This window comes from Haliotis rufescens, unplaced genomic scaffold, assembly GCF_023055435.1.
Source record: "Haliotis rufescens isolate VD_foot unplaced genomic scaffold, xgHalRufe1.0.p SCAF_9, whole genome shotgun sequence".
Classification (NCBI taxonomy): Eukaryota; Metazoa; Mollusca; class Gastropoda; order Lepetellida; family Haliotidae; genus Haliotis; species Haliotis rufescens.
This window is the reverse complement of record NW_025964383.1, coordinates 36,162,975-36,219,506: the sequence shown is the minus strand read 5'-3', so window position 1 is coordinate 36,219,506 and position 56,532 is coordinate 36,162,975. Positions and strand designations below refer to the sequence as shown.

Below are 56,532 nucleotides of genomic sequence, written 5' to 3'. Positions count from 1 at the left end.
AAACATATAATCAAAATTTATTTAATAATTATGTTTCTTTAAAAAAAAGTAATAATTAATTAACTACTTACGTGATTAAAAAGCGATGAAACGTTTTTGAAATAGTTATCCCTTGTGATGGAAAAATCAACACAATCAAGCAGGACATGCTTGACCGTGATTCTTTCATCACAAGGGATGCAGAATGGAGGATCCTCACCTTTCAAAATATATTCATGAGTGTAACGACAATGGCCAATACGACATCGTCTTAAAATGACCTCCTCAAATCTGGACTGACAACCAAGTAGGTATAACCGATATTTGCTTTTATTGCATGACTGTATTTATTCCCACTTGGGTGTCCCACTTCTTCTGCATTAGATCCCTGATGTACCATTTAATGACTGGTTTATAATTACTGTATGGTATAAGAAGTGGTGTCACAGATTTGTCGAGTGCTGCTTTTGCAGCAGCATCAGCCATTGTATTACCAACAATTCAAACATGACTTGGTAACCAACAAAAGACGATGTCATATTGGCTAGTAGCAAGGTTATTATGTAGTTCTATGCTTTCGAGTAAAATTGGATGCTGACACAAGTGTTTTTAATAGCCAGAAGAAAGGAGAGGGGGTCTGACAAAAATATGAATTCCTTATTTTGTTTATCTGTTTATTAATATATTTTAAAGCAGTTAAAATTGCCTTTGATTCAGCTGTGAAAACGGATGAGTTATCAGGTAATCGAGTTGATAAAATTCTGGATCCAATGATAGTGGCGCTGGCAACAGCATCACCATCTTTGGATCCATCTGTAAAAATAGATTTATAAGTATCATGTTCACATATTCATATTCATACGTTGAAGCATGTCATCGATCCCAATTGCGAGGATCGATGTTCATGTTCTCAATCACGGGATTGTCTGGTCCATTATTAAAGACTTCCGTCATATAGATGGAACAAGAGTCATCAGAAAGATGACATCCCCCCCCCCCCCCCCGGCAGCTGTAAAGTAACCACTAGTAAATGTGCAATTCTGTATGTAATGAGTCAACAGTTGAATGTTCTTTTAGAAGCATACATTGTTTACCCACTGAATGGTTTTCGAATTCTGGCCGCCCGGAAACGAACCCGTTCCCCAATGGAGTCTAGGTCCAACTTCTTTCCATAAGAATTGTTAAAAATAAAAATTCGTAAAAAAAAAATATCAAAAGGCACCACTTAAGTATGTGCCTGATAGCTTTGCCAAGTTTCGATCAAATACACCGAATGGTTTTCGAATTCTGCCCCAGAAAAGAACCCCATCCCCATTTGAGTCTATGTCCAACTTCATTCCATAAAAAAATAAAAAAATAAAAATTAGAAAAATCCCAAAAAATCAAAAGGCACCACTTCAGTATGTGCCTGATAGATTTACCAAGTTTCGATCAAATACACTGAATGGTTTTCGAATTCTGCCCTGGAAACGAACCCCATCCCCAATTGAGTCTATGTCCAACTTCATTCCATAAAAATTTAAAAAAATAAAAATTAGAAAATCCCAAAATATCAAAAGGCACAACTTCAGTATGTGCCTGATAGCTTTGCCAAGTTTCGATCAAATACACTGAATGGTTTTCAAATTCTGCCCCGGAAAAGGAAATGATTACGGACGGACAGACAGACTGGCTGATCGCTATATCCCCCCGCATTATATGCCGGGGGGATAATAATGCTGAGTGCGGCGTTGGAAGTATTTTTAAAAAAAGACGGTTTCCTAAAAACAAGACCCATGAAGATCCGGGGTAGAATAGGTCTTCAACAACCCATGCTGACTTAGCAATATTCTAGCTATATGGCGGCGGTCTGTAAATAATTGAGTCTGGACAAGACAATCCTGTAATTAATATCATGAGCATCGATACACTTAATTTGAACCGATGACATGCATCAACCAAGTCAGCGAGCCTGACTACCCGATCCCGTTAGTCGCCTTTAACGACAAGCAATGTCGTGTTTTACGGCAAGCATGGATTGCTGAAGACCTATTCTACCCCGGATCTTCACAGGGATGAGTGACTTTGCTAGTTAGACAAAGTAGGCATGTGGATCCATCCATGTAACTGTCGATAGGGATGCATGAAAATTACACAAAAAGACAAATTTTCTTGCATTATTTATTTATATATCTTAGCAATTAAAATAGCCACGAACATAATGTGTCAACAATTATTCCATACAGCACTTTCTGTTTGTGCACCTCGTGTATACAAAGTCCTTCTCTCTGTTCACAGAGTACGTGAGGCCTGTATAAGACACACATCTACCACTATAGGTTAGGGTGGAAAGATAGCTGTACTATTGCACTCGCCATAACTGATCATGGTACTGGAAGGTGACTATGCTTGTCATAAGAGTCGACTAACGGGATCGGGTGTTCAGGCTCGATGACTTGGTTGATGCATGTCATCGTATCCCAAATTGCGTGGATCCATGATCGTGATGTCAATCACTGGATTGTCTGGTCCAGACTCGATTATTTACAGATCGCCGTCATATATCTGGAATATTGCTGAATGCGGCGTTAAACAACAAACATGTTACTGGATCACTGTTAGGACACATCTTTCATACTGAAGTTGGTGTCTTAAAGTACCGTAGGGAAATGCTCGAAAACTGCTTTTTCCCCGTAAAAACATGTTCACAGACAGTTGCTATTGAAATATCAAGTACTTACCGTTCTACATACCTGTGTTTTGATGTATTTCAGTCACAAGGAGTTCTATCAAAAAATTCAGTCATTAATCTCTATATTGTCACGACCCGTGAAGATTCCGGGGTAGAATAGGTCTTCAGCAATCCATGCTTGCCGTAAAAGGCGACTAACGGGATCGGATGGTCAGGCTCGCTGACTTGGTTAATGCATGTCATCGATCCCAATAATGCGCGGATCGATGCTCATGATATTAATCACTGGATTGTCTGGTCCAGACTAGATTCGTTACAGACCGCCGTCATATAGCTGGAATATTGCTGAGTGCGGCGTTAAACAACAAACCAACCAACCAACCAACCAACCAATCTATTTTGTACTTTAATTTAATGTTTACTCTTCTTCCAATGTTACACGAATTTCAAGCTCTAACTTTTCCTTCTCTAATTTAGTGATGATGTTTTCGTTCCTGAAGTACTCTGCTCGTTCTTTGTGATTGTTTCCTGTAGGAACTTCTCTTTCTCTGCCCTCAGTGTCAGAAGTTCTTCTTCTTCTTATATAGCCTGTCCCTAGTAAGGCGGCCTAACTTTGGTTGCTGGTGATCGATAGTCCATTTTTATATTGTATTGTTGAATGATAATGTTTTCTTTTAAATATTCTAAACCAGTTTTAAAATCGAAACTGTGATACTCTAGTTATTATACTGTCCATCGTTGACAGCTTTTTATACATCTAAGTTTAAATTGTATTAATGTTCTCGTCACTATATGGCTGAAATATTGCCGATTTGACGTAAAATTTTTAGTCACTCACTCACTCTTTTTGGGTGGCTCCTTGAAAACAATAGTGAAGGCACTTGTGGTTGGAACTTGTAATATTCAATGCTTGTCCATGATAATGTCCAGTTTCACAGGGCAATCTAAAAGTATAATAAGTCATCCAAACACATAAATTGCTTATCCATGTATCCACGGTATTTTTATGAGTGAGTGAGTATAGCTTTTAGCAACGACGAGCGATACCTGAAATGGGCTTCACACATTGTACCCATGTCGGGATTCGAACCCGGGTCTTCGGCGTGACGAGCTAACGCTTTAACCGCTAGGATACCCAACCGCCCCGTATGTTTTTGGTTGGTTTGTTGTTTATGAGTTTGGTTTAAGTCATGATCAGAATCTGTTGATGAAATAACACTTATATCAGAAATATTATTAAGGTAACGCTATTTTTCAGGGCATTAATATTTATTACGTCACAGGATAAGTGATGTGTCAGACGGACAGTGACAGTAGCCAATAAAGGATACAGTGGCAAAGCAACATATACGCAAAACAACAATTGTTTTTAATTGCCTTTCGCGGCAATCCATCAGTCTGTCCGCTAGAGTAACTGCCCTTTGTCAAAGGGAAGCTACTCTAACCATAGTCTCGGAGATGTCACGGCCACGGTCAGACGTTGTTGACAGTCGGCTGTTTTGTCATAACGTTAGAAGTGCAGTCAAATGTACACACAGCGACAAAACGAACAAGATAACAATTCGAACATATTTCGGCCAAACCCAACTGTTTCAATTTGTGGAAAAGGTTCCAAGCCGCAGAGGTCTAGATGAACAGATATGCAAAGTGATCCCGCTTGGCTTGTGCCCTCGCTAAATTGTTTCGCAAATTATATCTCAAAAGTTGCCAAAACTTATAAAATGCCTTAGCTACTTCACAGTTAGACACTGATTTTCAGTACATTAGATTATTCTTTTCATAATGATAACAATTATCGTTGTAGTTTCTCCACATTCCCGATGGTTAAATCTGACTCGATCGCCGAATGACGAGGGCGACGCCATGTTTATTTATAAACAGTGAAAGTAGTCCCTACTTGACCTTTGATATTTGCATCTATATCCGCATATGACCCCAACGGATATCGTTTTTATCCGTTGGCTTTATCCTGCCGAGAAACCTACCCATTATATGATAAACAACAATATCGGCTTTGAAACATATACTGCACTCAATACACAACGAATGTCACTGACTCACTTTTACAAATTTGAAAATGTCATAGAACAAACCAGATGACGTCACTATTGAACATTATAGCTAAAATGGATAGAATAATCATTAAACCGCCCGCATGTTATCAGAAATGAGCGGGCCACTGTCACTTGATAATGCCCTCATATTGCTTGACGACGGGCCGTTATCACGCCCGTTGGTAGGTGACGTCATACTGATGTTCAATAGTGACGTCATCTGGTTTGTTATTTGACGTTTCGATATTTGTAAAGGTGGATCATGGACATTCGTGTTGATTGCAGTAAATGTTTTTAAACCGATATTTTGTTTCTTTTTATTTGAAAAATAAATTCCATCCATTTTAGCTATAATAACGGTAAAGCTATTCTTAAGGGTATTGTCATTTACAGAAGCTCCTGCAGAATACCTTTAGAATACAGTACCACAAACTTTTCAAACACGTGATCATACCCTATAACGTAATTTGTAGTATTTTGTTGCCAGTCACACCGGCGAAACAATGCCCTATGACGTCAGGGGTCATCGGGTGTGCATAAGCTCATCCCAGTGATCATTCATCTCTACATGAAATGCCATTGAATACGCCAAGCAGTGTGGAGAGTTTTGAATATTTGTTTACTAAATATAGCCTGCGGCGGCGCATTCTATAGCAAGCGCTAGTTTACGAAAGCATCTTTTTTTTAATTTTTTTTATTTCGTTTTTCTCGTAATTCAAGTGGCTAAAATGGTTATAAATGGGAACTAATATACATATATTATTTTTTTCGGTTCATTAATTTTCATTATTATGCACAAGAACGCAGTTTATTAGGGATATTATATTGGCGCTGAACACATCCAAATATCGCTAGTGTTAGGGTAGGTTACCCCGAACTCTATCCTTAGCCCTTTGATCCCCTTTACGATCAATCACCCCTTTACGATCATTAGGGTTAGGTACCCGTTTAGTGGCTATTAGATTACCCGAACTCTGTCCTTAGCCCTTGGATCTCCTTTACGGTCAATCATCCCTTTACGATCATTAGGGTTAGGTAAATCTACCCGTTTAGTGGCTATTATAGATTCTATAGCGGCTCCTAATATTCTTTACACAAAAACGTCGAGTAAAAAGTATGAAATGGTTTAGTGTCGAATACTTTGGCTACTGGAAACTGTCCTGGAACATTCACACAAGCCACTTTCACCGGCTACATTTTTCAGTACTGATTCAAAAGCGAACTCACCGTTGTGTCGTCACTAGTCATGCTTATTCCTCCCTCGTTCCTTATTATTATCCACATCATCCTTACAGTGTTCCCTACCACACTTTTCTGTCACAAAAATCACCATATCATTCATGCGTACTCGCGAGTTCGACGTCTGACGCCTGGAGCCGTTTCCAGTTCGCGGCATATCGGCTCATTCCTCACCACTCGGTATCTTGTAGATTACTGAATGGGACGAGTGTGCCAAATGGCATCGGGATCATTCGTAAGTGTCCGTAGACTAAAGTCACGAGACACCATGCCTACCCATAACCTTCGTAAGTGTCTTCACCTATTCGACCCTTTTCGTTCAGTTCCGTGACGTCATAGGCATGACAGGTAAATTTGCACTAAGTTTAACAATGTGGACGTAGCTCAGTCGGTTAGCTGTCAGGTTAACAATCCGAAGGTCGCGGCTTCGCGTCCGACGGATTCTCACAAAAACTGGTTGCTTGTCTTGAGACGTGTGACCTACGGCAGAGATCGTCCTCACGAGAAGTTGTGGTACTGTATTCTAAAGGTGCTTTTACTCCTTCGTCAGGCAGTTGATGGAAAACCTCGGGCTTCTGAAAATGATGATGCCCTGAAAAAAAAGCGTTACCCTTATATCAATATGATGTCACCCTAAGAGGGCATTATCAAGTTTCAGTGGCCCACTCATTTATGATAAAATGCGGGCGGTCTAATGATAATTCTGTCCATTTTTGCCATAAAATTTATAAATCACTGTATTTGAATTGTAGAACATCATATGATTGGTTGGTTTGTTGTTTAACGCCGCACTCAGCAATATTCCAGCTACATGACGGCGGTCTGTAAATAATCGAGTCTGGACCAGACATTCCAGTGATTAATGTCATGATCATCCATCCACGCAATTGGGATCGATGACATGTATCAACCAAGTCAGCGAGCCTGACCACCCGATCCTTTAGTCGCCTTTTACCACAAGGATAGTCACCTTTAACGGCACGCATGGGTTGCTGAAGCCCTATATTCTACCCCGGAATCTTCACTGGTCGAAGAAGACCCGTGAACATCCGGGGTAGAATAGGTCTTCAGCAACCCATGCTGGCGACAAACGGGATCGGATGGTCAGGCTCGCTGACTTGGTTAATGCATGTCATCGATTGCAATTGCGTGGATCGATTCTCATGATATTAATCACTGGATTGTCTGGTCCAAACTCGATTATTTACAGACCGCCGTCATATGGCTGGTTGCGGCGTTAAACAACAAACCAACCAACCGTGAAGATTCTGAAGACCTATTCTACCCCGGAATCTTCATGGGTCTGAACAGAACACATCATATGAAATGTAGAAAATAAAATTTGAATTTAATCATACATAAATGCTAAAAAAATTAATTTTTTTTCAATAACACATGTGCATTTATTTCACATAAATGCTAAACCAGTGTTTTTTTCAATGAAACATGTACATTTATGTCACACAAACGCGCCACGTGCTGCTGTTTTCTTTAGGAAGTTATTCAAATGAATCTTTATTACAAAGCTGACATATATGTGTAACACATGAAATCAGACGTGTACAGTATTTAGAACTTGCTGGCTCAGTTGGCATCATGTCCATGCACAACCCCAGATCCACAGATGCAGTTGCTGCACATGGTGCTCCACCGAAATCTGAAACATTCATGGACAAAATCATTACAGCTGTTGACAGTCTGCTTTATACATTTTATTAGTTTATTACAGATATATAATGGCACATACTCCAAAACGTTGTGTTCTTCGTAAAAAAATAACTTTACATTTATAAAAAAACGTTGTGTTCCTCGTAATAAAGAAGTTGACATTGATAAATTCTCTTGTTTATATGTTTGTTGTATTTTATTTTAGATATAACTCTATTATTAAAATTTATGCGATAAACATGGAATAGCTATAACAAAAATTATGTATTTTCATTATCATTTTTGAATTGTCAACATATTTCATCACATAAGCAACTGTGATGAGTTTTTTTCAATTTTATTTCAATTTTCATAATTATGATTCAATTAATAGTAGTTTTATTTCTAAAAAATAGTGATATACTATGATATAAAATATAGAATGTTCAAGCTGAACAGCACATAAGCATTATATATATATGCATATTATTATACCTTCAGTGTTAAATCCATCCAATAAACCCTGCAGGGTAGGCCGATTTTCGAGTATCATAGTCTCGGCAAATGAGGTTGAGAAAGGCTTGGGTCCACCACCCGTCTTTGGGCGTCTGATTGCATCAGTCTTTCCTTTGGCCCGTGAAGACGCCGGGATAGAATAGGTCTTCAGCAACCCGTGCTTGCCGTAAAAGGCGACTAACGGGATCGGGTGGTCAGGCTCGCTGACTTGGTTTATACATGTCATCGATCCCAATTGCGCGGATCGATGTTCATGATATTATTCACTGGATTGTCTGGTCCAGACTCGATTATTTACAGACCGCCGTCATATAGCTCGAATATTGCTGAGTGCGGCGTTAAACAACCAACCAACCAACCAAGTCTTGAATGTGTGGAGTTTGAAATCGCAAGGGACTCACATTATCAAAGCGTAAATCTGAAAGATCTCTTTTCCAGTGTCAGCGGGCATCTCATTAACAGCTACTTGAAAGAAATCAACCAGTGTTTTTAAGCCAACTCATTGATGAGTATTTTTAAATATTGGCTAGCATTGTGCACAACCACCAGTGGCCAAAGTGATGACGTTAAAGCCTGCTGGGGTATCATGCAGGAAGCAGAGGTACTGTAAGTCCCCATGATCCCCAGCGAGGTGGGCTAGCTTTAGTTACTGGCGGCCTATAGCCCGTGTTTTAAAACTGTATATATACAGTATTGTTATGCTCAAATATGTTTCATGAATTGTTTCTAAATATAGTATGCTCAAATATGTTTTACAACTTGTTTCTAAACAAAACTTTGCATAAATGACTAAATTGTAAATATATTAACTTGGTCTCGTCGCTATATGGCTGAGATAATGCCGATGCGACGTTAAATTTTAACTCACTCACTGAAATAAATTGATCTGTATAATAAATTTTAAATATGAATGTGAATAATTAAGGTTTGTTTTTTAAAATTGGTGTGATGCTATTATCAACTGATGGTTGGTTGGTTTGTTGTTTTACGCCGCACTCAGCTATTCCAGCTACCCTTAGAGATTCCGGGGTGGAATAGGTCTTCAGCAACCCATGCTTGCCGTAAAAGTTGCTAAAGTAATGACGTAATTCTGCTTTGGTATCATGCAGGAAGCCGAGGTACTGTAAGACCCCATGACCCCAGTGAGGTGGCCTAGCTTTGGTAAATGGTGGCCTAAAAGCCCGTGTTTTAAAACTGTATACATGATATTGTTATGCCCAAATATGTTTGATAAATTGTTTAAAATATAACTTTGTATTCATAATTATTATTCATGTATTATCAACTTGGTCTCGTCGCTATATGGCTGAAGTAATGCCGATGCGACATTAAATTTTAACTCACTCACCCACACAGCTGGTATATTGCCGAGCGCGGCGTTAAACAAACAAACAAATATATATGAAGCGATGCGAATGGGTGTAGGAGAGTGCACTATTTCATTTCTGTGCATATTGATAGTAAACTTAGCCTTGCTAGGTGGTAAACAAATTCAGTATTGATCAGAAGTTCACAACATTCAATTTCCTGTATTCGCCACACAGAATGCAGTTAAATACAATCTGGTCAAAGAAGGATTGTCACGCTTCTGACAGAAAAATTAATATAAAAAGTATTAATATTGATTGATTAATAAATCTATACCTCAATATGCACAGAAAATACTAATATTGGTATATGACAATACTGGGCTTTTATATCCACATGCAATCAGGAACAGGTAAAGAGAAATGACATCAACCAAAGCGTCGGATATAATTTTGTACAATTAACCTCATTTGCCCGAAAAAGCACTATATTGACAAAGGCAATGTGACGCATAAATAAAATGAAAGAGTAAGTTGAATTTTATGTCGTTTTAGCAATATTTCAGCACCGATCGCGACTTAACACATTGTACAAAACCATTTCCGCCCCAACAATTCCTACAAACGCATTTATTTTCTTTACAAAGTTTAATGTCTTGTATTTAGACTTTTCAGGTTTCGTTTAATATGCCAACTTTATGTCGACATAAACCACAAGAATGATTATACGTAAAAAATATTTATTTCCAATTTCGCTTCATTGTAGGATTAAAATTGTACATGTTAGGTTTGCATTTTAATTGTATGGTGAATGGGCAGTTCTCGAGCGCAAAGTTCGAAAATAATTATGAATAGTGCACTGATTGATAAAAAAAAAGGCAAATTCCGCGGATTTTTTTTGTACAATTCTGCGTTAAATCACATTCTCTGCAAATCTTCCGCGATCGCGGAATTCACGTGGAACTGGTGTGTGTGTGTATGTATGTATATCTGTGTGAGTGTCGGTGTGTCTGAGTTTAAGTGTGTGTCTGTTTGCGAGTGATTATGTGTGTCTGTGTGTGTAGGTTTATGTGTGTGTGTCTCGGTTTGTGTTTCTGTACATGTGTTTGTTTGGAAGAACCCATGAGCACTAGGAAGGACTCCCGAGTATAGTGATTTATTTGTTCAATTTAATTTCCAAAGATACTCAGATAAGTCACGGGAAGCACTGTCTGTAGCTTGTGAGTATTTAATTCAATATAAGGTGTCATCCAGGATCCCCGTTTGTGTGTTAGTTTGTTTGCTTAACGCCGCACTCAGCAATATTCCAGCTATATGACGGCGGTCTGTAAATAATCGAGTCTGGACCAGACAATCCAGTGACTGACATCATGAGCATCGATCCACGCAATGTGTATACGATGTCATGTATCAACTAAGCCTGACCACCCGATTCCCTTAGTCGCCTCTTACAAGCATTGTTCACCATACCCGTGCTTGTGGGTTTCACCGACGTGGTAAACGTCTGAGACCTGCATCACTTCGGGCCTTCCTCCCACATTAAGCTGACACGCCTTGATATAACTGGAATAATGTTAAAAGAGGCGTTAAAACCCAACTAACTCACTCACCTACAAGCATTGTCGCGTTTTACGGCAAGATTTGGTTGCTGGAAACCTATTCTAACCCGGATCTTCAGGGGTATCCGAGTATAATGAGGGTTATTTGTTCAGTGTTATTATTTAGTGCGCACTAAGCATTATTCCAAGTCAGCAAGCCCGATTCCTGACCCCTTAAGTCGCCTCTTACGAGAAGCATGGGTTGCTGAAGACCAATTGTCAGCCGGATCGTGAGTATGGTTTTACGGCGCTTTTAGAAATATTCCAGCAATATCACGGCGGGGGACAACGGAAATGGGCTTAACACATTGTACCCATGTCGGGAATCGAACCCGGGTCGTCGGCGTGACGAGCGAACGCTTTAACCACTAGGCTACCCGACTGTCCCTCACCCGGATCGAGGTACAATGAGGATGTACCTTGGAGTGAATTACATGACCAAAAGATCCTGGCGCATCAAGGGGAAACAATTCTGTAAATTGTGGTGCACCCTTAACCCCAAACACTATGATTGATGCTGATAAATCCACGTTCTTCATTAGTAAAAAAACAATCTTCCGTTCTACATTGTAAGGGCATGGATACAAAAGCATATGACAAGTATTCCTGTTCGAACAACATACGTGAGCGTCCCATATAAGTGCTATTTCGTCTATTTTACATGCTTATCTTTATTACATGTCACAGATAGATTTATCGTGTAATAGTTTTTGTCATTGTGGAAGATTATATTGCCGTTATGGATCGTCCATTGTATCAAAGAGCCTTTCACATATGCACCGACTCCTGTAAATTATCAACCTGTCCAATAAAATGCTATTAAAATTAATTACTGAATTTCTGTTATAGGCTGCAAACCAATATACAGTTCGTAAATGTATGTTAATATATACAATGTACAAACAACCACCACGAGTCAAAATGTAACATAATCAATATACGGCAGTGGAAAGGGGATATAAGACATTGAATACGCATGCAATTATGCATTACCTCAATGCATGTATATACAGGTGGTAATACCAGTGTGGTTGTGTAAGTTGCAAATAACAATGTTTCGCGTCGTGTTACTTCTATTTGGCATATTTTCTCTGGGTAACACGAACGAGGTTGAAAACACACAGAAGACTATACAAATTCTTAAACTTATAATGAGACTCGGAAACTTTTTACCGTCTGAAGATGACTACGAAGACGAATATGATGATGATGATGAGGAGGAGGAGGAAGACCATGACGAGAAAGATGAAACTACGACGCAAGCTACAACGACCACGACAGAAAATAACAGTAAGAAATAAACTATTTTCAATTCGATTCTTCATGAACTATACTTTGTAGCAAGTCGCCAGAATCTCGTATATTATATCAAGTTCTTTTAAATACAATTATTGTATTAAACCAATCCATAAAACTGTATGACAAAAGTCACGCTCTTTCTATAATAAGATTTCAAATAGCGTCAAATGGCAAAGGTGTCTGATCACGGTAACAGCTGCAAGGCAATCTCATTAAAATCAGATCTAAGTTCTCGCTGCGGCTAAACAAAGATCTGAGGACATCCGATTACGGGTCACGTCAGAACGACCTCAGTTTTGTCCATTTCTGGTGATTTCAATGGGTAGGTTCACAAGATGGTCTGGTACAAAGACAATAATAACACTAGAGTTGCAGTTCTAATGTCTATGATTCATTAACTGATTGTACTTGTTGGTTTGTTTCAATCTGATTGACATATCCCACTTAGGCTTAGAACTTTTCAGCCAGCACTCGTACAGTATTATTTATTAAATGACCATTCCAAATGTAAGACGCATTTTCAAAATCAAGAGAGCGGAGTTTGACACACTCTGAATGTTCAATTTCTCTTGTTTTGTGTTGCGTTGTGTTATGACCATTGGCATGCTCTATAAGTCAACCTGTTATCACTTAGGCAGTTGAGTCATGTACACAGTTTTCACCTGCCACAGATAGGGCAGCATACGTCCACCTTTTCTTGAACACCTGGTATCATCACTATTTATAGTGATTCATGATCATAAACATCTTTCTTTTATATTTCAAATTCAAACTCCTCTATATCGAGTATGGGGAATCAAAACAATGTAACATTCCTCTGTAACCTACAATTTCAAGGGAGACATTTAAAAAAAAATTAAATTATATTCTTAAATTCATTAGATTGCAACTTTATCCGAAAAGAGCCTCATTGAAAAATCGTTAGGAGGATTTTTTAGTTTTACACAAAAACATTTCAACATGAACAAAACAAATTCGCAGTTACTTATACCTCTGAGTATAAATGTCGTGCCACAGCCATCTTCCCGAGGCAAGGGCAAGGGTTTGTTTGGTTAGTTTGTTGTTTAACGCCGCACTCAGCAATATTCCAGCTAGATGACGGTTGTCTGTAAATAATCGAGTCTGAATCAGACAATCCAGTGATTAATATCATGAGCATCGATCCCCGCAATTGGGATCGATGACATGCATCAACCAAGTCAGAGAGCCTGACCACCCGATCCCGTTAGTCGCCTTTTACGACAAGCATAGTCACCTTTTACGGCAAGCATTGGTTACTGAAGACCTATTCTACCCCGGATCTTCACGGGTCTTAAGGGCAAGGGCGTTAACTGATCCTAAAAGTCCAGTTTTCACCCTTGCCGATCTAGCCTGGAATTTCGGAGTTACATTTTGGCTGGACAGAGGAGTCTGTGCATAGTGCAATCAAGGTCGCGTGACAAAGGATATAGCCGGTTTGTAAACAACATGGATTTCAACGTGCAGATTTCGGTCGACTGTAGGATTTGCAAAGCATTTGTACCACCAACTTGGCCTCAACAGTTCTGCAAATATTTTTAAGTTTTTAATCAAGGTGCTCAAGTGATTTGAATAGCTTGAATGGTAATACCCGTTTTATTACAATATACATCTTGATTATCGATCTGATCGTCTTGACTGGGAGCCGTTATTTTGTTTGAAGTAAATGCAAGTGCTATGAGAGGTGGAATCTGATTGTTAACAGGACTGACATAGAAGGGACGTAACTCGTAATAGCCACTGGTGGCGCAACGATCGAGCCTGGACATTCCAACCTAGTTCAGCAAGGGTGAAAACTGGACTTTCATAGTTAGTTAACGTCCGTGCCTCGAGAAGATGTGCCCAAACAGATTGAGGCAAGAATTAAACCAGAAAATCAAGTAAAGGACAGGTCCAGTCAATTCAGTAAATAAAAGCGACAAAACCCTTTCCAAATTCACAAGAAATCTCCAAGAAATTATGACCATGTGTTTATGAATCACTACAAAATAGTGATATCAGGTGAGGGTATCCTGTCCCAACGGTGGCACCCATCACAAACACATGCAAAGGCAGGTCAACTGATTCCAAGAAATGATTCCGGTTAAACAAGGTAAACATTAGTTAATTACAATGTATGAAAACTAAAACTGATATATTATATGTTATGGGCTTATGTTTAACTTTTAGATTGTAAGGCCAGTAGGAAAGGACGGACTTGTCAACTTATAACGTGCGCCAACATCGTAGAGGGCCAAGCATGTGATAATGGCAACCCCTGCTGTCAACTGTAAGGTCAGTGTGTACAGGGGAAAAAACGTGAAAGTCAATCCTGGGTATGATTCATTGTTAAAATCTTTTTTATGTTGGATTGGAGCGCATGATTGGTTGCTTTGTTGTTTTACGCCGCACTCAGCAATATTCCAGCTATATATGACGGCGGTCTGTATAAATAATCGAATCTGGACCAGACAATCCAGTGATTAATATCATGAGCATCGATCCACGCAATTTGGATCGATGACATGCATCAACCAAGTCAGCGAGCCTGACCACCCGCCTTTTACGGTAAAAACAAGCAAAGTCGCCTTTTACGGCAGGCGTGGGTTGCTGAAGACCTATTCTGTTCAATAAGTACGGCGATAGGTCACTGTTTTAGAGACGACTAACGGGATCGGGTGGTCAGGCTCGCTGACTTGGTTGATGAATGTCATCGATCTCCCAATTGTGAAGATTCCAGGGTAGAATAGGTCTTCAGCTACCAATGCTTGCCGTAAAAGGTGACTATGCTTGTCGTAAAAGGCGACTAACGGGATCGGGTGGTCAGGCTCGCTGGCTTGATGGATGCATGTCATCGATCCTAATTGCGAGGATCGATGATCATGATATCAATCACTGGATTGTCTGGTCCAAACTCGATTATTTACAGACCGCCGTCATATAGCTGAGTGCGGCGTTAAAGAACAAATCAACCAACCAACCCAATTGCGTCGATCGATGATCATGATGTCAATCACTGGATTGTCTGGTCCAGACTCGATTATTTTTACAGACCGCTATTATATAGCTGGAATATTGCTGAGTGCGGCGTTAAACAACAAATCAACCAACCCAATTGCTTGGATCGATGCTCATGATGTCAATCACTGGATTGTCTGGTCCAGACTCGATTATTTCTACAGACCGCCGTTATATAGCTGGAATATTGCTGAGTGCGGCGTTAAACAACAAACAAACCAACCAGTACGTTTAGTAGTTCTGTCCTGTCGCGGAAAACGAGGTTGACTACCCGTGAAGATTCCGGGGTAGAATAGGTGTTCAGCAACCCTTGCTTGCCGTAAAAGGTGACTATGCTTGTCGTAAAAGGCGACTAACGGGATCGGATGGTCAGGCTCGCTGACTTGGTTGAAGCATGCCATCGATCTCAATTGAGTGGATCGATGCTCATGATATCAATCACTGGATTGTCTGGTTCAGACTCGATTATTTATACAGACCGCCGTCATATAGCTGGAATATTGCTGAGTACGGCGTTTAACAACAAACCGTAAAACGAGGTTGACTGTTACCTGTCTGCAAATCATACCATGCGGGTTCGAATCCCACTGGTTACACAGCTTTTCCAACAAACTTTGACATCATTCAAAGAGTGCAACAATATAAAAAGGCATGGTTCCGTCGATTCCATTTGTACGTCAACTCAAACGTGGGTTCAACATAATGTAGGCACGAACAAGATAAAAAACTGTTCGTGAAAATAATGGATGGTTTGTTTAAACGATGGAGATATGATCTAATTGATCATACAGTATCACCTTTATTTCCAAATCGTGTCAATATTTATTCCTAAGTATATTATTGTTGTGGAACAAACAAGTTTCAGCACCTGATTCCTCGTAAACATTTTAAATTTAAATGTCAGCGAAAGCAAATAACGGCTTATAACTGTCATAATATATATACGAAGGCGTTTGTGTTCTACATTTGATTAACCTCTACACATATTTTGTTTCAGTCTGACAATGCTCGACAATGTGCATTAAGGCGGCAAGTATACGTACAGGCGATCACCTTGCGTCAACTATAACGACCTGGTGTGTGATCAAGGAGCTCACGCGTGTGAACTACTTCGTGTTAAGTAAAAGTCGTTATCGGGTGGAACTGTTTTGTTTGAATTATTATCTACGTTGAAGAAGTGGAGGATATAGGTTTGGCTTTCGTCCGTCGGTCCGTCCAAAGTTGGTTTGTTGTTTAACGCCGCACTCAGCAATATTCCAGCTACATAACGGCGGTCTGTTAAAATATCGAGTATGGACCAGACAATCAAGTGATTGATATTATAAACATCGATCCACGCGGTTGGTTGGTTGTTTTACGCCGCACTCAGCAATATGACGGCGGTCTGTAAATAATCGAGTCTGGACCAGACAATCCAGTGATTGATATCATGAGCATCGATCCACGCAATTGGGACCTGTGACAAGCATCAACCAAGTCAGCGAGCCTGACCACCCGATCCTTTTAGTCGCCTTTTACGGCAAGCATGGGTTGCTGAAGCCCTATTCTACCCCGGAATCTTCATGATCCCATTCACTGGATTGTCTGGTCCAGACTCGATTATTTACAGACCGCCTTCATATATAGCCGGAATATTGCTGAGTGCAGCGTTAAACAACAAACAAAACGTTTAGCTCACGATCCTCAATTTACGGCACTGTCAGTAGAAAAATCCCTCTCCATTCTGATTGTTCGTGCTGCATACTCGTCAATACGAATATAGATTATGCTAATACATTAAGCGCTCCTCGATGTGATTAGCATATGGAACAGTCCTAAACCAGCATTGTGTGACATTACTTAAGTGACGAACTCTGGGGTTGATCGATGAGTGACTGTGTGATCACTGGGTGAATGTTTCTGTTTGTTTGTTTGTTGCTTAAAGCCGCAGTCAAGAATATTCAAGCTATATATGACGGCGGTCTGGGCGACACGATCCAGTGTGACATTAGCGTCACGAAAACGAGCCTGACCATTCGATCCCGACACGACATCCGATTACGACAATCATAGATTCCTGGAGACTCCTTTGTAGTTTTTTTTATAGGCATTTAGAAGTTGGAGTACTAAGTAAGGGTAGGATTTTTGGATGAACAACTTCTTTAAGAGCGACGTTTCGGTGAAGGTTCTAACGCCGTTATCAAGCAAGATACCTACAGACCGCCGTCACATAGCTGGACTATTGCTGAGTGCGGCGTTAAACAACAAACAAACAAACAAACAACATTCAAGAGCTAGGCGAAGAAGTATCTGACGGATCACATGCATTCCACACCATTCCAGCAGGGGCGCTTTTCGTGGGTTGGTTTGGTTGGTTTGTTGTTTTACGCCGCACTCAGCAATATTCCAGCTATATCTCTTACAGAAATATTACTATATCTCGACTATATACACGACGCCGTCATATTAACGATTGCGATATTATGTGTGCATTTTATCAGTTATGGGGAACATCCGAGCAACTGTCGGTTAGTGTTGGTTTGCTTGTTGTTTAACGCCGCACTCAGCAATATTCCAGCTATATGACGGCGGTCGGTAAATAATCGAGTCTGGACCAGACAATCCAGTGATTAACATCATGACCATTGTTCCACGCAATTTGGATCGATGACATGCATCAACCAAGGATCTGTGAATGGTTAAAATTAACGTTACAAATATATGTATCAGTTTTAGTGATGGAATTTACAGAAAACGTCGCCTTAATGTGAAACTCGTGCATGCCCGCCGTTCTTCAAACTTCCTGATGCACATTCGATGCAATTAACGTTACAAATATATCTATCAGTAATCATTATTGTTCACAAGGGTCTGTGCATGGTGAAAATTAATCTGATCTGTTTGTCTGGTTGTGTGTTAGTTGTTTAACGCCACACTCCAGCTATATGATGGCTGTCTGTAAATAATCGAGTCTGGACCAGACAACCCAATGTTATGCCATGTCTGGTCTATTATTGAATGTTAAGAATGGGTATGGAATTTCTGAAATATTATACTGTGACAGGTTTGATGCCATCAGGTGCCCCTACCCCCCCCCCCCCCCCCCCCCCCCCCCCCTTTCCAACCGCTTAAACTGAAGCCATTGAAATCGAATCGATAACATGAACACAGATTTTCATGTTAAAGATTTAGTACATGCGCATGCGCATCCGTTACCTTATCAAACGCGTTACATCAACAATTTCTACAAAAAGTAGTACAGGACTGCCGTCTGACATAATCAATGACTGGTATGCTCGAATCATGATAACTTATGTGTTACTTTAGATTCTTTAACACATAATACTTCTGAACACATACACAATACTTCTCGTGAGCACACGATACAGTACTTAATACATCATAGTGTTGTTACTAGTACCTATCAGAACTGGCATCATAGTGTTGTGACTAGTACCTATCAGAACTGGCATCATAGTGTTGTGACTAGTACCTATCAGAACTGGCATCATAGTGTTGTGACTAGTACCTATCCGAACTGGCATCATAGTGTTGTGACTAGTACCTATCAGAACTGGCAGGACCATCTTAATAATAATTCACAACTGGAACGGACAACTAATTTCCCGGAAATATCAACAAAGATGAACAATTTCAACTTAGGAATAGTGTAGAGAATTGTTATCAGCATTAACTGTTTCCAATACAAATTTCAGGTGACTGTCTGATAACTATTCGGACTTAAACGTTATTAACTGTAAGATATTTCGACGAAACCGCTTTATCTGTGGTTCATATTGGGAAAGAGAGGTGACTCTAATTTCAAACGGGAGCTATCTCCGTTGTTTTCGTATTTGCAAGAAATGGCGTCACCCGCGCTGTACGTTGTTTGTCCAGCTATTAAATGCCCAGCTTATCCCTAAGGTAAAATGTATTCTTAATTAAATGTTTGAATGCATTATATATTTATGTTTCCATCCGTACAAGATTGGTTTAGTGCTGATAACCATTTTCTAAAATGTGGGCCCACATCTTTCCCGTCATCTATGGTGATCGAAACAAGTGGGCCCACATTTGTATTTCGCCTAGCTTCGTTAGGTTGTTTCGTTAGTTCTGATAATCAATTCCTAAATGTGGGCAGACGTTCTTCCGTCATATTGATTGCAACAGGAGGGACCACCTTTATTAATTGCGAAATTCTACTTAATATTGATAATCATTTTCTCAAATGTGGGCCCACATTGTTCCCGTCATATATGGTGATCGAAACAAGTGGGCACACATTTGTATATCGTCTAGATCTAGTGGGTAGACGTTCTCCCGTCATAGTGATTGCAAAAGGAGGGACCACATTATAAAATCGCTAAGCTTCATTAGCTTGGCTTACTTATAACCATTTTCTAAAATGTGGGCCCACATTGTTCTCGTCTTATAGTGATCGAAACAGGTGGGCCCACATTTGTAAATCGCTGGGTTTCATTTGGTTGAAGAAGTCATTTAGGCTAGTGGGCTCACATTTGCCATTACTTTGCATGGGTATGTGACATTATATATTATTCTTATTTTGTAATATTGATGGGAAATATCTTTATAAATCATTTCGTGTGACGTTAATTCCACGAAAGGCACAAAATTCTTTGAAGTTTGACCACACTAGTTTTACAAAAATAGTTACAAAGCAAGATCTACTTCAAATTAAATTTACAGAGGCAATACCACTCATTCTACTTTTTCCAGTATAACACATCAATCTAATCATAAGTGTTGGTAGCGATATAACCTGAAAATATGTCTACACTTGAATTGATCTCGGACATGATACAAGCCTTAAACGTTTCCGAGAACATGTTCCATAAAAGGAATATCTCATGAATATTAATGACCCCACGACCTAGTTTGGCGATGTTCGTAGTGAGTTCTGCTGTATTGCCATCGCATTTGTACATTTTAATCCAATTACAAGTCATAATATTTATTTTAAATAGACAAAATAGCAGTTCGTAATGCGGGTTTGTTTACGTAGTATATATTCTCAACAAGTGCATTTAGTTTCGATTGTGGGCCCACCTCGAATTTTCGATTAGGCAAACGGAGGTAGTTCCCTTCTCGAACCACCGATAATGCCGTTTCGCCGATATTTCTTACATACAATAGATAACATTTATACACATCGAAACAGACTTACTTTCCACATTAATGACATGATGAATACCCGCATCAATGATAATTTCTATGACACATAATACTCTGAAGTTATAGATTAACTACAGTTGTTATATTTACATGAAACTGTACCAATAAATGGTTATTCTTGGCAGAACTCCATGTCTGACAACTGACAATAATCACTGATGAATTATCCACTTTTACATGATAAAATGCATACACATACTCAAAAAGTTTTATCAAACTTAATATCAAATTTATCAAACTTGACCTATCAAAATTATTTAACTTGATCTCAGAAATAATAATAACACTATCATACACAAGAACCCTGTGCTTGTTTCACCACAAACTGAAAGAACATGACAGCTGATTGTTAAGAGAGTGAGTGAGTTATCTCCCCTTAATTGGAATGCAACTGTTATTCCTGTGCAAAGATAATCATTTCGTCACTTACGATTATTCTATAACAATGTTGTAACCCTTATACATGTATTTACAAAGAGACTACTTCACAAACATATCTTTCAACATTGGACAAATGAATACTTTCATGTGCGTAAAAACGTGTGGACCTTTCCAATTCACTTCACAATGCACAACGCACTTATCTACGAGAATATCCTAATACCACTTGTACCACAGTTTGGCATAAATTGTAGTGATTCTACTCTTAGTAGTATCTATTGATCAAGTCTTAACCTTCTTTTAACTTACGCTGAACGGGACGTCGAATGTGTTTTCTTCCGCTGTGGCCGACAGCCAAGGGACGTTACTCACTACATAGACTCACTCGGTGTCAAGCTAAAACACTTACGTAACCCACTAAAATGCCATTCTGACAAAATTACTTTGTACTATGGCATAAACGAAACTATTCAAAACTATCAAAGTATTATTTCTCCTCCTCCATCTCATGTCTAAACTAGCATGATACGAGGGGCGTTCAATACGTTTTGCAACTTGTGGCAGGTGTGACACTAGTCATAACATCAGGTTGAAACATGTCATAACAAGTTCCAGACACAACAATAAGCTAGATGCGATGGCTTCGTTCACCTGAGGGTGGTCACAATCATGGATTCTCTCAAACATGAACAACACGCTGTAATAAAGTTCCTTACCAAGGAGGGATGCAAAGCAAAATAAATCCATGATCGCATGTGTAAAGTGATGGGTAATGATGCTCCTAACAGTTTGCCGTTGGTCTCTAACAGTTTAAAAGGGGTAGGGAGTCCATGGACGATGACCCAAAGTCAGGCAGGCCTTCAGATGCCACCCAGCCGGAAACCATTGCTGCTGTAGAAAGAAGACTTTTGTCTGACCGACGAACGAAAGTATCTGAACTTTCTAGGGAATTCCAAATATCAGTTGGAACTGTTGTCACCATTATTCACGAACATCTTGGTATGTCCAAGGTATCTGCAAGATGGGTACCTGGAAACCTCAGAGCTCAAGATCTCCATCAGAGAACTGAAAGTTGTCGAGACTCCTGGATCTCTATACTGCTGATGAAGCCGGATTTCTATCTCGTCTAGTGACAGGTGATGAAACATGGATCCACCACTGAGACCCAGAAACTAAATTGGAATCCATGCAATGGCAGCACCCCAATTCTCCGCCTCCGAGGAAGTTTTGCACTCAACCATCGGCTGGCAAGGTAATGGCCACCATATTTTGGACTGCAAGAGGCATATTATTGATTGATTACATGCCACCAAAAACTACAATCAATGGACAGTATTATGCTAATGTAATGAAAGAATTGCGAAAATCTATTCGCCAGACACCGCCGGACACCGCCGTGGGATGTTAAACACGTCGTTCACAAGTCGAGAATTGCACAGGCCGCCATATGTGAATGTGGATTCGAACAGTTAAATCACCCATCCTACAGCCCAGACTTAGCCCCCAGTGACTATTTCCTGTTCCCGCAAATGAAATCTGCCCTACGTGGAAGACGCTTCCAGGATGACGAAGACATAAAGGCTGCCACAGAGGCGTGGTTAGAGGGCCAATCTGCGGATTTCTATAAAAGTGGTGTTAAAATGGAATAAGCGTATTGAGGTGTGGCGGCAATGGCCAGACGTTTTGCCGATGACGGGCTTGTGGACTTCTAAAACTTAAATTCCAGACTTACTTTGTGTTGATACAAACACAAAAACATAAACACGATCTGTATGTTTTGGGAAACAAGGGAAATGTGTTTCTATGCATTGATTCCTCACCTGAAGCCGATGAAATCGAATCGATTAGATGAACACAGATTTCCACGTTAATGATTTAGTACAAAACAGTCTGCGCATGCGTTAAACGCACATGGCAGTCAGGTACTGTTTACCCAAAACAAATTATGCAATCATAGGCTTCTGATGAATAAACATTTCCTTACAACCTGATAATAATAATCTTACGTCATGTTTATAACACAGATATGTTCTAAGAAAACAGCATAAATCAACTTTAGGGGGTTTCATTCTAAGTTCACGCAATAACTGATGATCTACCATGATAGTTATATTTCTATCAAAACGCAACTTAGTCATGATTTTACAAAACCACGAATGTCTTGAATGTCTACAAAGTTATGACGTGTCTAGTCTATTATAGAATGTCGGGAATGGGAATCCCCAGTTTTATTACACAGATACGTATTCAAAAAAAGCGAACACGAAGACAACGTAAACCCCGTAGTAAGCTGATGAGGAGACGAAGTAGTGATCTAAATATTTGTCTATTATCTTCCATTTTAATCACAAACAACACTGACCCCTATCTCAACGACATGAGGGTAAATACGTGTCCAACCCGTAAGAGTGAGTGAGTGAGTGAGTTTGGTTTTACGCCGCTTTTAGCAATATTCCAGCAATATCACGGCGGGGGACACCAGAAATGGGCTTCACACATTGTACCCATGTCGGGAATCGAACCCGGGTCTTCGGCGTGACGAGCAAACGCTTTAACCACTAGGCTACCCGACCGCCCCCCAACCCGTAAGAGTACACAGTGTCTTTTGGTTCGCCCCTTCTCTGCCTCCACCCTTTGGACTGTATATTGTGACTACGCACACAGTCAAAACATTACCTCGTTTGTTACTCCTTTTGCTACGAAAGTCAAGGCACTTTTCCGTCCTCCAATAAGCTCTCCATTTTCTATCATGAAAGATAGAAAATGTTACAGCTTGGTCCTTCGTTTCCAGTATGTAAAGTTGAATATAAAACAAAACAAGTCCAGAAAAAAGAAATTTAAAAAAACAATAATGAAAAGACATATCTAGTTCTCGGGTGTAGCCACACGCACACTCTCTTCATGAGGTGGCGGTAGCTCCACTCCCACATTTAATGGTGGGGGTAGCAAGGAGAGTGTGGACAATCCACAGTGGACGCTGTAGTAGAAGCAGTAGCAGTAGCAGTAGGACCCGTGAAGATTCGGGGTAGAATAGGTCTTCAGCAACCCATGCTTGCCGTAAAGGGCGTCTATGCTTGTCGTAAGAGGCGCCTAACGGCATCGGGTGGTCGGGCTCGCCGACTTGGTTGATGCATGTCATCGTATCCCAATTGCGTGGAACCCGTGAAGATCCGGGGTAGAATAGGTCTTCAGCAACCCATGCCTGCCGTAAAAAGGCGACTAACGGGATCGGGTGGTCAGGCTCTCTGACTTGGTTGATGCATGTTGTCAATCAATGGATTTTCTGGTCCAGACTCGTTTACTTACAGATCGCCGTCATACAGCTGGAATATTGCTAAGTGCGGCGTTAAACAACAAACAAACAGACAAATGCAGGACACATAGTGTAGGATGATGTAGTGATGAGATGACAGTAGCTCTCTCTTTTACCTCTTACTTTCCGTTTTACTTGTTAATGCCCTAATGATGATGCTGTAACGATGCAGTCGCTTTTTAACGTCATCTTTTAATGGAATATTTCAAATCAGAACATTGTCAAGAAGTGTGATGAAGGCCTTGAACTGCTGCTTTCTGATGTGAGAAAGAATGGCTCTCCGCTGATGGTACTGGAGTAGGAAATAAAGACATTGGTAAGTGCACTCTGCCATGTCTATTGTTTTATTTCTGTCCATTTATAGATATAAGCGCGTGGGCCACCGAAACAATCTAAACTAGTGTCCAAAAGAAACGATACCACCTGTTTGCAAGGACATAAAAGAAAAACTAAACAATGCAGAAGTTTAGGATTGGTGTTATGCTTTTGAGAAATCCTTTCACAACATCTGTACAAAAACTTCATTTCAATAAAATCTGTACAACCAATACGACAAGCCTTTAAAGATGGGTGGGGTCGAAAAATGAACATTTCGTTAGAGCACTGATCACAGAAACAACGGGAAATGTCACACCACACGTCTCAAAGTCAAGTCAGTAGCGGGTATGTCCACCGTGAGCATCAATACATGCCAGAACACGCCTACGGACTGATGACGTCAAACGTCTGATGACGTTGGGAGTGATGCGTTGCCATTCCTCGAGGAGACATCGTTCCAAGTCCTAGGCGTTGACTGGATGCACACGGCGAGGTCGGATTTGCCGATCGAGGTGGTCCCATAAGTGCTCGATGGGATTCATGTCCGGTGAACATGCGGGCCATGGCAAAACCTGTACGTTGGCGTTGGCAAGGAAGTTATGTGTCAATCTTGCTGTGTGTGGCCTTGCATTGTCATGTTGGAAAAGGAGTCCACGAGGCTGTTGCTGAATAAAGGGCACCACAACAGGCCGTAGGATGTCATCAAGATAACGCTGTGCATTCAGGTTTCCACGAATTACGACAAGCATCTTTTTGACGTCACCACATATGCCACCCCAAACCATTAACCCTCCACCTCCAAACGGCCGGACCTGTGGGATACAGTTAGGCGCCAAACGTTCACCAAATCGTCGGTATACAAGCTGCCGTCCATCGTTTCTGAAGATGAGGAATCTGCTCTCATCAGAGAACATAACACGTGCCCAGTCCCGCCGTTGCCAACGTCGAACTCGCCTGGCCCAGATCAGTCTGTTGTTCCGGTGTCGAGGCGTCAGGAGCGGTCCGCGGTAGGGATGACGTGGCCGGATACCATACTGCCGTAGTCTCCTGTACACGGTCTGTCGACTGATCCTGTGTCCCAGTGCTGTAGCCGCCGTGGACGTCGCTGTTACGGTGCGGTTCCTCAGGTGTAATACCCGGATGTAACGATCTTCACGGGGCGTGGTTACTCGTGGTCTTCCACTCCTGGGCCTGTCTGACGTCTGACCTGTCTGATGTAACCGCTGCATCAACCTGGTGATAGTGATGCGTGCGCAGCCCAACCTTCCTGGCGGCGTCGACGTGTGACGCTCCTTTTTGGACCATTCCAACGACTCTCTTTCTCTCGATGGCTGTCAAACGTGGCATATCTTGTGTTCTTTTTGTTGCTGTGATATCAACGTGTCTGATCAGCCGTTTTATACAGTTTTTCTGCACGTGCAGAACATGCTAGAGAGGGAAATGTCACTTTCACGAAATTTACGTTTTTTCACGGAAGTGATCACGTGTTCCCGGTATTTTTTATCGACTATGCTGTGTTTGGAATGTGCAATACGAATTGGCATGTTTTCATACTTGACAATTCACTTAGTAAAAAACAATTTTGAAAATAAGTTTCTTTTGGACACTAGTTTAGTATATCCACGTTTGAGGCGTCTTTTAACGATTTTATGCACGCTTCCGTAGACATAAACGCCTATGGATATTCTTTGAGTGTAATTTCCTCGCCGGGGTAATTGTGAAATCTAGCAGACACAGCATTGGGTGCAGTGTGGACGATCTTCCAGAAGTAGACATTACTCATGTTATAGTTACGTGATTAAGAAACTATCAAAGTGCGGTTTTATAACATTTTCTTTTTTCTATCTTTGGGTAAACAGATGTACAAAGTTCACCTGGTATAATACCAGTTCTCAGACGACGGTCATACTCTAGATTGATATAGGGTTAACTGTCCACCAAGAGATAATTACACTTCTTGTCTACTTAGGTGACTATGCTTGTCGTAAAAGGCGACTAACGGGATCGGGTGGTCAGGCTCGCTGACTTGGTTTATGCATGTCATCGATCCCAATGGCGTGGATCGATGCGCATGACATTAATCACTGGATTGTCTGGTCCAGAGTCGATTATTTACAGACCGCCGTCATATACCTGGACTATTGCTGAGTGCCAACCAACCAAAAGCCTACTTCCATAGAATCTCGATATGAATCTGTAAAGTGTTTTGCTTGTGCTGGAAAGATGTGTGAGGCTAGAATTTTGTATTCACGTGCTGAACTGGGATTGGACAACAAAACGAAAATGTGTGTATTAAATTATTGTTCCAGCAAAAGAGCCTTAGGGTAAGCCGATTGTTTAACATTAATTACCGTAATGCCCAAATGATGAGAGTGTGCTGTACACAACGTTAACATAAGCTTACTCCTCGCTATTTCCATCATAATATCCACGAACACCAAAATCCTATTTTTGTGACAGGTTTCAGGCCAAGAATACGTACAGTTCAAATTTCACTTGGAAACCCATCATGAAACAACACGTTTTCAACGGAAGTTTGCATAACAGCGTTCATAACAATAGACAATGAGCTCTGGTGTCTTATCAAACATCTTTGGCGTTTGGCAGCATTTTACTAGTCAGGTATGTCTTTCCCCTTCATCTGAGACCTGCATCACTTCGGCCTTTCCTCCTACATTAAGCTGACAAGCCGTGATATGACTGGAATACTGTTAAAAGCGGCGTTAAACACAACTCACTCACTCACTTTCCCCTTTATGTACTACCGATGACAGATATTGTGGAGTACAGAAAGGTAGCAAACACTCGATCCCATGATGACGTACCGATGACAGATATTGTAGAGTACAGAAAGGTAGCAAACACTTGATCCCATGATGACGTACCGATAACAGATATTGTGGAGAACAGCAAGGTAGCAAACACTTGATCCCATGATGACGTACCGATGACAGATATTGTAGAGTACAGAAAGGTAGCAAACACTTGATCCCATGATGACGTACCGATGACAGATATTGTAGAGTACAGAAAGGTAGCAAACACTTGATCCCATGATGACGTACCGATGACAGATATTGTAGAGTACAGAAAGGTAGCAGACACTCCATCCCATGATGACGTATATAGAGTTGAAAAGTAAATGTAATAATTGAGTAGTTGACACTCGTATCATAGCCGCTCGTGGTACAAGATGACCTCTCATTCGTCTAGCTTGACGAAGAAGGTTCTGCTGAAGCTCATGCCTCACCTGACGCACATGTTCATATTTAAATGTGAAAGGTGTCAGTTGTGTATGTCGAATAATAAAAGGATAAAAACTATAAAACTATAAGACAAATGGTTAATTTTAAAATAGAAAGAATTGAACGGCATCAGTGTTCACAATCCATCCCCGTCCACGATGATGCTGTGTAGTAGGTTTGACTTTCCATAGAGTGTCCCTAGGGCCTTGTATACACCCCCACGACATATTCTCAAAGTGTTGGGTCGTTCTTTATAGCACATTCTAGCTGAATACTATTCATGACGCTTGTTTTACTTCACTAATTCATTCTTCACTGTATCGTTTTCGAACAACGCGGAGCTGGTCGACAGAGCTATTATATTGAGAGGACTTCTCAGTGCTATCTTGAACTGAACTTCGAGTCTGAGGTTTCCTGATTCGACCAAGTTCAGTTGACTGTCGTCGATAGACAGCAGTTCTAAATTGAAGAAGAATAGGGCGTTGCCAAACTGAAACTCTGTTCTTTGAATAAAGTTGTCTTTGTCCTCTCTGCATGTGTTGGTACCCTCGAACAAGTTGACATAGGCTTCACGTCTTCATTGTCGTCTGTCTCCATGAGACGTCCTGGGAGACCCGTGAAGATTCCGGGATAGAATAGGTCTTCAGCAACCCATGCTTGCCGTAAAAGGTGACTATGCATGTCGTAAAAGGCGACTAACGGGATCGGGTGGTCAGGCTCGCTGACTTGGTCGATGCATGTAATCGATGACATTAATCACTTGATTGTCTGGTCCAGACTCGATTATTTACAGACCGCCGTCATATGGCTGGAATATTGCTGAGTGCGGCGTTAAACATCAATCCAACCAACCAACCAACCAACGTCCTTGGATGCTGTCATGATCCAGATTAACCCCGCGAATTTAATGTTGGTACCTGTGAAGATCCGGGGTTGAAGGGGTCTTCAGCCACCTATACTTCCCGTAAAAGGTGACTATGCTTGTCGTAAGAGGCGACTGACGGGACCGGGTGGTCAGGCTCGCTGACTTGTTGAAGCATGTCATCGATACCAATTGAGTGGATTGATGCTCATGATATCAATCACTGGATTGCCTGGTCCAGATTATTTGCAGGCGGCCGTCATACAGCTGGAATATTGCTGAGTGCGGCGTAAAACAACAATCCAACCAACCAACCATAGCATGGGCATATAGATTACGTCATGTGTATTGTGAACATCTAAAGGTACACATTCCAGACATTCCATAAACGACCGGTCTTGGTATTCCATTCCAGATATTCCTAACCTCCCTTCCTTTGGGCACGCCAGAAACCTATGATTGTGGGTTCGAATCCCGGTTCGCCCCGAAAATGTTTCTAGGTTTGCCAGCACCATACCCGTGCTCGTGGGTTTCACCGAAGTGGTAAACGTCTGACACCTGCATCACTTGGGGCTTTCCTCCCACATTAAGCTGACACGCCGTGACATAACTGGAATACTGTTAAAGCGGCGTTAATCCCAACTCACTCAATCACCTAACCTCCGTTTACGATGCTACATATCCCGCATTGTTTTTTCATTGTCCTATTACCACGAAGGGAGGTTTTGGGGCTTTGTTCTCACACCATCGACTATATATAGCTGCAGCATGCAGTGTTAAACACACAAACACACACACACACACACACACACACACACACACACACATACAATTAAATTAAACTATTCACAGTCTGCCACAATTGATACTACTAAACCCCAACGTAGCCGTTTCGAGAGAATCTAGTGATTACCATCATGAGCATCAATCTACGCAATTGGGAAACGATGACCAAGTCACTGAGACTGACCACCCGATCCCGTCATTCGCCTCTTCCGACACGCATGGTTTTTCTGAAGACCCGGATCTTCACGGGTCTGGAATATTGGCATACACAACACAAACAATTCATATATATCTTTATTAGAATGCGAACGTATTCTGAGTAACATTACAATAAATACCTTGTGTGTTGGAGGACGATAGTCGGAGGCTGTACATGAATGAGGCCACGAACTACTGTTTTAAGGTAAACATGAATCCCCATGAACTTAGAAAATTATAAAAAAGTCAACCTTTAAATTGTTGGTTATTGCTTTATCACGAGGGAGTCAGAAAGCCGCCGAGTTGGCGCACACAAATGAATATGGCGATGACATTTTCAGGATATTTTCGGGATGGTTTCGGTGTTGTAGCAGTTCAATCAATAGAGATCTTTCATCGGTTAGTAGATTCCATAGTTGACAAACAAGGCACATGGTATGATATTGGACTTAAATGATCTATGAGGACATGTGACAAAGACAGGTCAGAACACTTCAAAATGATTATAAATAAAATGATATATTAGCAGCGCAGTGCGCGGTCCTACAGTCGATAGAGTCGAACCCCGGTCGTCCAAAGTTCCCCACTCAGTGACCAGCCTCATCGGTCTGATCCTGTCGTGTATTGATAGATGGACTGAAGAGTAAGTGAAGTAAGTACAAATATGTGAGTATAAAGCCTTGTGTTGCGTTTCTTTCTTGTATGTGAGCATGCCGGTACATGGACCTTGATGAGGACTTGTTAAGGTGTTTCTGTCACTCCTTGACTCAGGTTACCCTCTTCCGACCAGGCGGGTTGCAGAGGCATGGTTCAAAGTGACCATGACGACACGAAATGGCAATACGTTTAGGTAACTGTAGCAGGGACGCCCTAACGCAATTACAACGTCACGGTATTGTAACAATAATGTCATCTAAGAAGAATTACCTCAACCGGGTGTTACCCAAGTACATATCCTGGATTGTCCAAAAAAACATAAAAACATTTCCATAATCATACGTCATCTCGGCTAAAAGCAGAGTCAATTGTACGATTCCGACTATATTATGAGCATGTGCTTCTGTATCATTATCAAATAGTGATGCTACCAGATGTCCGTAAAAAGGCAAGTATAACATCCTTGAATCCTTGAAACTTGAACCTAACCAGGCTATGGACTGCAGTAGACTGTTTACATGACATCTATATCTGGTAGTAACCATATCATCATCATGGATTGATAGTGACTGAATAGTGTAAGTTTTACGACATAAGTTCCTCTCATATAATATTCGGAAATTGCATTCATACTCATTGTGTCATTGACTCGTCAAATGTGAGAGAAACCTAATATTGATATATCTCAGATGTCTTAAGTATTACATAAATGAGACTTGGTAACTAAAGAATAGTAAACTGTGGTTCGTGTCTCTTAATTTCATTATTTAGATTTGGCTCTCTCGTTTGGATCGGTGGCCCAAACTTTAAAAAAATTGCCGCTTGCCAGAAGAGCAAATATTCTTCGCAATCACTGTACTGTTAAAGCAGCACACAACCCAGGCTCACTCACTCACTCGCTGTAACTAAAGCTTCAGAAACATGTCCTGTGTCCTGTCGTGTGTCCTTGGAGGGGTCCCGAGCCCTCCTCTTTAGAGTTGATAGAAACCCAAACACAGTGGCCGAGAAGAACATCGCACCTGAAACAACCGAACAGATCCACTCTTCAGCAGTGTCTCGTACAAGGTAAACGCAAAGAAGTTAAAGAGATGGGTCAACATGTGCTATATGCATATTTATATGTCTCCCTACACATACCCAGATGACGAAGGGGCGGTCGGGTAGCCTAGTGGTTAAAGCGTTCGCTCGTCATGCCGAAGACCCGGGTTCGATTCCCGACATGGGTACAATGTGTGAAACCCATTTCTGGTGTCCCCCTCCTTGATATTGATGGAATATTGCTAAAAGGCGGCGTAAAACCATACCCATACCATGCCCAGCAGATAGCTAACAGCCTAAAGAATATGATGCATGCTTTAAGCAGTCCGGACGTATGCCCGTTGTATAGTGCTAGCCCACTGAGATACCATGCCGCAGTTTAACATGAATACCCCACACAGACACAGGATAACAACAAGTACCATCTTTTGACGTCTTTTGATCTGACGCGGCAGGGGATCAAACCCCGGACCTTCCGCCCTCTGGGCGGACGCTCTACCACTAGACCAATAAGAAAAGATGCATTGTTCAAACGCAATGGAATTTTAGTCCTGAAACAAATAATTATCAAATAATGAAAATGAATAAACTGAAAATGAAGACGCATGCTCAGTAACTCGAGAGGAGGGACACCTGCGCGGAACGCTGACCTCGATTCGGGAACAATAGTGCGTTTTTAATCATTCAGAGTGAGACTAGTTAAAACACAATAGTGAATGAGGAGCTAGCAGAACAAACGAGCTAGTCGACCTCGTCCGTGCAAATGCTCGAGGTTCTCTTCACCATAAATTAGCATCTTCTGCAAAATAGTTAAAACATTTTATTTGTCCAAAATGAAAATAATTTACTTATGATTTATTATCGTCCCTTCAATTTGGATGAGATCTAATTAAGTCATGAAGAACATTTAACATACACGTATTTGAGTGGAACGTTTTCTTTAGAAAAATCAGTTTGAAGAAATATTATCTCTACTCCCTTCACGTCATCATAGTTTTACTGTATATATTCCGTCTTGTATATTATATCCATCTAATTATTTTGGATGAAATGAGTTATTAACAGGTAGAAATTCTTTACATGAGAAGTCATCTTGGACAAAAAATCTGATACAATATATTATCCTTCCACAGAAAGTTTGGAAATACTTTATCCAAACCGTCAGATCAATATGACCCATAAGGGCAGGGATAGAGATGAAATTAATTTCAATAGTCCTCATGATCACTGAGCATTGCAACAATTGTCCCCTTGTTATTGTCGCAAATAATTGAAATGACGTCGCCATTGTTCGTGGCGGTTTATGTGACATCGTCCCAACAACAGAGTAACTGAGCTGAGGCCTCAAGCTGGTTCAGGGCTCCCTATGGACCAAGCTCTGAGACGGTAAAGGTTGCCATTATTGGTTGCATATTTGACACATCTGGCTTTGTTTAGCTGGACTCCTTCGATGGGATGATGTCGCTCTGAAAGATTCGGGAAAAACCTTAGCCGTAATGCAATTGCCAGTTGCACACTTGTCAAGTTATACTACTGAGTAATATTCTGATAAGATAAGATTAACAAATAACGAACTTTTCATTACTGTACAGTCGTTACCCGTAAATAGTGTTATAAGTCAGTGCAGACTAAACCAGAACCAGATCAAAATTCCACTAATATTATTTTATTTAATACACTGAAAATACATGAGGTGCTGCAGAATATCATCCTCCCGGTTATCCAGCGTATCACATCTTCATTCCCTCATGAATAATATGATAATGGAAAGGATATACATTACGCTTGTCAATTGAAGATGCACAAATATCATTTTGTTTGTATCCATACAGGGACTAAATTATGTTCGCGATACAGCCATCAGTTTGGCCGTAGGGTACCGGCATAATAACTTATGCCGGAAACTTATGTGACCCATGCCTCACATATATTGATGTCAAAATGAACAATGGAAACAATCATGAATATGCAGCCATGTTAATTAACTTGATGTACATGGTCACAGGTGGCCATTGCTTGAAAAAGTGTAATCTCCAATACCATCAGCAACTCGGAATGTGATTAACTCTCGTTCACTTTTGTACCACTTACTCCATCATGAGCGTCACTAATAGCCCTAGACCATGGTTACGTATTTCTGACATATAACATATTACATTTATGGGGTGTGAGTTACTTGGTTTTAGCGCCGCTTTGAACAGTATTCTAGTTACATCACTGCATGCCAGCTTAATGCCCATCTCCAGGAAGCTGATTTTACTGAACATTTTCTTTGCGACCACTGGTGGTATCATGTCAAAATCGAAGATCGTGCTGACATTCTCAACGAAACTGCTCTGGTACAGACATCGGAATGAGTTAAAGATCGTCCTCAGTGCATTAAAGATGAAGAGAAGAAATATGAAATACACCCTATAAGATCTGGCATATAATCAGAAATCATATGGTTCCCTCGTCTGCCTGACCTACCAACAGTAATGTGAAACCTATGTAGAACCCTCGAGTAAAAGCTAGCAAACTCTCAGAGAAATATCTATTTAATTTTGGTCTCATATCTCGGGAAAACATTTCAGTAAATAACTAGGCCTGCATTGTTTGAAATATCTGATCGTTTCAGACAGGCATACGCACAGTGAATTTGTGAAAGGAACATTCTACAGAATGAACCACAGAATGTAAATAAGCATGAAGATATTTTGAAAGTCAAGAAAGATAACACGTATTGTGGAAAATGATCGTGTGAGTTGACTAGGTTGATCAACCAAAATCTGAAGTATTTTCTGTTGTGAAAGAGCGCAAAGAGAACGTGATCATTCCATTGAACCGTGGAACATAAACCTAATTTTATTCTAAAATTATAGCATAAAAGACGGTCATGGTTCTTGAGGTACTGAGACATTACGATTTGATAAGGCACATGCCAGCATTGAATTACAGATGTCAGATTGAAGAAGAAATTATATTCATATAAATGACAAGCGAGAAGACGTTATCAGTGGTAGCTGAAGTCAGAACTGTACTGGAGAACCAGTTAACTGTGTCCAGATAATGAGAGGCGTCAACCCTAATGGAGCAACCATCTGATTTCAAGGGGGGTGGATTTCTTTTAATAAAATAACATAATCAAGCCCCTGTTTTATGTGCCTCGCATTGTAGGAAAACGATAGTGTGTCCTTTTCTTGCAGACTAAGGTGTGCAAAAAATACTGTTCGGTATGTATATATTTTTTTTTTAAATTAGAACCTGTTTATGTTGGAAAAGATAACTGAGCTCCTATGTATATAACAAGAACGCTCTCAAACCAAAATGCTGATATAAGCGCATGTCTTCCAGTTCACGCTTCTGTTTAAATAGTCATGTATTTAGTCCTATAATTCAAATTGTTCAGTCACATTGTTCGAATGTTACGGTATACATGACCAGACCAACCAATGGTACTATGTCGTTTGGAAACATTGGAACAGCAATTGAGAATGCAGAATGCCTGTTACGTTTACAAACACCAACTATTATTTCGTCGGTTGCTGGTACATGTAGTTGAAAACCCTTAAAGATCTGATGTTGTCTATTGTTATGCAACAAACCACGTCGTGTATACTGATATCCAAGAAAATCCGGGTCTTCTGAAATTCATTCATGTCGTAAGAAGCGACTAACGGGATCGGCTGGTCCAGACTCGACTATTACAGACCGCCGTCACATAGCTGGAATATTGCTGTGTGCGGCCTTAAACAACAAACCGTCAAACATTCACAATTTTGATACCTCGACGAGTATGCAGAATCCAGTACCATTCATGAAAATAGTTAATTCTGTAGGTTTAGAGACAACATTATTTGACAACATTAAACAAATACTTTCTGGACATCACATGTGCAACAAAGGTATGAACTTACTAAAATGTGTGACCTACCGGAAAACAGAAATGCACTGTAGTTAGTGACGCTTCTTTCCACCAGAGTCCCTACAATAAAACGTCAATCAGAATCATTAAACACAATATGAACATCAGTTGCAAACGTCAGAGTTGCGTCCCTTGGGCGTGTCAGGATTCTCTTATCGTGTGTTCGATCCCTAGATTCGCCCTAATTATGATTTATTGGGAAATATATTAGTTAATTAAATTTGATAATAGATGAATAATTTATAACCAACACACAGTCCAAAGGTAACGTCTAGATAAATGTACGAGGGGCGTTCAGTAAGTTTTGCAACTTCAATATTGGAGCAAGTCACAGAATATCTTTTGCACTTTTATTTTTCAACATAATCTCCATTCACCTCAATACACTTATTCAATTTGTCCTTCAAGCTTTTAATACCTGACTTTAAGTCACTGGGCTGTAGGGTGGGTGGGTGGGTGGTAGCCCCCAGGGACTATTTCCTGTTCCGGCAAATGAAATCTGCCCAGGATGACGAGGACATAAAGGCTGCCACAGAGGTGTGGTTAGAGGGCCAATCTGCGGATTTCTAGAAAAGTGGTATTAAAAGCGTGAAGGACAAGTGGAATAAGTGTATTGAGGTGAATGGAGATTATATTGAAAAATAAAAGTGCAAAAGATATTCTGCGACTTGGTCTTATATTGAAGTTGCAAAACTTATTGAACGCCCCTCGTATGTGCATAAATGAGTAAGGAAACCTAAAACATATTTTTTGACGCAATTCCTTCAGCTCACCTGACTGAAAGTCAAGTGAGCTCATGTCATTGCCTGTTTGTTCGGTGCCTTTCAGAAACCGCTGGACCAATGAAGCTGAAATTTCACATACAAGTTCCCACCACTGATGACACACACCTGAACATATTCCAGAGTCTCTGGTCCGTTTTTCAAACTAGTTTTCTCTGAAATTGCTAAACTGGGTAAGCTGAACGTTGGCATGTATATTTTCCTCATGGCGACATCATATTTGGTTCATATCACTAGCGCTTAGTGTTCTTCCTCAGTATTTTTGCATAACATATTGGAATAGAAACTTATATATAACACTGTGTTTGTTTTGTTGGTATATCCAGGTGGGCTACACTGCCGTGGGACTCAATTTAAAACAGTCCTTTGGTTATACAACTTAAAAACATACGTCTTTGTAAAGGGTGAACATCTCTTAGATGTTAGAATTGCTAAGATTTCCTGATGAAGAGATTTGCTGGTATTGATATAAGTACATAACGATGGTTTGGACGTTCTTCCTCTATGTTGTAATGTTCCAGCACCGAACTGCGTGGATCGATGCTCATATGTCAATAACTTGATTGTCTGGTCCAGACTCGATTATTTACAGACCGCCGTCATATTGCTGGAATATTTCTGAGTGCGGCGTTAAACAACAAACAAACAAACAAACAAACAAACAAAACGTACCAGCAATGGGAGGACCAACCAAGAAGCCAGCGCCACAAAAAAACCTTCCTATACCCACGCCTGTCGCAAAGTTGTGAAGATCAAGAATGTCCAGAGTCAAAGTGGCCATAAGAACCCACACACCTCCCGTATATAATCCGAGAATAAATCCATATGCTATTCGTGCATAAGTTGATGATTTGAACAGTGGTATAAAGAACGTGAAAATAGCCATGATCCCATTGATGGAGAAAAATAGTGTGGCACTTCCAATCTTCTCCTCACTCGCCGCAAATCCAACGAGAATTCGCGAGAGAATACTTCCTATTCCGGAAACCGAGACAACAAGCGATGCTTTTTCTAACGTAGACCCTTGTGATATGAAAAATTCGGGTAGAAATTGGTATTGCGTTGACACACCAAGAGAAAAACACAAAATGCTGGCCACAAAAAGTATGAATGATACGTTTTGAATGACACTGACAATCATCGTCGAGGTTCCACACATCGAAAGCGTAATCTTTTGTCTTAGAGTTTGACCACCCAAAATGTGTTGTTGTCTCCACCGCTCTGTTACAGCAGGACGCATCAGCATGCCGGCTGCACAGGCGTGAAATGTTATTCCTCCTGTTATAAGATAGGCTCCATGAAATCCGTATTTCTCAAGAAGAAACTGAACCAGCGTTGGATGGATAAATATTCCTAATCCTGCTCCGGTGAGGCAAATACTTGAAGCGATGGCAGCATTTTTCGGAAAGTAGTATCCAAGAACAACTATTGCTCCAGTTCCTGCCAGTCCCATGCCCAAACCTGAAACAGGTGTTTGAAAAGGATTGTGACATGTGAAGTGAAGTCCTTTCTTGCACAAGTTTAATTAAATTTAATAATTTGATACTCCACTCTGTATTTGAACTTCATTAATAGTGTGATCTCAATACGACCACAATCAAAATCCAAAGAAGTTCACCCAAAAGCACAAGCATCTTTCTTATGATCAAATTTATTTCTCGAATAGACAGGGTTTGCCAAACATTACCTGGTGTACTGTAACAATTTAACGTAGTTGTACTAAGATAGTGAAGTCATTACAGAACATACTTCTCCATTGTGCCTGTTACATTCCTGCGCTGGTGAACAAGACAACGACAAGTAGTTCCATATATTTCATACAGTATACTTCCCCCTTGGAATTCTGTTTCACTACCAATTTATATATTTTCAGTTTCTAAAATAGTCACCAACACCTCCCTTGGTCTTAAACCGTGCAACAAAACAAAAGACAAAACTCAAAGAAGCATTTTTCGCATATTCAAATGGTGCACGTCCCTCAGCGTTACTTTTTTGTTAAATCTCCTCAATCCAGATAATACCATTCACGTATTTGTATTAACGAACCATTGTTAGGATCATATTGTTTTGTTGGCCAAAGGCATGAAACATTATGTATGATTCAATAAATGTTATTATTTCCCGATGTGTTATTATCTCGAGTTCGATCCCTATGTGCACCATGATTCAGCCTGTTATGCAGAAATAATACAATGTGGTCCGTGTCACTACACATCCGACTTTCCAGTTCAAAATTGGTTTCTCAATTGTAGACAGCTCACATGTTAATAGCCGGACAGTGGCCATACACTATAAAACTAGTTTACAGAAAATAGAAAAAGGTGTTGTTGATTTTGAAAACTAATTCACTTTGCAGCACAAGTAAACATATTTATCGTCAACACTAGAGGTCTTTATGGTATTTCGGACGTAGATTTATGTAGTAAATATGACACCAGATACCTACCTGCAACTGACAACGTACACACTGCACGTATAATACGCAGTACATATGACACTACACGATGCCACTGGGCACCTACCTGCTACTGACAATGTAGACACAGGGCGTAGATTACACAGTTAGTATGACACTACACAATGACACTGGGCACCTACCTGCAGCTGACAACGTAGACATAGGGCGTAGATTACACAGTTACTATGACACTACACAATGACACTGGGGACCTACCTGCAACTGACAACGTAGACATAGGGCGTAGATTACACAGTTAATATGACACTACACAATGACACTGGGCACCAACCTGCAACTTACAACGTAGACAACGGACGTAGATTACACTTAATACCTACCTGCTACTGACAACGTAGACACAGGACGTAGCTTACACAGTTAATATGACACTACACAAGGACACTGGGCACCTACCTGCAACTGACAACGTAGAAATAGGGCGTAGATTACACAGTTGATATGACACTATACAATGACACTGGGCACCTACCTGCAACTTAAAACGTAGACACAGGGCGTAGATTACATAGTTAGTATGACACTACACAATGACACTGGGCACCTACCTGCAACTGACAACGTAGACATAGGGCGTAGATTACACAGTTAAAATGACACTACACAATGACACTGGGCACCTACCTGCAACTTACAACGTAGACACAGGGCGTAGATTACATAGTTAATATGACACTACACAATGACACTGGGCACCTACCTGCAACTTACAACGTAGACAACGGACGTAGATTACACAGTTAATATGACACTTCACAATGACACTGGGCACCTACCTGCAACTTACAACGTAGACAACGGACGTAGATTACACTTAATACCTACCTGCAACTGACAACGTAGACACAGGGCGTAGATTACACCTAATACCTACCTGCAACTGACAACGTAGACAACGGACGTAGATTACACTCAATAGCTACCTGCAACTGACAACGTAGACAACGGACGTAGATTACACCTAATACCTACCTGCAACTGACAACGTAGACCCAGGGCGTAGATTACACTTAATACCTACCTGCAACTGACAACGTAGACACAGGGCGTAGATTACACTTAATACCTACTTGCAACTGACAACGTAGACACAGGGCGTAGATTACACTCAATACCTACCTACAACGTAGACAACGGACGTAGATTACACTTAATACCTACCTGCAACTGACAACGTAGACACAGGGCGTAGATTACACTCAATACCTACCTGCAACTGACAACGGACGTAGATTACACCAAAAACCTACCTGCAACTGACAACGTAGACAACGGACGTAGATTACACTCAATACCTACCTGCAACTGACAACGTAGACAACGGACGTAGATTACACTTAATACCTACCTGCAACTGACAACGTAGACACAGGGCGTAGATTACACTCAATACCTACCTGCAACTGACAACGGACGTAGATTACACCTAATACCTACCTGCAACTGACAACATAGACAACGGACGTAGATTACACCTAATACCTACCTGCAACTGACAACGTAGACAACGGACGTAGATTACACTCAATACCTACCTGCAACTGACAACGTAGACAACGGACGTAGATTACACATAATACCTACCTGCAACTGACAACGTAGACACAGGGCGTAGATTACACTCAATACCTACCTGCAACTGACAACGTAGACAACGGACGTAGATTACACATAATACCTACCTGCAACTGACAACGTAGACACAGGGCGTAGATTACACTCAATACCTACCTGCAACTGATAACGTAGACAACGGACGAAGATTACACTTAATACCTACCTGCAACTGACAACATAGACAACGGACGTAGATTACACTTAATACCTACCTGCAACTGACAACGTAGACACAGGGCGTAGATTACACTCAATACCTACCTGCAACTGACAACGGACGTAGATTACACCTAATACCTACCTGCAACTGACAACATAGACAACGGACGTAGATTAAACTCAATACCTACCTGCAACTGACAACGTAGACAACGGACGTAGATTACACTCAATACCTACCTGCAACTGACAACGTAGACAACGGACGTAGATTACACTTAATACCTACCTGCAACTGACAACGTAGTCACAGGGCGTAGATTACACTCAATACCTACCTGCAACTGACAACGGACGTAGATTACACCTAAAACCTACCTGCAACTGACAACGTAGACAACGGACGTAGATTACACTCAATACCTACCTGCAACTGACAACGTAGACAACAGACTAGATTACACTTAATACCTACCTGCAACTGACAACGTAGACACAGGGCGTAGATTACACTCAATACCTACCTGCAACTGACAACGGACGTAGATTACACCTAATACCTACCTGCAACTGACAACGTAGACAACGGACGTAGATTACACCTAATACCTACCTGCAACTGACAACGTAGACAACGGACGTAGATTACACTCAATACCTACCTGCAACTGACAACGTAGACAACGGACGTAGATTACACTTAATACCTACCTGCAACTGACAACGTAGACACAGGGCGTAGATTACACTCAATACCTACCTGCAACTGACAACGGACGTAGATTACACCTAATACCTACCTGCAACTGACAACGTAGACAACGGACGTAGATTACACTCAATACCTACCTGCAACTGACAACGTAGACACAGGGCGTAGATTACACTCAATACCTACCTGCAACTGACAACGTAGACACAGGACGTAGATTACACTCAATACCTACCTGCAACTGACAAGTTGAACGTAGACAACGGACGTAGATTACACCTAATACCTACCTGCAACTGACAACGTAGACACAGGGCGTAGATTACACCTAATACCTACCTGCAACTGACAACGTAGACACAGGGCGTAGATTACACTCAATACCTACCTGCAACTGACAAGTTGAACGTAGACAACGGACGTAGATTACACCTAATACCTACCTGCAACTGACAACGTAGACACAGGGCGTAGATTACACCTAATACCTACCTGCAACTGACAACGTAGACACAGGGCGTAGATTACACTCAATACCTACCTGCAACTGACAACGTAGACAACGGACGTAGATTACACTCAATACCTACCTGCAACTGACAACGTAGACAACGGACGTAGATTACACTTAATACCTACTTGCAACTGACAACGTAGTCACAGGGCGTAGATTACACTCAATACCTACCTGCAACTGACAACGGACGTAGATTACATCTAAAACCTACCTGCAACTGACAACGTAGACAACGGACGTAGATTACACTCAATACCTACCTGCAACTGACAACGTAGACAACAGACTAGATTACACCTAATACCTACCTGCAACTGACAACGTAGACACAGGGCGTAGATTACACTCAATACCTACCTGCAACTGACAACGTAGACAACGGACGTAGATTACACTCAATACCTACCTGCAACTGACAACGTAGACAACGGACGTAGATTACACTTAATACCTACTTGCAACTGACAACGTAGTCACAGGGCGTAGATTACACTCAATACCTACCTGCAACTGACAACGGACGTAGATTACACCTAAAACCTACCTGCAGCTGACAACGTAGACAACGGACGTAGATTACACTCAATACCTACCTGCAACTGACAACGTAGACAACAGACCAGATTACACTTAATACCTACCTGCAACTGACAACGTAGACACAGGGCGTAGATTACACTCAATACCTACCTGCAACTGACAACGGACGTAGATTACACCTAATACCTACCTGCAACTGACAACATAGACAACGGACGTAGATTACACCTAATACCTACCTGCAACTGACAACGTAGACAACGGACGTAGATTACACTCAATACCTACCTGCAACTGACAACGTAGACAACGGACGTAGATTACACTCAATACCTACCTGCAACTGACAACGTAGACAACGGACGTAGATTACACTTAATACCTACCTGCAACTGACAACGTAGACACAGGGCGTAGATTACACTCAATACCTACCTGCAACTGACAACGGACGTAGATTACACCTAATACCTACCTGCAACTGACAACGTAGACAACGGACGTAGATTACACTCAATACCTACCTGCAACTGACAACGTAGACACAGGGCGTAGATTACACTCAATACCTACCTGCAACTGACAACGGACGTAGATTACATCTAAAACCTACCTGCAACTGACAACGTAGACAACGGACGTAGATTACACTCAATACCTACCTGCAACTGACAACGTAGACAACAGACTAGATTACACCTAATACCTACCTGCAACTGACAACGTAGACACAGGGCGTAGATTACACTCAATACCTACCTGCAACTGACAACGTAGACAACGGACGTAGATTACACCTAATACCTACCTGCAACTGACAACGTAGACACAGGGCGTAGATTACACTCAATACCTACCTGCAACTAAGGACACGGTCAGAAAAAGCAATCTGATGTCAGTCACCAGAAAACTTGTCGTTAACCCAGTCATCATCAAGACACCAGACATCACCACACACGTTCTACAGTCAGACACGTTGATTATTAAGCTGGCAATTGGACCTGTAGAGTATAAGACGAAGAAATTGTTTGGTTTATTCGCATGTAATACTTTATAATGCCAGACACTGTGTGTCATATATGATTTTCAAACAATATATTGGTATGGCGTGAGAACATATATTTTTAGGGTTTTTTGTGTGGGGGCGATACCTCACATAATAAAAATTATTATCGCTCTAAGTATTTCACTCTCAGCTGAACAGTTCCCCGATGCTTTTAGCAATGCATTTCTTCCGGCAAAGTATCATGGGGATTCCGGGTGACAAAATACACAACAACGCAAAAGTTTTTTCCTTTATTTCGCAAAGGTTTGTGTTCGTAAAACTTTTGCGTAGCTACGCGGCAACTACGCAGAATGTTTGTAAAAGTTCTGTGTAGCTACGCAAATACTCCGCGGAGCTACGACAAATACACAACAACGCAAAAGTTTTTTACTTTATTTCGCAAAGGTTTGTGTTTGTAAAACTTTTGCGTAGCTACGCGGAAACTACGCAGAATGTTTGTAAAAGTTCTGCGTAGCTACGCAAATACTCCGCGGAGCTACGACAAAATACACAACAACGCAAAGGTTTTTTACTTTATTTCGCAAAGGTTTGTGTTTGTAAAACTTTTGCGTAGCTACGCGGAAACTACGCAGAATGTTTGTAAAAGTTCTGCGTAGCTATGCAAATACTCCGCGGAGCTACTGCGGAGTATGTGCGAAACTAATTGCCCCTTTTAGGGGACCAATTAGATTTATGACCCCCCGGGCGTCGGCACAAGCGTGGTGGTGGAAGACAAGTTATACGTGTACATCTCATATGGAGACTGTTTTTCACTATTCATATTCTAATTTCATTCATAATACCACACACTTACAGTACTCCTTGAATCTGTAAGATGACTTTAAATGTTAAGTACAACAGATTGAACGAGAACAAATGATAATGCATTGTTAAAAGAAGGATTGTGCCTGTCATCTTGTAGATCTAGAATGTGCTCCTTCGAATTAGTAACGAGACTAATTAATTATCATGAATATGTATTATGCAGTTAAGAGTTATATTTATATACATGTACACTATAAAAATGTATTCACTTTAACGTCGTATACGACCTTCGACCTTCGCGAACGAGTTGAATGGTCCATGTCTGGTGGAACAAATTGTAGAACCGGTGTATATTGTTTTTAATTTGGCAAATTTCACGTAGGTTTGTTTAAAATGATTATCCAACGAATTTCATATTAATTCCTTTCATTCAAAATGTCTTCGGGAATTAAATAATGTTTGAAATATAGAGCTGACTTGATAGGAGATGATGTGACGTTGGTTGGTTTGTTGTTGACGCCGCACTCAGCAATATTCCAGCTATATGACGGCGGTCTTTAAAAAATCGAGTCTGGACCAGACAATCCAGTGATTAATGTCATGACCACCGATCCACGCAATTGGGATCGACGACATGCATCAACCAAGTCAGCGAGCCTGACCACCCGATCCCGTTAGTCGCCTTTTACGACAAGCATAGTCACCTTTTACGGCAAGAATGGGTTGCTGAAGACCTATTCTACCCCGGAATCTTCACGGGTCTGATGTGACGTCAGCAGCCTGAGACTATACATATGGACATACGGTTGCACCGATTACAGCGTACAAGTTGGCTCTTGGTTCAAGCAGGAATGTAAAGAAAATGATATGTAACAATTTTCTGAGGACTAATTGCATGTTTGGATGTTATCAGTTCTGCGTTCTGAGATACAGTGATGTATATCGTGTATACACAAAACGTACATACCAAACGCCAGAACGATTAAACCTGGTTATTTAATATCATAAACTTACAATGTGTTCATACACATTAAACATTAATTACCATACAGTTACTTTCGCTTGAGAGTTGTACACATTATACATGTACATTGTGTTGCCACACTGCCACATCTTCCACACTGAACTGATCATTCTGAACATAATATGGACATATACTGCGTTATTTAATAGTCCAGCAAAATATCAACAGGATACGTATACATGTAGATGCACCAGAGTTCAGGGTTCACATTGTACATATATGGGACATCAAACCGATTTTTTGCGCAAAATAATGCTTCACATACCACCCTACGCTTTCATCTAAGCATTACTTGAATGCGCTGTTTAATATCGGGAGAAAAACACAAAGATACACTGACGACAATTGATGTACATAACACATTAATTACAAACTAATACAAGATAATTAGCTGTCTTACTGACCGTCTGTCTGATTGTAATACCCTGTGCAGTACGTGTAAAACGTGATGAATGTGAACGTTCTACTGTTACAGTAAACTACGGTTATAACGAACTCAAAGGGACCACTAATTTTAGTTCGTTATAACCGTAGTTCGTTATAAGTATATAAAGCATATGTACAGCAAATGGTCGGGACAAAACAAATAAGTTCGTTATATCCGTCAGTTCGTTATAAGCGCGTTCGTTATAAACGTAGTTTACTTTATAACACAATGACTGAGCATATGTTACGCACAGAAAGATCCATATGTTACAGTTGGTTCTTATTTAGATAACATTGGAATTGATGCACATGTGTCTAATGCAAATGCGTATTTTATGATCAGTTTCGTAGGAGCACTTCATATTGTTATATCAACGTTAAATTGTGGCCACACTAATCAGGACGTCCCTCCATACATGTACATGAATGTGGTTTTTACCCAAGTAGATAGTCATGTACATACATCAACTGTGATATAACCAGTGTCCAAGTGGTATTCATCAAACGACTACATATGTATATGCAAGTACGTAAATGTTTACATGTACATTTGTACAAGACAAGAGACACGATTCAAGTTGATCATCACATACTCATGTCAATAAGAATATTTATTGACAACATTATTATAGCAGGAATATATTGCATGTATTTATCTAGCATTACATGTACCTGCAATCCATTGACAGTGTAGCATCATAGTATACATTGTATTAAAGAGACTATTGCCATGGTCCGCCACGCGTTAAACAACAAAGACACGCATACGTGGTCCACCAGGATTTCAATAGACACATAATTATGTATGTAGTATTCTAGCTCGTACCTGCCAGGGCGAACATGCAGCCAAAGGTCGATCCTACCCAGGTAGTAAGAACCAAGTCCTCGTTAAACTCTTTCAACATGGCGACGTGGAATACGCCAGTAGCGTAGGTGAGACTGGGGCCAATCAGCATAGTGGTGAAGGAAGCACCCAGCACAACCCAGGAGTATATTCCCTCCCTATCCATCTTTAATAATAATAATAATAATAATAATAATAATAATAATAATGCGTATCCAATGACATTATTTACATGGAGAAGAAAGGAGCGAGAAAGGGATGTTGGGGTTGTAAGGATTAACTACTAGTTCAGAAAATGATCCTTGAAGAGGCTAAAACTTACCACCGTAACCTCTCAATGTGTTGGATAGACTACAGAAAAAGCTTATGATTCTGTACCTCACGAATGGATTTTGAGGTCACTGGAATGTATTGACTTCCCCGAGCGACTATTTGTGTTACTCAAGTCTTTAATGAATTGCTGGTCAACACAACTTGAAATGTATTCGCAGAGGCAGGTGGTGACTTCGGAACCCATTTCTGTCAGAGGAGGAATATTTCAGGGCGATTTTTTTAGCCCTTTGCTTTCCTGTTTGTCACAAAATCCTTTAAACTTTTTGCTCAGCAAAGAGGAAGGTTATCACCCGGGACCTCCTAAGCACAGATCCCCAACACCCCTTACTCACCTCCTTTACATGGATGACCTTGAACTTATTACCAATGGAGGATCTACACTCAAAAAGCAGATTCTGCTTGTCGAGTCCTTTTCTAATAACATCGGCATATCCTTTGGACTCGACAAATGCAACACTCTTCATTTGAAACTTGGCAAGGTAGAAATGGGAGGATCAGTCACTTTACTTGGAGGAGGAATTATTGACCATCTTGTGGAAGGTCAGGCCTATACGTACTTAAGGATGCAGATTAGGGACAAACTCCCGAATGCCCATGTCAAGGGCAAACTTCGGGCAGAGTACAAGTGTAGACTAAAGAAATTCTGGAGTTAAGAGCTGAACGCTCACAATAAAGTCAAAGCCACAAATACGTATGCTGTGGCCGTCCTTTCGTATTGGTGTTGTTGATTGGACGAAACAAGAAATTTAGGGTATTGACACCCTCACACGAAGAATCATGTCAGACAATAGATCCCTTCACCCTCGCTCTTCCCTCAATCGCTAATATTTACCAAGCATTATGGCAGGACTCGGTTTGATTAATGTGGAGGCTCTTCATGATAAAATTGTTGTGTGCACTTTTGCACACATTTATTTGTCTGATGATCCTCTTGTGAAGCATGTCAAGACTCATGATGAAAACAAGGCATTCCACAGTTTTCTAAAACGAGCCAAGGATGTTTGGACATAATCTCAATGTCGGTGTTGAGTTTGTTGATGGTTTTGTACTGCTGGACGGTACAGAAATGAGTGTAAACCAAGCGAAGTGTCATATCAAATCGGAGAGGCTATCTGAACGACCGCTGCGTCGAGTTTATGTGCAGTGTGTTGAGATCCTGCAGAGTCCTTCGCTTGGATGAAGTCGTCTGGCCTGAAAAGTGAAACAGAAGGCTTTCTGTTTGCTGCCCAGGATCAGTCACTTCCCGCTCGAAACCGTCAGTGTGCGATTTTGCATCAAAATGTAAATATGAAATGTAGATTATGTAATGAATTATATGAGACTGTCTAACACACTGTCAGTGGATGGCCAGCTTTGGCACAAACACAGTATCTTAAACGACACGATGGTGTAGATCGATCATTTTATTACCGTCTTCGCCATGCTTGTGGTTATGACACAGAGGTCCATCCATGGTACGACCCGGAATATGTAGAGGGCGTCATGGAAAATAATAAACACAAAATTGTTTGGAATAGGTCCGTATACAGCCTCAGACGTATCCAGGCCAACAAACCTGATCTTTATATCTTTGAATTTTCTGCCCCCCTTGACACTAATATGATTGCAAAGGTTGAGGAAAAACATGGCAAATATGCGGACCTCGCTTTCGAAATGTCACGCTTGCATAAAAAAAAGTTACTGTACCAAGTTGTCCGACTCCCCATTATTCTCGGTGCCTTAGGTTTGGTACCTCCCAATCTGTTGACTGACATTGGGAGAGTACCCGGGGTTTCTACCAGGAATACAGCCCTTTTGGCAATTTGGGTAATGCAGAAAGCTGCAGTGGTAGGGAATCTTCCTATTCTCCGAACAGTTCTGGGTGGATTTGACTAGATAGCGCTTGACCTACAGCATGTCGCTATACGAAAAACGTTGATCAATTTCCGTGTAGCTCGGTGTTAGCACTTTTGGACAGTGTGAACAATTGACGTGTCAGACTACAGTTGTAAATATAATTATTAGCATTAGGGAAGTAACTTTCATTGAGGAGTATGGCACATGGTTACAATAAAAGGTGGATAGGGTGTTCAGGCTTGTATGATAGCGAATCAACGTACCTGACGGGGTGAATCGTTGCTCATTATATCAGTCACTGCTTTAACAGGCCACCGTACGTCATACAGCTGAAATGCAATGCGACGTTAAACATAAACAGTAACAACAAAAGCAACAACAAAGTCTGAAACAATGATCTTTTCTTATGGCAGTTTAAACAGAGATGTAAAGACATGTATTCACAAGAGGGATACAACGATATGGCAGACTCGAAATTCTGTACGTATTTTTCAGATTTTAAGCTTTAAAGCTCGCCAGATAGATATCTGGAAGCGATAGAAACATTAAACGTACACTGAATATTTACAAAACTTATATGTAATTGTCATGAATTGCACATCACCAGCATGCTCATTCTGCAACCATGTTACAGAAGACAAAGATCATGTCTAAATGAGTTGTGCGGCATACAGAAATGTAAGAATGACATATTCACCCCAGTACTTTGTGATTAGGCCCTCTAATAAAAAGCTTCCATCCTTCTACAGATTGATGATGATAATCTCCTATTTATACTCTGAGATTGGATTTATTCATGAAGTTCCAGGCCATTGGCCTATTAAACATACATACACAATTCCATAAATAAAGTAGTGCATTTGAAAATTCATGACATATATATGGTTGATTGCACTATTGAAAATACGCATCATATTATGGTTCATAACAAGGGATGTTAATACTTTGATGCTACTGCTGCATTACCAAGTGACACGAGGAAGCAAAATCTGCATTTTTTTACAAAAACTACGTTTGTAAATTTACATGATGATGACAATAATTCAATAATGTTTTATGCGTTGGGATGGCACGATATTGATTATGAAGATATGTATTTCACAGCATGAACAGTTTTGCATTCCAGGAAAAATATAAATTCATTTTCTATAACTATTTAAGCACTATTATCGTTTATTTTATTTCGCAAGTGAAGATTCATTTGTATCATGGTTTTTTTCTTGTACAGCATTTACAATGGTGCGTTCATTGCAACATGGACATCTTAATATGAACATGATGCACTATGGGCCAAAATATACTCTCTCTCTCACACACACACGCACACGCACAAGCTCATACACACGCACAAGCTCACACACACGCGCACCACACACGCACACACACGCGCGCACGCACACACACATACACACACAACAACAAACTCGGGTCAGAAATAGTCCTCAACAATCCATGCTTGTCCTTAGAGGCGACAAACGGGATCGGGTGGTCGGGCTGACTGACTAGGTTCACAAAAGTCAAAGTATCCCAATTTGTCCATCCAGAATCGCGTCAAAAAGCTTGAATATTGCTGAATGCGGCGATAAACAACAAACAAACAAATTTCACACAACAATAAAAAAACCCACCTGTGTTGACTGTTCAAGTGCTGGGAACTGTGTAGAATTGCTTCATACATAAATGGAAATGCTCCTCACGTTTATCATGTTTGAGTGACTACCCCAGCTGTATGACCCAGGCTGATAAACTGGGCACGATTACACTCAGTGAACCAAGTCACGAACCACCCGATAGATGTGCAATGTATATATACAGATGTATACGTGAATAAGCAAGGCCAGACAGTGTGACAAACTATCTACAACGCCACCATTGTTATCCCCTCTGACAAGCACAGACGCGAATCACGGAACGCTAAATGATTAAAACGACATTATAACATTTACCAAATCAAATTGCACGGATTTAGACAAACCAACCGGCGAATCTTCAGGTAGTTAAAGTATACACATCTTTATAATGGAAAACCTCTCTGTCTGATGGATTGATTCACAAAACACACAACTTACCTCCAGCTGCTCGCTAACAAATTTGAATGTACGAGGACCGAACGCCGTGACAGTCATGGTTTTTAGAAGCCCTCGATAGCTAATGGTGCGAAAATCGTTTCAAAGGCATCTGAGTGACTTTAGTTTCTGTGCAGAATAAATAACTGAAAGTTATTACAGGGTACGAGGTATTACAGCTGTCGTTTGACGGGCACATGACTTTTATGTGTGTGTTGTGATAAGCGGTTTGAATACGCTAAGGGGTTTTTCACAATCTACGATTTTGTCACACTCCATGATACTCAGATGGTGCATATTCATGTATAAATGTTATACTAAACATGGAGCGTATATAAAAAACAACCTACAATAATACATACAATAACTAATTTGTAACTGATTCGTCTTAAATTAAAAACAGGCGAAGCATAATTGCTATTTTGATTCAAATAAACTTCTAAAAGCATCATCTAATGTCTACCCAACGCAGCAAGTGAAGGAGGTGTGAAGGCCATTTCTGGTGTCCCCCGCCGTGATATTGCTATTGCTATTATATTGCGCGCTTGTCTGTCTGTCTGTCAGTCTGTCCATGTGCGTGCGTGCCTGCGTGCGTGTGTAAATGGAGGGTTGTCCCCAAGCGAAGTCTCTTGCAACGCTTCCATATATATTAAGACGTTCACAACAACGGTATTACTGCTCAATGGTGTTAACCCATTAATCCATACCTCACTGAAATGAATTTTAGACTAAATATTTCTTTGAAAATTATTATTCTTTATATGTATATGTACTTAATATATCCTGGATTACATCGTTCATACTTGAGAACCACATACCTACCGATTACTAGAAAACAATACTGTACTTTGAGGAATAGAAATAAATTTGTCTGCCGAAAGTCAAAATTTGAAATTAAGACAAAGACTGCGAAGGCGTTGACAGCAGTTATATCCAATCAAAAAAAGTTTTGGAAACTTCTCCGAGGTATATCTAAGCTGTGTAGTAAACAAAATTATATAAGTGGTGATGTTTGGTTTAACCATTTTAGCAATGTGTTCAATGCTGATATTTTATGTGATCAGAATGTCTCCTCATCGAACGTAGACGACGAAGTAGATTTAGAACCCAACTGTGCTAATGTGGTAAACAACGTGGAAGAGTATATATAGGACTCCACTATAACAGATGAAGAGATACATAATGCTTTATCTCATTTGAAAGATGGCAAAGCTTCAGGTATAGATGATGTGGTAATTGAAATGTTAAAAGTCTCTGAAAATGTTGTCATGCCCTTTCTGAATGTGTTATTTAATAGAATATTTGAGTCTGGTGTTTTTCCTGATGTTTGGTCAAAAGCTATTATCATTCCTGTTCATAAAAAAGCAGAGAAAAGTAATCACTTCTCAGTGTTATAGGTAAAGTTTACACGTCTGTTTTAAGTAAACGAATAACTATATGGGCAAACATCAAGAACAGAATACAAGAAACACAGGCCAGTTTCAGAAAGGGTTATGCAACCACTGACCACATATTTACTCTGTATGCTATTATTCAGAAATGTTTATGTAAAAAGAAATCAAAACTTTATGCGGCATTTGTAGATTTTAGAAAGGTTTTTGATTTTGTTATAAGTTATAAGTTGTGGAATCTCTTAATGTCTTATGGTATAAGTAGTAAAATGTTAAAAGCTTTAAGAAGTTTATATAAAAGTGTTAAATCGTGTGTAAAATGTGATCTAGGTTTCACAGATTATTTTGACTGCCCTACTGGTCTACGACAAGGGTGTATTTTGAGTCCATTACTGCTTTCACTTTTCATATGCGAATTATCTAATGAAGTTATTTCTAATGGAAAGCATGGTGTACAGTTATTCCCTGTTTTAATAGAGATACTGTTATTGTTGTTTGCCGACGATGTTATTTTAACATCAGATAGTGTCACGGGGCTACAGACTCAGTTGAGTATTCTAGAAACCCACACAGAAAAATGGATTTTGACGGTAAATCTGGAAAAAACAAAAGTTGTTTTTCACAACAGACGAGGTGGGGTGCTTTCAAAAAAGAATATTTGGTATTATAGGGGGGGGGGGGGGGGGGGGGGGGAAAGGTTGAGGTAGTGTCAAGCTACAAATATCTTGGTTTACCTTTTTATTCATCAGGAAAATTCAGTTATAGTATATCTGATCTAGCACGAAGAGCAAAAAAGAGCTTTGGTCGAATTGATTGCAACTTTAAGTAAAATTGATCTTATTTCAAAGTCAGTGTTTTTTCAGATATTTGATTCGCAAATACAACCTATACTTTTATATGGCTCTGAAGTGTGGGGATTTCAGCAATATGACAAATTGGAAAAAGTTAATCTATTAGCCTGTAAGAAATACTGCAAGTAGGAAACAAACCCCAAATGCTATAATCTACGGGGAAACGGGTCGCGTTCCACTGTACATCAACTCCTATGTTAGAACACTTAAGTTTTGGCTTAAATTAATTCATATGAATGAAGACAGATGGCCAAAAAAGGCTTATGATATGTTATTGTATTTAGATAACTGTGGACGCCATACATGGGCTTCTATCATTCGTTTACTTCTTTTTTGTCATGGCTTTGGTTTTGAATGGATATCGCAAACAGTTGGGAACCAGCTTTTATTTCTACGACTTTTTAAGGATACTTGTATAAAAATGTTTTACCAAAACTGGAGATCAGTCTTAAACTCTAGTTCAAGATATCATTTATATGCAGAGTTTAAAAGTCTTTTAGAACCTGAAAAATATCTTTCAGTTTTGTATGATAGAAAATTTAGAAACATAATTGTAAGATTTAGAGCAGGTCTTTTAAAATTAAAGAATAATGAAGGCAGATATCTGTCAATAGACAAGTCTCTTCGAATATGACCTGTCTGTAATAATGGTATAGAGGATGAATTTCATTTTTTACTCATTTGTTCATGTCATAATGATCTCAGAAAAGAATACTTACCGGCAAAACTTTGCCGATATCCTAGCTTGAACCATTTCAAATCTATTATGTGTAATAACAATGACGCAGTCTTAAATAGTTTATCACGTTTCCTATATTACGCTTATGCAAAAAGAACAAGTAGTACAATTCAATTATGACATGTGTCACGTTACTTTACCATTGCATCTGTGAACAGTTGGTATATTGTGAACTGTTATTGTACATTGGCCCGAGGCCTTCATGCAAATAAAAGTTCTTTTTCTTCTTCTCTAGTACACAGTAAACAGAAGATGATCTGCTTGGACTTGTCTTGGTCCCATTTCGACCGAAATTCTGATTTTACTCATACATCCGCCTGCATCTCCGTGGACAGTTGAGCTCCGCTTCCTTCGTGGAATAAAAGTAGGATAAATTCGACACCAAACATGCATTGTACACCTAATGTTGACTTTCTTCGTATGATACATGTAGGATACAATCTACACACAGTGTTTAATTTCTTCATTGGATACATGTATGTGCATTCGACACCTAATGTTCACTTTCTTCTTGGGATACATGCAGGATACAAGCGCCATCTAATTTTGTTAGATATGGTCTTCAGCAATCAATGCATGTCCTAGGAGGCGAAATAAAGGATCGGGTGGTCAGGCTGACTAGGTTCATGAATGTCATCGCATCCCAAATCGGTAGATGGATGCTCATGATGTTATTCACAGGATTGTCCGATCCAGAATCGATTAGGCAGAATCGATTTGTCCGATCCACAATCGCGTCATATAGCTTGAATATTGCTGAATGCACAACAGACAAAAACGGTCTATGGTTTCAGCAGCTTTAATAATAAGGACTCTTTATACGCCGGTACCACAACCGGCTAACAAGGGCGTGGCAGAGACTGTGAAAGAGGCTATGGGCTGTTTCAGGCGTGACCAAGTGTGACTAGAGCTCGTCCCAGTGTGCTGGCCTTCTGAGCGATGACTTGACTGTTAGCTGTCGGCCGTTGGCTCGTGTTCTTATGCCGTTTCTTCTGGACTGCTCTGTTGGTCTGGTCCTATTCAGTGTTCAGCGCCCTTCTCTGCCTCTCTGCCGACTTAACTGACGTTGCTGCTTATATAGGGGTTTCTCAGCTGGTTAGCTGCGACCCTATCGCAGCAGGTTCTCCACCAGGTGGTGTCAACAACCGTCCAGCTTAGTCAACCGGCACTACATCATTGATGCAAATTCATGCCGGAAGACGACTGCCACTAAAGACATCGTATCCCAATTCGTCCAATCCAGAATCGCGTCATATAGCTTGAATATTGCTGAATGTGGCGTCAAACAACAAGCAAACAAATTTCACACAACAATAAAAAAAAAACATCTGTGTGGACTGTTCAAGTGCTGGGAACTGTGTAGAATTGCTTCATCCATAATTGGAAAAGCTCCTAACGTTTATCATGTTTGAGTGAATACCCCAGTTGTATGACCCAGGCTGTTAAACCTCTTCCCACTCCGTCTGGGCACGATGACACGCAGTGAACCAAGTCACGAACCACCCGATAGATGTGCAATGTATATAGACAGATGTATACGTGAATAAGCAAGGCAAGGCAATGTGACATACTATCTACAACGCCACCATTGTAATCCCCTCTGACAACCATGGACGCGGATCAGGTAACGCTAAAGGATCAACACAACATAGTAACACGGATTTAGAAAACCAAACGGTGTATTTACATGTAGTTAATCTATAATCCATAAATATCTATACAATTATCAACCTCTCTCTGTCTGATGCAGTGATTCACCAAATCCTAAAAGCCCTTAACTTACCTCTAGCTGCTCGCTTCTAAATCTGCATGAACTTGAGAAGACTGCACCGTGACAGTCATGGTATAGAATCACCCGACAGCGTGTGACTTAGAAATAGATTCAAAGGCAGCTGAATGGATGAACCTTCTGTCGAGAGTAAATAAGTGAAAGTCGTCCTCAGCGAGGATATTGAGGTATTAGAGCTTTAGTGTGACGGCACATGCCTTTCATGTGTGTGAAGCGGTTCTCTGTATGAATACGCTAATGATTTTGTCACAACAGGCTACTGATTTTCAAATGGTGCATACTCATGTGATACAAATGTTATTCTTTGTTGCATGGAGCGTGAATAAAAAGACAGAACTGATTCGTCTTAATTTTAAACCCCAAAACAAAAGATAATTGTTAGTTTCATTCAAATAAACTTCTAAACGTGTCAACTAATGTCTATAATGTTGCTGAAGAGTAAGTGAGCGCAAACCTTCTCAGCCAGTATTTTAGTCATCTCATGGCGTGTCAGCTTCATGAATGAGAAAAGTAAACAATCGTTTACTAGTTATAATACTTTAGTGTGCGTAAATGTGTGTGTGTCTGTCTGTCTGTCTGTCGACCGCCTCAATGTCTAGTGGTAGAGCGTCCGCCCGGAGAGCGAAAGGTCCGGGGTTCGATGCCCGGCCGCGTCATACCAAAAGACGTTAAAAGATGGTACTTGTTTGAGGGACTAAAACAAAGACTGGTCGGCTCGGAGTCAGTTTACACTTCATGTGAAGCTAGCACTATAAATCGGCATCAGTCCGGACTAGTGCAAGCCCACACGCACGCACGTACGCACGTACGCACGTCGCAATAAAAGTGCAATAATCCTGTTGGTATGACACGGCCAGGGGATCGTGTGTGTGTGTGTGTGTGTGTGTGTGTGTGTGTGTGTGTGTGTGTGTTCTCAATCGAGAACCACATACATGTATCTACTGATTACTTGTACTCAATAAACAGAACATGCTCTGTTTTTTATTTCCCTTTGGTCAAATTTCGTCCAAAATTCCGAAATTACTCATACATGCCCTGTCTCTACGTGCACAGTTTGAGCTCCGCTTCCTTCATGGAATAAAAGCAGGAATTATTTGACACCTGACATGCCTTGTACATTTACTTTCTTCATGGGATACATGTAGGATACAAAAAGACAGCTAATGTATACTTTCCTCCTGGGATACATGTAGGATACAAAAAGACAACTAATGTTTACTTTCTTTATGGGGTACACGTAGGATACAAAAAGACAACAAATGGTTACTTTCTTCATGGGGTACATGTAGGATACAAAAAGACAACTAATGTTTACTTTCTTCATGGGGTGGGCTGTCAACTAAAGGAATTAGGTAACCTTCCTGAATCGTTTTGATAATATATTCTGGTGCATCAATGTTCTTCCAAAATGTAATACA

At 40.5% G+C, this 56,532-nt stretch overlaps 1 protein-coding gene and 1 long non-coding RNA gene across 6 annotated transcripts; one reads left to right on the top strand and one right to left on the bottom strand.

Moving 5' to 3' along the window:
- The first annotated feature begins 11,990 nt into the window (after positions 1–11,990).
- Positions 11,991–16,465, top strand: LOC124113155. The gene is made up of 3 exons (XR_006857726.2): positions 11,991–12,301; positions 14,498–14,602; positions 16,323–16,465. It is a non-coding gene; the product is annotated as an uncharacterized LOC124113155 (long non-coding RNA).
- Positions 16,466–29,703: 13,238 nt separating this feature from the next.
- Positions 29,704–55,269, bottom strand: LOC124113171 (monocarboxylate transporter 12-like). 5 transcript variants are annotated; one of them, XM_046473429.2, is made up of 7 exons: positions 55,109–55,269; positions 48,542–48,607; positions 46,092–46,275; positions 42,863–43,006; positions 36,654–37,442; positions 35,209–35,259; positions 29,704–31,276 (listed from the first exon to the last, which is right to left on the bottom strand). In XM_046473429.2, exons 2-7 carry the CDS (start codon positions 48,563–48,565, stop codon positions 31,146–31,148), a joined length of 1,323 nt encoding a protein of 440 aa, XP_046329385.1. In that variant the 5' UTR covers positions 48,566–48,607; positions 55,109–55,269; the 3' UTR covers positions 29,704–31,145. The 5 variants fall into 5 exon arrangements, with proteins under 5 accessions (XP_046329385.1, XP_046329384.1, XP_046329381.1 ...); XM_046473428.2 differs by lacking the exon at positions 55,109–55,269 and adding an exon at positions 53,466–53,670; XM_046473425.2 differs by lacking the exon at positions 55,109–55,269 and adding an exon at positions 50,348–50,461.
- Positions 55,270–56,532: the final 1,263 nt, after the last annotated feature.

Excerpts from the sequence above, each read along its gene's own strand:
- LOC124113171 (XM_046473425.2), bottom strand. The coding sequence starts at position 50,404 with ATGACTGTCACGGCGTTCGGTCCTCGTACATTCAAATTTGTTAGCGAG. Across the intron at positions 48,608-50,347 it reads TTGTTAGCGAGCAGCTGGAG|CTGTATGACGTACGGTGGCC; the intron begins GTAAGTTGTGTG and ends ATTGCATTTCAG. Across the intron at positions 31,277-35,208 it reads CAGTGCATTTCTGTTTTCCG|GTGCGATGTTCTTCTCGGCC; the intron begins GTAGGTCACACA and ends CGGTTGTTTCAG.